This window comes from Myotis lucifugus, unplaced genomic scaffold (assembly GCF_000147115.1).
Source record: "Myotis lucifugus unplaced genomic scaffold, Myoluc2.0 scaffold_213, whole genome shotgun sequence".
In the NCBI taxonomy this organism is placed as follows: Eukaryota; Metazoa; Chordata; class Mammalia; order Chiroptera; family Vespertilionidae; genus Myotis; species Myotis lucifugus.
Window position 1 is genome coordinate 338,976 of NW_005871261.1, and position 70,374 is coordinate 409,349.

At 54.7% G+C, this 70,374-nt stretch overlaps 1 protein-coding gene and 1 pseudogene across 3 annotated transcripts; one reads left to right on the forward strand and one right to left on the reverse strand.

Annotated features, from left to right (window-relative positions):
* Positions 1 to 7,053: 7,053 nt before the first annotated feature.
* Positions 7,054 to 58,046, reverse strand: CD82 (CD82 molecule). 3 transcript variants are annotated; one of them, XM_014463613.2, is made up of 11 exons: positions 57,898 to 58,046; positions 36,573 to 36,640; positions 31,341 to 31,467; positions 31,101 to 31,183; positions 25,733 to 25,805; positions 20,617 to 20,741; positions 20,422 to 20,496; positions 11,780 to 11,881; positions 8,789 to 9,010; positions 8,462 to 8,545; positions 7,054 to 7,926 (listed from the first exon to the last, which is right to left on the reverse strand). In XM_014463613.2, exons 4-11 carry the CDS (start codon positions 31,161 to 31,163, stop codon positions 7,849 to 7,851), a joined length of 822 nt encoding a protein of 273 aa, XP_014319099.1. In that variant the 5' UTR covers positions 31,164 to 31,183; positions 31,341 to 31,467; positions 36,573 to 36,640; positions 57,898 to 58,046; the 3' UTR covers positions 7,054 to 7,848. The 3 variants fall into 3 exon arrangements, with proteins under 3 accessions (XP_014319099.1, XP_023617456.1, XP_023617457.1); XM_023761688.1 differs by lacking the exon at positions 31,341 to 31,467; XM_023761689.1 differs by lacking the exon at positions 36,573 to 36,640 and having other exon boundaries at positions 57,898 to 58,016.
* Positions 58,047 to 67,923: 9,877 nt separating this feature from the next.
* Positions 67,924 to 68,668, forward strand: LOC102426633 (annotated as a pseudogene).
* The last annotated feature ends 1,706 nt before the right edge of the window (positions 68,669 to 70,374 follow it).

Sequence of the window (70,374 nt, forward strand, 5' to 3'; positions counted from 1 at the left end):
GACCCCTTCACCGCTGTCAGCAGCCACCAGTTCCCCTTCCCACACCCCCAGCTTCCTAGGAGGCTGTTCCCACCGCCCATCCTCCCCAGCCCTCCCCTCTGGCCCCTCTGCAGTCCAGCTGTTCCTGCCACCCCCGCATCCTGCAGGAAGCCCATTTCTGTCTGCAGAGCGTGCTGCTAGAAGCATCTCAGGTAACATTAGGGGGTTGGGCTTGGCTCTGGACCTGACATTGCTCCAGCCCAGACGGCAGATGCTGGGGAAATGACTTCAGAGGGGTCAGCTAGAGGTGGGAGTGGGCTCCCCAGGTCAGGTGTCCACTAGCAGCCCATCCTACCTGGCTGCACCTTCCCCACAAGCCAGGAGGCTTCGCCCCACCCCCCACCGGGCGGGGGGCTGGGCACTGATTGCTTCCTGCCCAGCCTCTGGACCAACCAGCAGCTCCTGTCCTGGAGGCACAGACACACCTGTCTGTCCTGCCCCGTCCTGTCCAGGGGGTGGCAGCACAGGGGGTGGCTCCCATGGAGCAGGGGAGGGGTCCTGGGACAGGCTGCGCTGGGAAGCAGCTTGGGAAGCACATCCCCTCACTTGCTCCCACAGTAACACTGGAGGTAGGAACTACAGTCCCATCTCACAGGTGAGACGAAGACAGGTGATGCCGCTCTACCAACCGCTGTTTTGATTTTCTTTCATTTCAGCTGGGAACGGTTTACCGTGAGAATGGCTGATTATGCAGTGTGGCTGAGTGATGGGCGCTTCCACCCTCTATCCTGTTTGTTCCACTCAATGTTCATTATTCAGCTTCCTTCCACAGGATGCCAGAGGCCCGGGATGAGCCCCAGGGGTCCCTCAGCAACACTCAGCATGGCCCGTGCTGCCAGGAGTTGGCAGCTGTGTGCATGCGTGTGCTGTGTGTGCATGTGTCGGTGGTACAGGTATGTCCAGAGGGGTGTGCAAGACTCCCCGTATTCACTAGAGCACAACTGCCATACAGCGTCTTCGCCACTGTGCTCTCAAAGCCTGCAACACTGGCGCAGCCTGCCCTGGTGTGCCCACTGCACGGTCACTGCCAAGGAGCCCCGGCAGGTATGGGGGGACGGGAGAAAGGACCAAGGCACAGACACAGGGATGAATCTCCCTGTGAGCCTCTGCTGTCCCCAGAACCCGGTCAAGCCCCAAAAGGAGGGGCAAGTAGGTGAATATTACCTGAGGCTGCTTCTCCCATGAATACAGTCTGGCTTAAAGAAACAGGAACACATGCTCTCCCCGTTCTGGGGCCAGAATCAGAAATCAGGGTTCTGGGGCTGTACTCCCTTCAAGGACTTCAGGGGAGGGTCCTTCTTGCCCCTTCACCTTCTGGGGGCTCCTGGCCACATCCCTTCAATCTTCATGTGGGCCCTCCTCCTTCCTCGCGGAACACCTTTTGCATAATCAGGTGCCCCCACACCACCTGTTCACCTGCCCACTTCTGCCTGATAATGAGCCCCCGCCCCTCTGTTCAGGTGCCCTCTTCCGGCTGATCACAAGCCCTGCTCCCAAGGTCACCTGCCCATGTCCGGCTGTGCCCACTTCTGGCTGCTCATGCCCCTACCCCCTTGTTCAGTGCCCACTTCTGCCTGATCATGTGGCCCCGCCCCCTTGGCAGCTGGTGGAGGAGCCTGTCAGCTGGGCTGAGTTGACTGGGAGGTGGCCAAGGCTAGGGACCTCTGCTCCTCCTCTCTGAGCCTCCGTTTTGGCATCTAGAATCTGGGCATGAAAACCCACTTGCTGTCTCCTGTCAACCCAGGTGCTTCAGGAAGGGGAGCCCCAGGCTGGGCTCATTAGGGGAAAGGCCTGGGAGGTAGGGGCGGGGCTTTGGAGTATCCCCGAGTGGGGCTCAGCAAGCGGAGGAGTCCCTGAGCCACGTTAACTGCACATCCCACCAACTGGGAGGTGTCCATTGAGTAGCCAGGAGATGAATGAATGAATGAACCTTAACCCACAGGATCCAAAGACCCCAGGGGGCAGCCAGATATTGGCCCTGAGGCAGCTTGGCACTTAGGTTTCTTACCCTCTTCAGGGGAAGGAGACGGTGGTCATCCTGGCCCCCGAGATGCCTTGGTGCCCAACACCCCCATGTCATGAGTGTCCCCCTTCACCCTGCTGCTCCTCAGTCTGGGGACCTGCTCACCTGGAGACCCCGTGGCAGAAGCTGGTGGAGGCTCTGCTAGGACACAGGCAGGATTGGGATGGGTGGTCAGGTGCTCTCCCAGCACAGGCCTGGAACATTCTAGGCTGGCAGACATTTGGCCTTTCCTACCCACCACTGGCCACCGCAGTTTAATCTCTTACACCTGGAAATAGACTGAGCTTTCAGGGGGCTCAGGGCATGTGTGTGTGTGTGTGTGTGTGTGTGTGTGTGTACTGACATTCAGTGGTACCCACGCAGCCACACCAATTACTAAAATATTGTAGTATTTCTTTACTGATGGACTGACAGTGCCCCCAGGCCAACCCCTAGGCGGCCCTGCACCTCCCCCCAGTCCACCAGTCCACAGAGCAGGCCCCTGTTCCAACTTAAGTCTGGCTTTCATTCCCCCTGGTCAGTGTCCATGCCAGACTTCACCCTCTGAGTCCAGCTTCCTAGACACTTCCAGGGCACCGACACTGGCTCCCTAAAGGACCAGAGAGCAAGCTGGCACCCACCTGTTTCCTGCCTGGCTCCAGGGAGCTGTGGGTGGGCACTGCCCAGGGGTCCCTTGCCTACTGGTTCAGCAGCCAGGCCACCATGGGGCTCATATGCCTGGACAGAGATGTCCAACTGGGGGGAGAGAGAGCAGCCTGGGGGTGACCTCTATCCCCACAGAAGGTCTGAGAGCGGCTCAGCTCACCCAGCAGCTCAGAGAGGGAGGTGGTCTCCAGACAGATGACGGGCTCTAGGGCCCACCAGGAGTTAGGGAGGCCGGACTGTCCCTTCCGTGTGGAACTTCAGGCTACGCGGGGTCCTCCCAGGAGAAAGGAGGAAGGGGCCCCACAGGTCGGTGTTTGGTGACCAGATTCCACAAAAGTCAGGGCCATGGTCTGACAACACAGCACAACCGAGGACACCTGGGCGGTGGGAGGACTGAGGGTGCCTTGAGTCAGGGCCCTGTGGTTCCGGTCCTGGCGCTGGCACTTGCCGGCTGGGAGTCCTGGGCCTTGCCATCAGGGGTGGACCCGCCAGAGGAGGCTGGCTGGGGGACTGAGCCCGCCCCCTCAGTAACTGCTCCCTTTTCTCAGTCCCCTCTGACGTCTTTTGCAAACATAGTTTTGAGCCCACCCCACGCTATATGGTCAGGGCTGCACAGGAAGACAGAGGTGGAGCTAGATTGCAACCCAGGTCCCCTGGCTCCTGATGACATGGCATTTATGACAAGCCATCCTGAGAAGGCCCCTGTGCCCTCCCTGAGGGTGAAGCTGGGGGCAGGGGGAGGGCCCCACCATGATGACACGGCCCGGTCTCTCTCCTCCCCTCCGTGCCCTGAGAGGGAGGTGGCCAAGGCCACCGAGGGGCCTGCCGTTGACCCCTCTCAGCTGGTCCTGTTTAAGTTGGGGGTCAGCAGGGGGCCAGGACAAGAGTAGCTCAGGTCTCCTTTGCCCCCACCTTCTCCAGGTGCCCAGCCTAAGCCCTGGAGCCCTGGGCTCACTCCGATTTCATGCTCTGTTCTCGGCCAGCTGCCATCTGCTGCTGCTCTTTGGGGAGGGGGTTCTCAGCTTTCCAGACCATCCCAGCACCCCTTCTTCCCACCGCCCAGGCCGGAAAGTGAAATCGGCATGGGGGGAAAAGGCCCTGATGGGACCCTGAGAGATGGCCTGGCAGACCCCCTGTCTGCAAACCCCAAGCCTGGTTAATGCCTGCTTCTCCCCAGTGTCATGCTGGGGGCTCCCACCTGAAGGGCAGTTAAGCTCCAGCATCTGGCAGCCCAGACTCCCCTGACACCTTCCCAAAGGGCCCTCTGCTCCTCAGTCCCCGCCCCCTGCAGACCCTTGCCCTCTGTATGGCTCCCACTGCCCTCCACTGCCACGGTCTCAGGCAGAGCCTGGAAAGATGCCTGCTCAGCTGGGGGCACTATGAGGTGGGCCAAGCCAAGGGACCCTAATCAATTAGGGTCAGATCACTCTGGTTCAGGAGTCCTGGGGGCCAGGTGCCTCCATGTCACCTGAGCTTCATACAACCACGTCAACATCCCAGTACAGATGAGGAAAGAGAGGGTTCTGCCAGGGGCCACGTGGTTACAAGACACCAGAGCCCCCCTTGGAACTCAGGTCTGCCCAAGCCAGGAGCCAGGCCTTCTCAGGGCAAAGGGATGTGCGGCTGCACCCCTCCCAAAATCTAGTGATGTGGAATTGCCACTTGCGCACAGAGGGACCCCTGAGTGAAATCGAACGCCCTCCCCACCCCACACAGCCCCAAGTCCAGCTGAAGCCCCAGAGGCCCCTGGTCTGCAACCAGATGGCTAGGGGGTGACTCCCAGCTCCTCCTACCAAGGATGGGATCTCGAGGAAATTACTTAACCTGTCTTCATGGTCTGATCTCTAAAATGGGGATAACAATGAGCATGCGCCTCATAGGACTGTAGTGAGCAAATCAGTTCACATGTGTCAGTGGGACTAGGATGGAGCGAGTGCTACCTGAGCACCAGGGTATGTGAAATCATCGCCCAACTGTTTCTCGTGCATCCACTGGGTCTTCCTGGTTCCTCCTTGGCAGAGGCACAACTCCTTTCCTCACTGACAATAACCGACACAAGGACACACAGTAGGCTCTTTTTGCTTTGGTCATGAAGGCTATTGAGGTTTGTGTGTTGGAGGGTGGTTTGAATTCTAGAGTCCAGCCAGCCACGTTCTTCCTAGTAGCAAGGCATGAGGAAGCCTTGGGGAAGGAGAGCTGTAAAACTGACAATAGTTCTTTTTTTTGCTTTGACCACTGGGAAGCTCAGAGGCAAAATTATATATGGGGTTTGCCCAACCCTGTATAGTTCAAGTAAACAACTAGAGCTCAAGGGTGGTGGCTGCTTTCGTTTTGCAGTCCGACCTGATTGATTGCTAGTGCTGAGTTGAGAAGGATTCTGAGTCTGCAGCGAGTGATAGCCATAAGAATGGTTGGGAGCATCTGGGCTAAGAAGAGATCAGTGATCAATTAGTGATGTCTGCTGTGAGCACAGGAGTGGAGAGCACACTATGTGCAAGGCATGCATTTGCCATCACCAGGTTGGCAATTCAACTGTGTTTATTTCATTCAAGACCACACTTCCTCATAAATTTACATTTTCTCTGTTATGTTTTATATTTTACTAGAGGCCTGGTGCACAAAAATCGTGCACTGGGGGAGGGGGGAATCCCTCAGCCCGGCCTGGGCCCTCTCACAGTCTGGGACCCCTTGGGGGATGTCCGCCTGCCGGCTTAGGCCCACTTCCCCTGGGATAGGGCCTAAGCTGGCAGACAAGACATCCCTCTCACAGTCTGGAGCTCTCACAGTCCAGGACCCCTTGTTCCTTACCACTCGTCTGCAGCAGAGGCTCCTACCACCACCACTGCACTTGCCAGCCATGAGCCCGGCTTCTGGCTGAGTGATGCTTCCGCTGTGGGAATGCACTGACCACCAGGGGGCAGCTCCTGCTTTGAGCGTCTGCCCCCTGGTGGTCAGTGCACATCATAGCAACTGGTCATTCCGCAGTTTGGTCAATTTGCATATTAGGGTTTTATTATTAGAATTGTTTGTACTTCCTTTGTGGAATGAGACAGGTGATAAATAAAATAAGCCGGATGGTGTCAGTTGCAGCCCTCAGCCCTCTTTGCATGGTAAGAGCTCCAGGGAGGGTCCCTGACTGTGGCAGAGAACAGCCACCATGGAGCTGAAGGCTCCCTCAGCCCCCAAAGCTGTGCCTGGTGCCTCCCACAGGCCTGAAAGTGAGTTGGCCCTGATTTCAGCCACAGAAAGTTTCTTGCAAGAAATTAATTAGTGTCAGATCAAGAGTTAGGCTGTCACTAAGGTGTGATGCCTACATCCTCACTGAAGACAACGCTGTTTGGCCTGGGCCCCCAACTCCATCTCTCTTTGGGGTACATCTGTGGCTACATCTAATCAGGGCCTGAGAATCTAAAGTAATGTGATTTAGTAACGACCTCCGAGGGCTGCTAACAATGCAGATTCCTTGTCCCCAGCTCAGAACGGCTGCGTCAGAATTCCCAGGCCCTGGCATCTGCATTTCGCCAGTGCCCCCACTGGAAGAAGAGACCACAGGCCTGGGGCTGGTGAGGAACCTGCAGTAACCAGGGCAACTCGGGGCTCCTAGGCTGGGGCAGCAGCGCCACCTGGTGGATTCTTCTGGAATACTTCCCATCCATTGCCCTTGCTGCCCGACTGTAGGGAGGCAAGTCCCTCCACCCCAACCCCTCTGCCTCTTCCAGGGCCCCAAGAGAGGAGGAGATGGTGGGGCAAGTGCCCTCCTATGTCAACTTTTCCCCCCAACTTCCACACCCATCTCAGCGGAGAGGGACTCCCGTGACAGGCCTTACAGCGCGGTGCAGGCTGGTGAAGCCAGGCCTGGGGAGTGCCGGGCTCACGCTCTGTGTACAAGTAAGAGCTTCCTTTAAGGTCCACGTTGCATTGTTAAAGCTCCCGAATTCTGCACATCTTACGCCATCACATCTCTTTAATACAAAAACGCTTCCTTCCTTTGTCAAAACCAGATGATCAGATAGAGGCCAGGCTTGTCCTGCAACCTCACTGACCCCTCCCTCACCAGCCCACTTTCTGTACCTTCTGGGGGCACCTGGTCTCAGAAACAGGAACCTAGAGGTACAACCTACACCTGTTTCAATATACAAATCCAATTCCAGCCACATGGGCAGCCGGGCCGATGGACCAAGGCACCGGGCTGAAGAGGGGGCCAGAGATGCCGAGAAAGGGCCCTGCCCTGGGGACAGCAGTGGGTGCCACCACGCTTCCCTGCAGACCCAGCCACTCCACTCACCCCCCTCTCTCCCCTCTGGCCCTCCCGGGCCCGGGACGCAGCATCCCCAAGTCAGACCAGATTCTTACAAATCCTCTTTAATTGTCAGTCTGCAGATCTGCAGCGCGCTTTACAGAGCGGTGCTCGGAGCCCTCCTCACCCTACAGAGCACAGCCTCACCCACCCACTCCTGAACAGCTCGGGTCCCGGCAAAGGCAGGGCCAGCTCTGTGCCACACCCCGAGGACGCACCCCTCTGATGCCCTAAGCAGCCCAGGGCCAGGCCCAGCCCCCTTCAGCCTGGCCCAGCTAGGCCTTGCTCCCACGAGTTGGCCCAGGCGGATCTGAGCTGCCTGGGTGGGGCTGGGTCAGGCCTGGGGGAGGGGTGCCGTCCCTAACGTCAGGTAAAGCTTACCCTTTCCCACAACCTTTAATGAAAACATGAAAGCCAACGGTATAAGCCTTATAGTGGAAAACAGGTGACCCACGCAGTGGGTAGTCCCCTGACAGCTCAGGGTGCCTTATCGACCCCGCCCCCCATTTTTAATACACTTCCCCCCATACAATATATACACCCCCCGAGGCAGGTAGAAACCCAGCCCACCTGCGCAGAGATGCTGCAGGGAGGGTTTTCGTTGAGTTGCTCAGAGAACCCTGTTGGGCAGCGAGCGGAGGAGCCACAGCGCAGCCGGGCTCAAGGCTGGAGGCAGAAAGGCAGGGAGGTGTCCAGGCCCCAGACAGCCCCTCACTTCCAGCAGCACGGGGCGTACAGGTGCCTTGGCAGTGAGGTGGGGGGGCGGGCCTGGAGGAGGGAGCCAGGGACACCCTGGGAGCCCTGAGGTTGGGGGACAGGCAGGGAGGTGGGGACAGCAGCTGCCTCAGTACTTGGGGACCTTGCTGTAGTCTTCGGAGTGCACGTTCCGGCACAAGCAGATGGACAGGAGCATCCCCAGGAGCTGTTGAGGGGGAGGGCGAGAGTCAGTGGAGGTGGGCTGCCCAGCCCCCAGAGGCCCCAGGGCAGCACCCCACTGTCCAGGTCCACACACAGGGAGTAAGAGGATCCTCGCCTGACGGCATGGCTCAGTGGTTGAGCATCAACCTATGAACCAGATCACGGTTCAATTCCCGGTCAGGGCACATGCCCAGGTTACAGGCTCCATCCCCAGGGTAGGCTGGGGGGAACGTGCAGGAGGCAGCCTATCGATGATTCTCTCCCATCATTGATGTTTCTATCTCTCTCTCCCTCTCCCTTCCTCTCTGAAATCAATAAAAGATTAAGAGAGAGAGAGAGAGAGAGAGAGAGAGAGAGAGAGACAGAGAGAGATTCCTCAGCTATGGCCTCGTGACCAGCCTGAGATTCAGGCGGCAGAGGGCCAGGGCAGGACAGTGCTCAGGCCAGGCTTGCCGCAGGGCCTCCCCCAGGACATCAGCACAGCAGGGACAATCCACGGGGACAGAGCATGGGAAGGGCTGCAGGGAGGGGACACGGACCTCAATGACAGCGACGCCCACGCACACGCCTAGGATGATGCCCAGGTTTTCCTGCAGCCACAACTGCACCGTCTCCATGCAGCCCTGCGAGGGAAGAACACAGCCATGTCACCCACGTCACCCGCCTCACCCATCATGCAGAACCACTGGGGGCCACCCCCAGCCCAGAGGGGTCTGTGCGTATCTGGAATAGATATATTAGTGAATAGGTAATGAAGGTACAAATGGCAAGCAGACAAATGGACCAAAGGCAGGAACAACTAAGTGAAGGAAGGGGAAAGGATGGAGCGGGAGCCCAGCCCCTCGACCCCACCGCCCTCTACGTACCTTCTCATACACGGGCCACTGCTCGGGACTGTTGCCGCTCTGGGTCCCGTTGCCGCTCTGGGTCCCGTTGCCGTTGGAAGCCGTGCAGAAGCCCTTCTTCACCAGGGGGCTGTCGTCCTCCGCCTTCTTCTCGCAGGAGCAGGGGTAGGTGACGGTGGTGCGGTTCATGAGGTCAGCATTTTCTGTCCAGTTGTAGAAGCTGACCCAGCCACAGCACTTGCCCTGGGCAGAGAGGGGACAGGGTGCTCATGCCCAGGCCCATCAGGCAGGCTGCCCTCCTGGCAGAGGTGGGGCCGCCTGGAAAGAGGCTCGGATCTGCTACTTGTAGGCCTCCCTGGTCCCAGCCACACCTCCAGGACTCGAGTTTAGGTTTCACTTTGGCTTCTGTGAGCCACGAAGAATTTAAAGGGGCTTTCGGGAAACACATGCCATAAACTGCTAAACAGTGGGAAGAAAAAAAATCAGGACCAGCAAAAATATGAAGCAGAACAGGAGGGAAGTTCATGTTGAAAAGCAGAACACGGGAGTGGGGGACAAGTAGGAGGGCAGATGGCATTCAGCTAAGAGCGTGGGGTCTGGAGTCAGGCTCCTGGGTTCAAGTCCCAGCTCTGCCACCACCAGCTGCTCAGCTTTGGTCAAAGTACTGACCTCAGTTTCCTCATCTGCCAAACGGGGAATACGTTTTCTAACTCCCTGTTACTCGGACTAACCGGGACGAGGCAGGCGGAGCGCCCAGCACAGGTCTGGAGAGCACAGTCATTGCTCAGGAAAGGCCAGTCCCACTGCCAGGGGCTGGGCTCATGCTGGAAATACCCCAGGAAGGCACAGCAGAGTGGGGGCAGGGCTCCTTCCCAATCCTGGCCCTGCCCTGTGCACGGGCAAGCCGCTGCCTTTTTCTGGGCTCGACTCCTCGCCTGGAGAATGGGATGGCAATAACCACAATGCTAGGATCCCTGGGAGGATTAAATGAGTTGCATGGGCGAGCTGGGCGAGCTGGGTGAGCTGCGTGCCACCATGCCCAGCACATGGTCAGTTCCTCACCTGCTTCCTTCCCATCTCAGTGACGAGTCCCTGACAGGCAGCCCGGTGGCCAGCAGGGGGCGTGCCAAGCATCTCGGGTGTTCTGGGGCTTCAGGTTGTACTTTTTATGTTGCAGTTGCCTGTCTGCTTTCTCTCTAGCACAGTGGTTCTCAACCTTCCTAATGCCTCGACCCTTTAATATAGTTCCTCATGTTGTGGTGACCCCCAATTTCATTGTTACAAATTGAACATAATTAAAGCATAGTGATTAATCACAAAACAATATGTAATTATATATGTGTTTTCCGATGGTCTTAGGCGACCCCTGTGAAAGGGTCGTTCGACCCCCAAAGGGGTTGCGGCCCACAGGTTGAGAACCGCTGCCTAGCAGAAAGGTTGGCACCTCGGAGATCCTCCCACAAAAGGAGGCGGCTTTCCTCAGCCTTGTACTGCACCAGGCGGAGCCCTCCTCTCCGGGACCTCCTGCCCTGACCCACCCACCCTGTGTCTCAGTGGTTGTGCATGGCGGATAAAACATCACCACGTAACTGCTAAGTGCTGCCTAAGTGCCACGGGCTTTAAAAGTTCATCCCAGGAATGATACTATAAATATGCAAATGAGTATGGATCAATAGCCCCATTTTATAGATGAGGAAACTGAGGCTCAGAGAAGGTCTGGCCAGGAAGGGGCAGAGTTCGTATCCCAGTCGTCAGGAGCCTGACTTAACCACCTTCTCAGGCGGTGTCTGACAGACATCAGAATCAGAGCCTTGCCAGCTGCAGGGAACCCCCAACCAGCCAACCACCTTCCCCGGTGGCATGCTCCTCAGCTCCCAAGGGACTTGCTTCTCCCCCCGCCCCCCCAGGATCCTGGGAAGGTGGCACTTGTTCATTCTGGGACAGCGACTCCCTCCAATCTCAGCAAAGCGTCTCAGGAATTGTGGGTCAAATGAATGGTGTGATGACAGCAGCCTCCTGTGTGTGCCCAGCCTCCAGGTGACCCAGGCCCTCCTACCTGGCCTCACCTGGCCCTCACCAGGAAGTCCATGAGGCACTCGGGCCAGAAAACATCACCCTCCCCTTTTCCCAGCTCAGAAAACTGTGCCCACGTCCCCTGGACAAAGTCCCTCCTCTGTGTCCAGACGCTCCTGCTGTCACTCGGTGCCAGCAGGTCCTACGTGATTGCTGTGCCCAGTGCCCTCAGGGGAGAGGAGGAGGCTGCCGCCCAGAGGAGGGGCCCTGGCCAAGGGCCCACGAGAGAGGGGGCCGCCAGGACCTGATCACTGAGACGATGTGTGTGATGATTGGCTCACCACCAAGGCAGGCTGGGAGCCCAGTCAGATGGCCATTCATTCATTCATTCATTCAGTCATTTATTCCGTCAGTCAGTTATTCCATCAGTCATTCAGTCAGCATGCCAGTCTGTCTGTCATGTAGTCCTTCATTCTGTTAGTCAGTCATTGGTCTCTGCCTCTCCCACTTTAATTCAGGTGGAATACACATACTACACTAAAGTACACAAATGCCATCTGCGGGTTTTTATGCATGCCGGCCTAACTGCCTGGATCAATGATTAGAACATTCCTTTTACCCCAGAAGTTCCCAAGGGCTCCTCCCGAGGGGTAGCCTCCATTCAGACTTGGCACCCCGTTTCTTAACCTCCAGGGTAAAGCTCCCAACACTGGCCAGCCTGGCTTGTGGTGAGAGGGCCGAGAGCTGACCCCCTGCTCTCTGGCCACAGGTGGGAGCACTGTGAGCCATGGGACAGCCTCCAAGACCCGGGGCCCCTGAGCAAGGAGCTGTGGTGGTGGCTGAGGAGCCAGGAGCCCCCACCCCATCAGATGCACACTCACACAAAGTCGCTAACGTGGTCTGTCAGGTGCATACAGGCACACGGACGACCAGACCCAGACACACAGATACCCACAGGCCCGGAGCCTCACGCTGGCCACCCCTCGCCACCCAGCTTACCTGAGCCTGCACGTAGTCCCAGCCCTGCTGCAGGCTGTCCTCCTGGCCGTCCTTGTAGTCCCGAATGAGCTTGGTCACGATGCTGCCCATCTCCTGCTTCACCTGCAGAGAGGAGAGCCAGGGTCAGGTCTGACTTCTGGAAACCCATGCCCACCTCTGGTCACATCGACTTAAACCGCCTCTCCCCCTCCCTCACCCCCGAGCCCGGGGACAGGCCTTCCTGGACCACCCTACAGAATAGCATCCCTTCCCTCCCCACACCCACCCAGGCCCTCCTTGTCTTGTATTTTCTCCATAGCATTGTCATGACATGATCATTTCTTTCCAGGATTTATCACCCCCCTCCTCTCCCCCCTGAGAACGTCAGCTCCGTGGGAGCAGGGATTGTGTCTGTGAGCCTGGCCAGAGTAGGTGTGCAGTGTCCACAGTAAGGAACATGTGCAGAACCGCTGCTATCTGCACGCACCCCGAGGTCCTCATGCATGCACCCCACAGTCCTCATGCACGCACCCCATAGTCCTCATGCACGCACCCCACAGTCCTCATGCACCCACCCCACAGTCCTCATGCACCCACCCCACAGTCCTCATGCACGCACCCTGAGGTCCTTATGCACGCACCCTGAGGTCCTTATGCATGCACCCACAGTCCTCATAGCCGCTGCTATCTGCACGCACCCACAGTCCTCATGCACGCACCCTATCTACCCTCACACCTGCCCTGGGCCCCACAGAATCCACATCCTGGCAGTGCTGGTCGCCATGCTCAGGAATTCAGAGGCCCACAATGAAGAAGAGAAAAGCACACCCGCTTTTCACTAAATGCAAAGAGACACTGATTTACAAATAAGGCAGGTGAGGTGTGCAGGATCAAAAGAATTCACCCCAAAGGCCTCTCACTGGGGCCCTGAACTGAGGCCCTCACTCAGCAGCTTTTCAGGAACGAGTCAGCTGTGCGAAGGGAAGCAAACCGAAACCAGCCCAGGTGGCTGAGGACAGGGCTTTCCCCAGGGACTAGAACGGCCCCATGTGGGATGGGGCCCCGGAGCCAGCCCTGGCCTGGCCCCCCCTGGCCTCTCCCGCGGACCTTGCCCAAGGCCCTTCTCAGCATGCACAGGCTGGTTGTGGTCACCCCAGGCGAAGGGCCTGAGAGGCACAGCGGCCCCGAGGACAGCTGCACACCTGCCCTCAGTTCCTGAGAAAGGGGATTAGAGAGAGGGGACAGGTGCTTCCAGGCAGGGGCTTTCACAGCCTGGCTCCGAATCCTGTGCGTGGGACTTCCGCCAGCGCCCCACAGGCAGCCGCGCCTGCTGTGCTCAGAGAAACCACATCCTCCGGATGGACCTGCGGCCCTGGCTCCTGGGCCTCCGTCACTAACCCAGGGAAAGCAGCCGAGGACCTCGCTCTGCCCTCTTCCCCTTGATAAAACCATTTGCATGTCGCTTCTTGTTTACTCCCCAGAGCTCTCTACAGTTTACCAAGCTTTCTGGTCCGAAACAACAAGCCCAGTGGCTAACATGGACCGAATGCTTGCTTTGCACCAGCACTTCAATCCCCAGAGCAGACCTATGGTCGGGGTACTGACCTCGTTCCCTCAGTCTAGAGATGTAGAAAAGGAGGCTCAGAGGGGTTCGTTAACTTGCTCAAAGTCACACAGCCAACAAGTAGAACAGCTGAGGTTTGAACTCAGGCCCGATTTGAAAACCCAAGCTTTTACCCATTCAGCTCTACTGGCACTTTAACCAGATGGCTATACCTTGAAGTGGGTCATAGCACCTTTAAGAAGGGCCCAGAGAAGCCTAGTGGTGGGCCCCTGCCACATAGCTGGGGCTGTCCACCTGCAGATCTTGTATCTTTCTGCCCCACCATCTCTGCTCCCCACCTCTGGCCCCGTGAACGGATGATCACTGAGGCGTGGAAAGAAGGGGGTTCCCCCGAGGCATTTGCTTGGGGAACATCCTCTCACGGCCTTCCCCCACATCCTCTCACGGCCTTCCCCCACGGACCCAGGCTCCATTTACACCCCAGTGTGGTTGCCGCAGCAGCCCGACTTCCCTGTTTCAGGCCCTCCCGAAATGAGAAGGTGATGGAAACCGTGTGCTTTCCACTGACACTGGGTGGTTTCCATGGAAACACCATATCATCCTCCAGCCCAGAATGTGACTGAAGGCCACAGCTGAGCCCCAGGGACCACGGCTGCAGGGGCCGGTTCAGCTGGCAGCTGATGCCTTGGGATCCCAATCCCGAGGCTGTGTTGGGAGCCCAGGGAGGTCACCCTGGCAACCAGGATGCTCCTGAGACCAGGAGGAGCAGGGAGACAGAGAGGATGCTCACCATCTCCTTCACCTCTGCAGGCTGCCTCTGTGGTTCCTGACTGCCCTGCACCCATTCTCCCTTCTTCGTGAAATAACAGCTCCTTTCCTTAAGGGTCAGCACCCCTCAATCCATCCATGTGCCTGGCAGGCCTCCCCCCACCCCACATCCCTGCTGCTATGGGCCGGCAAAGACCCAGGCTGCCACTTCAATGCCTTCCACACCGTTGGAAAGGCGGGTGCTTCAGGGATGAGTACGTGTCCCTTGGTCACACACACAGGCTCTCTCTTTCTACTAATCTGATGGGACGAGGGCCGCCACCTTGGGCTCCACTAGGGACAGCCCGCCTGAGAAGAAAGTGGAGGAGGGAGAGGGAGAGACCTGCTGGCAGCCTCGGGATGCCTGGGCCCAGCTGAGCCTGCGGCCAGCCGGCTACTCTCAGTGGGTCACTGCCCCCGGCGATCGAGTCCTGCCCAGGAAGAACCGCATCTTTATAGCCAGTGCAAGACGGAAATGCAGGGCCCTCGCTCAAAAAAGACTAAGAATTTCGAAGCAGCAGCAGCCGAGCAGCAGGCCGAGCACAGGACCCTTCTAAGTGCGGGACCCTGCGTGACTGCTCGGGTCACGTGCCTAAGAAGCCAGCTCCGGTCCTGCCCAACACCATCCTCCCATTTCCAGGAGAGCAGACGCAGGCCCCCAGGGTCAGAACAACTTCCCACGGCCACACAGCTGCAGGCAGCAAAGGTATGAGTGTAACCTGATGTGAGCCGCTCCAGAACCCCGAGACCTGAACCACAACAAGCCACTCACTGTCTCCACTGACCCCGACACCTCCCCACTGCCTTTCCCCACCAATGCTGTGCCTTTATTTCACCCTGTGGTGTGACTTTGCACAGAGAGGCTAAATTAGAAGGGAACTTTGAGTCCAGTGTATCATCTACATGTAAGAACCCCTCTCATACTTTTCCAGGTTCTACTTAAATGCTCCCTTTGATGGGGAACTCAATACCTCAGAAAACAGCACATTACAGGGTCGAGGGCCTCTTGATAGAAGCAATCCATTTTAAGTTGAGCCCAAATGATTTCCACCATTCGTGTTAGTTCTCGTCCTCCCTTTTCCTGCCCAACGGGAACAGATCAGATTGCTCTCTCCCAGGACAATGATGTTTCAGATATTGGAGACCAGGCCATGTCTCCCCTTACCCTCTTCTTTCCAGGGGAAGTTTCTAGGTTCCTTTGGTCACCCTTTTGAGATGGTGTCCAGACCTCTCCCCATATTCTTTATACTAACTCAGAGGTGGGGGACATCCTGCCCACGGGCCATATAAGACCCACGAAGTCATTTGGCCTTGCCCTGCTATGGCAACCGCAGGTGGAACTCAAAATTCAATAAATCTAGGAGCTTTTTCCATAGCAACATCTATATATATAAAAGGCTAATATGCAAAGTGTCCCCTCGGGAGTTCAACCAGGAGACCAGGAGTTCGATCACTTGCTATGATGTGTGCTGACCACCAGGGGGCGGCATGGAATGAAGGAAGGCTCCGACGGGCAGCCAAAGGCTCCGATTGGCCCTGATCACCGGCCAGGCCTAGGGACCCTACACGTGCATGAATTTTGTGCACTGAGCCTCTAGTAAATTTATATTAAGTGAGTTATATTAAGGACCCTTGGCAGAAAAAAGGTTCCCCACCCTTGCTCTAACCTGTCAAATCCCCTGACGCAATGTAACCGCTATATTCTCCTGTCTTCTCCCTGGGTTCCATGGGTCATGTGGCTGAATGCTTCCAGGCTTCACCCCAGTGTCCTGAGAGGAAACGGGCACCCTTTTCAAGGGCTAATGTGGAGGGATGGCATGTTCACTCTTAATGACCACCGGAGTCTCCCTGAAATTCCACTGTAATCCAAACAGCCAGAGACCCCGAGTTCAGCAGGAGCCCACATCATGTCCCCGGTCACCTCGGGAGGTCCTGAGGGCAGGCCCTGCGCTGGAGCCACCCGCGCAGCCCGGCACCCGCAGGTGCTACAAGTCTTTGTCCCACTTTCCCTGGGATCCCTTCCCAGAGGGACAGCCTGGACACTTCCTTCCCTAAAGCGAAGAGAAAAGGCGCCCTCTCCCTGTGCTGCTCCAGCTGCCTGCAAACCAGTGCCCCAGGGAGTTTCATCTCAGCGAGCGGGCCTCTCACAGACTCGCATGGTCCCCGAGGAACCTGCTTTTCTACCTGTAACAGGACGTGTGCCCAGTGCCTATGTGGGCCTCTCGGGGAGAGAGAAGGAAGGATCACAGCTCTCCCGACCACGCTCTCTGAGGACCACGGGGCAGCCGGCTCAGACAGTGTCCTGACCCCCCACCCCCAGCTCCCACCCAGACCATGCGAGCCCCTTCCCTGTCAAGCTCTCATCCCCCAGGCCTTCTCCTGAGCCCTTGATATAACCCCTCAGAACCTCAGCAATTTCATCTGTGCAGGCTGCTGGGCAGGTGAGAAGTGTGCACTGCGTGAGTACGGCCAGCCCAGTGCCCGGCACGCCATAGGAAGCGGTTTCAACCTACTTCCTTCCTCCTGACCTCCTCCCACCCTCCACTGCCTGCAGGGAACACGTCAGAACCCCAGACTGTCAGGTCGCCTGAGGCTCAGAGAGACCGGGTAAGCTGTCTGAACACACACAGCACTCAGTGGCAGAGCCCACCCTCCAGCACAGGTCCCTGAATCCCAGACCTGCCCTTTGCCCACTAAATGGAGGCTGGATCAACAGTCAGGCGAGGAAGCAGCAGGGGAATCTCAACCTCACACTTCCTGGTCCCACAGTCCTTGCTAATATCAATATTGACACCAACAACAGGAACAGCTGCCATTTGTTGAGCCCTTACTAGGCACCAATGAAGTTAATAATGGTGACAACAGCCATCACACGTGCAATGATGCCAGCAAACATCTGCTCGGGGCCAGTACTACCCTGAGCCCTTCCCCCTCGCCACGGCCTATAAGGTGGCTCTTGGGGCCCACGTGCTCCGGCGCTGAGATCCCCCACGTTTCACACAGGGGTCAGGCTGTGTCACAGCCCAAAGTCTCTCCCATTCACATTTCCCGGGGACACCTGAATGGGGGACACAAAGGCCACAAAGAGCCCCACTTCCGTTCGGGTCCATTTTGCCACCAAATGAGCTGCAAATGTTGTGTGTGTGTGTGTGTGTGTGTGTGTGTGTGTGTGTGTGTGTGTGTGTGTTTTGGGCGGGGGGAGAGCTGTTTCAAAGTGGTTTGGGGTTTCAGAATTGCAGACAATTGCTTATTGCCATTTGACACACAAGGCAACTGAGGCCCAGAGAGGCTAAGTGATGTGCTGAGGGTCTCAGCGCAGAGGTTCCAACATGGGTGGTTTACTCTGGAGCCAGGCTGGGCCACCACGCTGTATGTTATAAACGTGTTGTAGTCGGTGCGCCTGGATTGGGGGGTGCGGGGGGGGGGTCCTGATTTATAATCGAGGAACCCAAGGCTGGAGAGCCCACATGCCTTGTCCAAGGACCCGGCTGCCCTCGGCTCTGCCCTGGAAACAGTGGCCGCTGGAAGCGAGGGGCAGGAAACACAGATGGCAGCCCAGGGGTTCCTTCCCTCCCACCTGCTCAGGGGGCCTGGAGAGGGGGGAGAAGGCCCCCCCCCGCCTTGGAACAGGCCTTCCCTTCAGGCTCCCAGCGCCCCCACTCCCCAGCTGGGCCTCATCTGCAGGAATAAACACCATCAAGGGCATGTTTAGTCTTTAGCTGGGATTTACAATGTGCCGGGAAAGAAAAAATAAATCATTCATTCCAACTTGGGCGATAGGGTGGCGCCAGAACTTCCCCAGAAAAGCCAGAAAATTTCCCTTGCCTTCCAGAGAGGAGGTGGGCCAAGGGGAGGGGGCTGGGACCAGGGGAGGGGGGTGTCGAGCCTGGGGGTGGTGAAGCAGGCAAAGAAGGGGACAGAGTCTAGCCTGGAGTCAGGAGAGGCCATCCTCCCCCCAAGCTCTGCTCTGGAGCCAGCGACACCCGAGGTGTAGCTCCTGGTGGTGAGCCCAGCAGAGACTGTACCATCCTGTGGGCAGGCGGCGTGGTGTCGGGGGAGGCATGGGCCTGAGTCAGAGGAAGCGGAGGGAAATATCCACTCTGACACCTCCAACCTGTGGGTGACCGTGACCAAAAGTCACTTTGCTTTTCTGGGCCTCGGTTTCCTGAAGTGGAAAATGCTTGCAAAACTGAAACGTGTGTCGAGTTATGAGGTCAGCTCCTGGCGTGTGGTTGGTGCCCATAGATGGGCACCACCTTTACTGTGAGATGGGAAAACACACAGGGGTGAGAAGGTGGACTGCCCAGCACCCTAGAGAGCTGACTAGCTTCTGAGTCACAGGAACCACCTCACTGGAACCCAGTTCTGATCTACCCTGATGATAACGTGCAACTGACTGGGTCCCAGAAAAGCCCAGGGACTGATCCCAAAACCTTGTCTCTGGAAAAGGACATTCCCTGCCCTAAGCATTGGCCTCCTGTGCGGTGGCCAAGCAAGCTTCCTGTCATCTGCTGAAACTGTTTCCCCTTTTCCCTTGACCACCAGGAAGCTCAGTGGCTAAGTTAGCCCTCCATTACAGGAGCATCTCATCCCATGGCTTCAGGCACAATGGTCTTCCTCCCTCTCAGTGTGCATTCTGATCTCTCCAATTTGGTTTTTCTGTAGGAATTCAGGGCCAGTCCTCCTGGCAAACAGGCTGGGTGTGGATGGTAAATAAGGAAAGCAGGTTTAGGTAGGAACCACCACAGTGAAAAATTTCACCCGCGTGAACCCAGAAGCCAGGTTGCTGGGGTTTGGATCTCAGCTCTGCCATTCACTCGCTGTGTGACCTTTGGCCAAGTTGCTTAACCTCTCTGTGCCTCAGCTTCCATATGTGCACATGAGGGTTTTCATATCCATGACCTCATAGGATTTCCGTGAGGTCGAACATTAAATGCAGTAAGTGCACAACATTCAGTTCCAGGCGTTTTCTAAGTGTTAGCTATTGACGGTGTCTCAGCTTCCTTCTAAGAGGGATTGGAGGTAACTTGACCTTCAAATGGTAAAATGCAGGAGCCCACGTGGCTGCCGGCTCTGCACCTGCTCAGGGGACCAGACCTGTAGCCCTGGAGGAAGGCAGGCCCCGGCCCAGCCGGGCCACGGTGAACTCCTCCTGGAGTCCAGGAGCCTGAGCGCTCCCTGCTCTGGCCATGGACCTGCTGGCTGCCTGCACGCCCTCTCCTGCAGGACAGGGTTCTCACACTTGGGGGAGCGTAGTGGGGAATCAGTGGAAGAATGAATGTAAATGGGTTGTGCTGACCCAATGTAGGGATGGTGGAGGCTACTGTTACTATTGCTGACATGGCTACCGCTATCAATCTCTCTGAGCATCTGCTTTCCTGTCTGACAACCTAACACTTACTGTACAGAGCGGCTGTGAGGAGAGACTATGTGTGTAAAGCTTCTAGAAGTTACCATGTGCACATAGTAGGTCTTCCTTAAGTAACTGTGATGATCACAATTGACTGGCTCACCCAGCAGCCATTCCCAGCTCCTTATGTCCCTGTCTTTAGAGTCAGAAAGCCAGATACGTTCTCAGTCACCCTGAACGCCAGGGGTGCCTTTGTAACGCAATCTGGGGCACGTTTTTAGGGGCCTTGCTCTTCTTCCCCTTGATCTGGCCACAGCAGCACAAGAGCCATCACAATGAGGATGTTGAAGAGACAGCCAGGACCGCGGTCCCTGAGCTTCCACGCTTGACTGCTGGCTACGTGCACCAGTGTCCTTAGATCTGAAGCACAGTAAGTCTAACGTTCTCGTCCGCAAAGCTGCGCACCTTCCCTCTGGCGCAGGACTGGGGTTTTTATTGACAGCCTCCTCCCTGGGCCTCATCTGTGGGTGAGGGGCATGGATTTAACGGTTGCTAAGGAGCCTTCACATTAATGAAAACGTTTACTGAGTCCTTACCATGCCAAGCACTAACATAATCTCACGGAACCCTCCCAACCACCCAAAGAGTTAGATTTCATTATTGTCCCCAGTTTGCAGAGGGTGAACCGGGCAGAGAGAGGCGAGCGGCTTGCGCACAGTGGCTACAGGCCTGGAACGGGGTGGAGTGGGATCCTGGTCGAGGAGTGACTGCCCACAGACCCCGCCTTCCAGGCCAAGGGTCCGCGGTGTGACCACGGGGAGGCTGCCTGTACCCACGGGGCTCGTCTGGGACAGCTGAGGCTTCTCGTCTCCCCCCACCCCCGGGCGGATCCCCCACGCGGCCGTCCAATACCAGCTGGGCACAGGAGGGAGGGGTGCGTACCTTGTCCATGTTGAAATAGAAGAGGACGCCAGCAGCCACCTGGGCGATGAGGATCAGGAGGAGGAAGACGAAGTACTGGGGACACAGAGCAGGCGGGTTAGCTAGAAGCCCTCACCAGGTCCCCCCTCAGGTGCTCCCCACCCAGCCTGGGCCGCGCAGGGCTCAGGGCAGGACAGGCAGAGGGGGGCTACTCACCAGTCCCAGCAGGCAGCGGACCTCGTTCACGGCGCCGATGCAGCCCAGGAAGCCCATGAGCATGGTGACGGCCCCCACGCCGATGAAGATGTAGGCGCCCACGTTGAGCGAGGTGGAGGAGGCCTCTGGGAGATGTAAAGGAGGGTGTTCCATCAGGCCCGGCTGTCTCGCCCTCATGAAGTACAGAATCAGGGGCAGGGCCCGAAGGTCCAGGACCTTCCTTGGAGTCGGGGTGCTGGGTCAGCCCCCCAGCAAGGAACCTGCTCCTCGCCCCCTTTGGAAGCTGCCTGGATGTGCCTCCCCCAGTCTATCCTAACCCCCATCCCTGCTTTACTTGATCTCCTCAGCACTGACCAGGAGTGAGAAGACGACCTTTTACTAATCTCGCTTGCTCGTGTCTGCAGCCCCACAAGAATGAGAGCTCCAGGAGGGCAGGGACTCAGGTTTGCTCCTGCTGAACCCCCAGATCCCGAATCGTGTCCGGCACAGCAAAAGGATGAGTGAGTAGCTGCTGAATTAACGAACCACGGACTGGCAGGTCCTGCTGGGCCCACAGACACCACTGCCTGCCTTCCTCCTCGCCCATAGATAGTACTAAACACCTGCCTCTCTTGCCCACTCCCTGTGCCTCGGGGGCTTCATGCGCCACCTCCAACTGCGACATAACTCAGCACAGCCGCTTCCAGCCGAGGAAACAGAGGCTCAGAGCGCTGCACCAGCACAGACCAGAGCTGGGATTTGGAAATGTGCAGACCTCCAAGGCCGCTCTTTCCACCAATGCACGGGGCACATGTCCTGGCACGGGTGTGGTGCTTGCTCATTCCTTCAGCCAACACATGTTTACCAGGTGCTCACCGCCTGCCAGACACTGTGCTGGCTGCTGGGGATGCAGAGTCAGGAGGCAGAGGTTCCCACACCCAGGAGCTGACATATGTGGGGCGGGGAGTGGGGACAACAAGAAAACAATACAATCTTCTGGCTGCATAAAGGAGGTGCTAAGCCGGCCAACGTGAGAACTACGGAGCAGGGAGTGGGTTGCGGTGTGGGGAAGGCTGGTCTGAGCAGGTGACGTTTGAGCTGAGATGAGAAAGGAAAGGTCAGTCAAGTGAAGACCTCAAGGGAAGGGAAAAGCATTCCAGGCAGTGGGAACAGCAGGTGCAAAGGCCTGAGGAAGGAGTAAGCTCGATGCATTTGAAGAATGGGAAGAAGGGGAAAAAGAACGGACCAGCGTGAGTGAGAGAGGAGTATGACAGGCGATGGCAAGAGTCCCTCCCCAGGGCCATGGGCAGAGCCTGCCCCTTTGGGTGGAGATGGGCAGTTCTGTGCAGGCATTTCCCAAGAAGCCCAACAGATCACACAGGGCAGAGCGCATGTCCACCTCTGGCCTGTAGGCATGGGGTACCCCCTAGCCTGAGGCTGGGACACACCAGGAGGCCAGGGTGAATGTGCCCCTACAGGCAGGGGCTGAGGGCTCACTCCCAGGAGGCAGCTGGGAGCAGAGGCTGGAGACCACACTAGCCATCGGAGGAACTTCCTAGGGATATGGATTCCTGGGTGCAGCACAAGACCGCCTGGAGTCTGCATGTGCCATGTGCTTCCATAGGACTGGGGCACAGTCGGGGCGGCCCAGGGAGAACACAGCCTGCCCCCGGGGGACCTGGTAGGCCGTGAGGGGTTAGCCCCCTTAAGGAATAACCACACAGCTGGAGTGTGGGTGGGGGGAGGGCCTGGTCCAGCTCCACTTCCTGGTGGCAGACAGAATGTCCTGGAACTCAGGACGAGCCTGGCCCGCCCACCCCACGCTCAGGGTGCCAGGGCAGGGCTGCCTCTGTCTGGCTCTTCACAGGCCTCCAGGAATCTGGGCAGAGCCCTGCTGGGTGAGGGTGGGACTTCCTCTGGTCCCAGGCCCTCGCCGCCCTGGCTCTGGGCAATCTCCATGGGCAGCAGGAGCCCACAGATTCCACTTTTCCTAAACTTCCTGGGCTTGGGTTCCGACAGGCCCTCCCAGCGATGACAACTCCTAGAACAAAGGACCTGGCACTGCCTGGTGTGTGGCAGCCCAGCAAGGCCCTTTATCCATCATCCTGCTTCCCTTCCGCCACAGCCCCACAAGGACGGGCTCACATCCTGATTGGTCCCTAAGGGCCCGAGGCCCAGAGAGGCTGAGAGGCGGCCGAGGTGGCCAGCAGGCCAGGCCCAGGGCTGAGACCCCAACTCCGGCCCTGCCCCTGGGAGGCAGCTGAGCCTCGGGATCTTGGTTTCTCAGATACCAGTCCCTGTCCTCACCCAGGTCTCAGGCCGGCCCCTATCTGAGCAACTGACTGAGGAAGGGACCTGTGACTATTCCAGGGTTACCCATCCGCTGTGTGTGGCAGAAACACCTTGATCTTACTGGGCCAGGCAGGTACCAGCGAGGGAGAGGGAAGTGGCCAAACCCAAAGGGACTGGGCACCACGAGGAGGGAGCTCTAATCCCAGTGCTGCTACCCACAGCCTCTGGGCACTTGGCCGGGCTTCCCTGACTGAGCCGAGTCCTATGGAAGCGCATCGAAAAGGCAGACTCCGGGCGGTCTTGTGCTGGACCCCTTTCCCTGGCCTCTATTCCTTTCTCTGTAAAAAGGAACAAAGTCCTACTTCCTAAAGACGTTATAAGGATTAGAGGATATTATTCATGTTATTCTTTAACAATTATAATTATTATAACTAATGTAACAATTGTTATAAATATTAATCTTTAACAATCACGTAGGCGTTTCCTAAATTTTTGAATATTAACTCTTTTAATTTCTCACAATCACCTTACGAGGTACATTCTATTACTTCTACTTTACAGACAAAGAGGCTCAGAGAGGTGAAGTGATGGATCACAGAGCTCACAGGCAGCAGAGCCGGGATTGGAACCAGAGGAGCCTGTATCCAGAACCTGAGGACCTGCGCTCTTACCCCTGTGCTTGCTTCCGCTCACTGTGTGAGCCCGTGGTGTCCGCAGAACCACAGGGGATCAGGAAGTGGGGGCTCAGGAGCCATGCCACCGGGCTCACATCCGGCTCTCCACCCTCTGGCCGTGTGCCCTCAGATAAGTTACTTCCCTCCCCGTGCTTCAGTTTCCTCCACTGTAAAACGTGGATAGAAATGCAGGGAGGATTCGATGGGGTAAGAGAAGCGTGTGTCACGCAGCCTGCACATAGTAGGTCAGGAGCCCTGGGTTCCTGGCTCCCATCCTTACATGCTATGTGGCTCTGAGCAAGTCGTTTTCCCCTTGCCAAGCTTCAGTCTACCCAAGGGTAGAGTGACTGGGCTAACTGAACCCTGGCTGCCTGGGGAACCACCTGGGGAGCTTTGTAAAAACCATGGTGCTCCAGGCCACACCCTTGGGGTGGGTCCCAGGCCTGGTATTGGTAAAACACACAGTGTGCATCCAGGAGCCTCTAAAGCAGTGGTTCTCAACCTGTGGGTCGCGACCCCTCTGGCGGTCGAACGACCCTTTCACAGGGGTCGCCTAAAACCATCCTGCATATCAGATATTTACATTACGATTCATAACAGTAGTAACATTACAGTTATGAAGTAGCAATGAAAATAATTTTATGGTTGGGTCACAACATGAGGAACTGTATTTAAAGGGTCAGAAGGTTGAGAACCACTGCTCTAAAGTCTGGCCAGCTTGAGATTCTCAGACTCGAGCAGGGAGGAAGCAGGAGGAGGCAGGAGGAGACATGGGGAGTAGCGAGTAGTCCCTGGAGCCTTGGGGCGGGGTGCAGAGGGTAGAAATGGGCAGAAATGGGCAGGCTGGGCCTCAAGACTTTGCCCTGTGGCACAGTGCCCACTGGGTGTGGGTTATGGCCCAGGAAGTAGTGAGTCTGGGCTTAGTCAAGGCCAAGGAGGATGAGGGCATGGGAGTGTGAGCACCCGGCTGAGACAGGAAACCCGGACCCTAGCCCCAGAAAAGGGGAACAATCTGCTGCCCCCCCTGCTGCCCCCCCAGTAGGTGGAAAGACTGACAGCCCCAGGTTGAATCTGATGTGGCTGTAGGGTGGATCATCCTTGCTCCCCTCACCATCTGAGGGGAGAAGGCCCAGTCCCCTGGGGCCACAGTGACAGGTGTGCCCCTCCATCACCCATCCCAGCCCGGTTCTGTTTTATTCAAATCAAGCAGCTGTCGTGGGCCTGAGTCCAAACCTGCTACCTCCACAGCTGCTGGGAGGGGAAGTGAGCCAAGGACGACACACTCACTAATGGGAGTGGCATCACTATGCTACTTGGGGCCATGTGCTCGGCTTCCCTCTCACCACAGGCGTCTATGAGAGGTCAGTGGAGCAAGCCTGGTGGGCTTCCTGGAGGAGACTGCGAGTAGACTGGGAATGGCTCTTATCATCTTGGGCATCTTTCTTCCTGCTTCTAAATAGTGAGAGAGGGGGCTTCCGTGTTGTGGCTCTCTCACCATGTGCAGCATTTAGGACCAAAGCTCTCAGAGCTCAAGCCCCACACCTATCACTCATAAGCTGCGTGAACTTGAGCAAGGGACATGAGTCCTTTGGACCTCATTCCTTCATTTGTGAGGCAGGGATAGCACAGTTCCTACCTCGCAGAGCTGTTGTGGGATTAAGACAATTGATCTATGCAACATGCTTAGGCCTGTGAGCACGAACAACAGAAGTTGTATCTGGTACCTTCCTCCTCAGTGCACGTGCCCGGCCCACCTAGGCAGTGCCAGGCATGCAGCAGGCACCTCATCAACACCCGACAACCTGCCATTCCCGGCTTTCCTACGACTCTCTGAGCTGGGAAGGGGAGGGACTGCTGCCCACACTTGGCTGAACAGGCCAGTGGAGAATGTAAGAGGCTTTCACAAGGTCAGGGCTGAGGGAAGGGCCCAGGATGGGAGAACAAGCCTCCCACCCCGCAGTGTTCTCCAGACAACAGCTGCTTTGTCTGGGGAGGGAGAGAAAATTCCTTCCGGAACCCCCGCAGCAGTCAGCAGCAGGACTGGGCAGGGCCAGAGGTCAGCTGGGAAAGTGACCAGCAGCTCTGGAGCTGAGGTCCTTGTGGGCCAGCCCTGCCTGTGCCTGGCCCTCCCCTCCAGGGCCAGCTGGGCAGGGGCAGTGAGGGCTCCTTACGCAGGACAGAGATGAAACTGCTCCTGTCGGCCAGGATCCACACCCCGAAGCCGAGGATCACCCCGCCCAGGATCTGGAAGAAGAAGAAGGGGGCGGTTAATGCGGGGACTGAGATCAGGTGGGGGAGAGAATTTTGCCCAGTTGTCCCTGTAGCCCAGGCCAGGGAAATACAGGGGAGCCACCACCATCCTTGCCCAACCCAGGATGTCAAAGTGGCCTCAGGCCCCGCACCCCAAATCCCAGTGAACCCAGCAATCTAGACAGCAGGACCATGGTGGGGAGTCCCTCCTGCCTCCAGTCTCCCCATGACCGTGTGAGGGGCACAGCCTCCTGCCAGGGTGCCCTCTGACTTATCTCCTCGCCCTTTTCCACACTCAGCGCTCATCCTCTGCACTCCAGCCCAGCTCGGGGGCTGGGAGTCTCCCAAACAAGCCAGGCTCTGGGGAGGACCCCATGAACTCGAACATTAAAACCCACCTTGTCCTTCAGAGCTTGGCTCCAAGGCCTCCTTCTGCAGGAGCCTTCCTGACTCCCCCAGGCAGATTTAGGGGCTCCTGTGGCAACCACTGCGGGACCCTTCAAATAGGCATTCCGCTGGGTTTGACTACCACGCGTGACTCTCTGGTTAGACTGCGCTCCCCCGGAGGGCAGGGCCAGGTTGCACGCAGCTTGTACCTGCACCAGGGGCTGAGGGCTCAGGAAATAAATGAGTCCATGAACCCAACGGTGAATGCAGGAGTAGAAAGGCAAAGGAATGAAGTATGGCAGGTGGGGGCACAGGCCCAGGCCCAGGAATTTCCTGCCTCTCCCCTCCACCAGGGTGGGCCCACAACCTGAGCCCACCTCCCCAGATGGAACCCCCCAAGCCAGTTAAGGTGGGGAAGTGCCTACAGTCTGGACAAAACTACAGGTTCCCTGAGTGGGAAGCTGCATCACCCCTCATGGCTACCCTTGACCTGGGGCCTGGCCTGGGCCCACCTAGGGATAACCCATCGCCCACCTTTACCACCGGCCCTGGGTTCCCACCTCAGCCATCACCCCCTAGCCCTGGGCACAAGATCAGCAGCTGCCCCTAAAGCCCTCAGCCTGGGGTTAGCATCCCAGCCTGGGTTTGGTTAGCCCTGCTCCACTGTCACTGAGGATCAGAGCTGGGACCCTGAGGAAGGCGAATGGGGCATTTGCTCCAGGTGCTAAAAATTAAGGAGACACCAAAAGACTCACCAAGATAAATAAGAGTTTACAGCAAGTATTTAAAAACAAAATTAATGCAAAAAATCCATGATGAACAAAATAATCCTAAATAAAAACTGTCTCAGTATTGCTGATTTTTCCTTTTAAAAATATTTTTATTGATTTTTAGAAAGAGAAAGGGAGAGGGAGAGGGAGAGGGACATTGGTGTGAGAGAGAAACACCCATCAGTTGCCTCCTTCTGCGATGCCCTGCCAGGGATTGAGCCTGCAACCCGGGCATGTGCCCTGACTTGCTGGAATCGAACCAGCAATCTTTCGGTGTATTGGACGACGCCCAACAAGCTGAGCCATGCCAGCCGGGGCCGATTTTTCCTTTTGACGAGGAGCAGGCCCCCAATGTGGCGTGACACGGCACTGTTTCTGATCCGGAAGTGAGTGCCTCACTCGCCCCACCCTAGTCCAGGCCCTTAAAGACAACAGCAGCTGATGACCATGGAGATGAAGGCCGATGACCACCCCACATTGTTCCCCAGTCTCCCAGCAGCTCACTCGTCCCCTCCTCTCTCCTTGGCAGATGGGTCCTGTTATTGTTTTCCTTTTATAGATGGGGATACTGAGGCCCTGACCTTGCTCAAGGTCAACCAATTCATCCACCAGGGTCTCAAAGCCAGGTCTGACTGTTAGGCTGGGTCAGATGGTGGCACCTCAGCTGCAGGGATAATTGGGGTCTGTCCTGGGTTTTAGCCTTAAAGCCAGTCTCAGCGGGGGAGGAGAGGGTACCCTCATGTGGGGGTACCTCAGACTGCACAGCTTACTGGGAAGGAGAGGGGGCTTTACAGAACCTGGCAGTTAGGTTCCCAAAGACTCCTGAATCCCTGCCCTCCCCAACCCAAACATCACAGCACAGCTGGGCAAGTGCCCCAGTCAGGCCCAACATCTGTTCCTGTCACCTCAACCCCACGAGGGAGACGGAGTCCCTGCCTCACCTACCTCCCGCACTCACCGGGCAGGGCAGGGTGGGGAGAGCCACCCTTCCAAAGAGGGATGAGAGGCGGGGCAGAAAATTCCCTCCAGTCAAATGTAATCCCAAATAGAGTAAACCCCCGGACTGCCCGCTAAGCTCCTGGCTCTCCTGGAGAAACCCAGGGCCAGTCCCTGTGTGGCCCTGTCAGCTTCTCTGCAGGTCCAATGACTGCAGCCTGACCCACAGGTATGGCAGGTCAGCCACCAGGTCCTGCTGCAGCCAGAAAGGAGGCCGGGCCAGGTGGCTGACCAGAATGGGGAGGCACCACGGTACCCCCTTTCTCTGAGAACCAAGTCTGGGGCCCCGGGACACACCCCACATGAACCCCCTCCCCAGCCCTACCACAATCTCCCGGCCTCCCCAGGGCTGGGCCAGAACCCTGATAGTCAGCGTGTTTCCTCCAGCAGCCTCAGGGTTCTCTGATGTCAGAAAAGCTGATGGGGCAATTTATGAGGAGTCTGGGTCGGGAGGGTGTAGGCAAAAACGTGCATGTGTACACGTGTGCATGTGTGAGCATACACGGCAGCCAGAGCAATAGTTCCAAACCACAAGTCCGACCATGTGACTGCTTCCCACTGTGCATCAAACGAAGACTAGAATCGCTCTGGGAAGCCTGCGGGCTGTGCCCTGGAGAGGCAGCCCCTGTCCTGTTCCCCGCTGGCCTCAGTTCCTGCTGCTGCGACCCTCTCTCCCCAGCCACACGGAGCTCCAGGAAGCTCTGCTGAGGTCAAGCGCCTTATCCGCTCTCCTAGGGCTGCATCCTTCCTTCCCAGAACCTACAACTGCGATTTCATCACCCGTTTGGGTAAGTCTTTGTCTGGAGCCCACCACCGCCCCGGACATAAGCCCCATGACCGGCTCTGCTGCTGGTTAGTGTGTACCTGGCACCCGCACAGGGTGTGAGTACACAGAGGTGTCAAATACACAGCTAGTGGATGAGTGAACAGCAAACACACACGGTTGCCTCCAGCTCTCTCCTTTCCTTCTCTCCTCTGTAATAGACGCTTCCCTCCCCACCACACCCCCACATCCTGAGGGGCCATTCTGGCTCCAGCACACAGGGAGTTAACAGCTGACTCCCGCCAGCCCCCTGGAGTAGCTGGGAGGGAGCCAAGCCCCCAGAGCAGCCCCAGGCTCTGGCCAGAGAGAATTTTCCAGTCGCTGGCTGCATAGGGCTGCCTAGTAGAACAGGAAAGGACAGTCGGCCAAAACCATCAAGCCCGAGGCCTCTCGCTGCAAAGTCTCTACCCTCCCTCCTCCTGCATGGGGAGAGGGGGTCTACAGCCCTGAACCCCAAGCCGCGTCACTATCTAGGATATAGTCTAGACCCCTCTCTCCTGTCCCTAGACCCCTCCACCCCGTCCCCCACTGGCCCTAGAAACCAGGGAGCCTCCTGCCTGCCAGGGAAGGCTCAGCTCCAGCTGCTTAGACAGCTGCTTTCCACAGACCTGGCCAGCCAGGAGGGCCGGACTGCCAAGCTGGGGAAGCCCAGGTGCCCAGGCCCTGCCCGGGTGGCTTCCAGGCCTGGCTGCCATCAGTGGAGGGCTCAGCGTGGTGCTCAGGAGGGAGGGGGGCTGGAGCCAGGGTGGTCCATATGCATGTGCATGTACATGTGTGACACGTGTGAGCTTACATATGCCCGGAACTCCCTTGCAAGTATCTGTGTGTTGAGTTAAAGTTATGAGGAGGAATTTAGAATGATTATTTTCTAAACTTTCCGTAATCCTAGGTAACTTGTAATATAAAGCATTTTTCCCCCCACAAGTAATTCATATCTATTGTAGAACATTTGAAAAATGCAGAGGCACAAAGAATAAACCCCAAATTCCCAGGAATCCAACATTAACATTCAGAGGTATTTTTTTTCTCCTCTTAAAAATATTCATGCATGTGTATAATTTTTAAAAATAAAATTGGTTCATAAGAAACATCCTTTTGCAGAACCTGATTTTAACAGCACGGGGTAACCAGCATGAGCCCCCAGCACCAGTCCGGGCTGTGAAGGCCCCTCTAGGTCACTCTCACCCCCACCCCATCACACACACATCATACACACGTTCTCATGCACACATTCTCTCTCTCACACACTCACACACATACACTCCTACTCATACACATACTCATACACTCTCACACATTCATATACTCTCTCTCACACACACCTACTCATACTCTCTCTCTCACACACACACACCTACTCATACACTCTCTCACACAACACACACACATACACACTCATACACTCTCTCACACACTCATACTCATACACTCTCTCTCACACATACTCATACACTCACACACACACACAAATACCTACTCATACACTCTCACATACATACTCATACACTCTCTCACATACCTACTCATATACTCTCTCTCACACAACACACACACACATACATAATCATACACTCTCTCTCTCTCTCACACACACACACACACACACACACACACACACACACACACCATCATCCTGGCAACTCCAAGGCAGAGGAGTCAGTTGGTGCCAGACCAGCGACGAGAATCAAGGCCCCAGAAAAAACAGGTCCAGATGTGCATGGAGCTCACATCTGGGCGTCCCCTGGCTCAGGGACCTGGTGATGCCTGCCAGGATGGGTCTGGGGAGAGGGAACTGTGCCTCCCCCTGGCCCAGAGCCCAGCCCCCTCACACCCTCTGGGACTCAAGGCACAGCCTCCACAATGCGGAAGGGAGCGTGGTGAGGGCAGCTGAGACCAGAACTGAAACAGGCAAGTTCTCAGAGGGGCAGAGGAAGGTGGTGGGTCAGGGTAGGACAAGAAGGATCCAGAGACACCCCCTCACACACAGTTCCCTGATGACAAGGATTTAGGCGATGCCCAGAGGACTTCCTTCCCCCACACCAGGCTCCAGCCCTGGCAGCCCGGTCTGGCCTCAGTGCCCCAGGAGAGGGGAGCGCTGGGCCAGGAGTCCAGGGCTCTGCATGGAGCCAGCTGGGCATGCCAGGAATCTCCTCCTCACCCGAGCCGGTTCCACTTGGAATGGTCTGCCCTCAGCCCGCACCTACCACACCCGCCACCATCCCCAGGCCTGGTAGCTCCGCAGGGTCTCAGGCTGGGATGCACCAGGGATAAGAGTCCTGTTGGAGACAGTCAAGCACCACTGGCCATACTTACAAAGAAGAGCAAGTTGAAGAGGAAGAGGAAGTATTTGGTGACTTTGATGCAGGCTGACCCCATCCTGCCGGCCCTGGAGTTCCCTGTGGAGAGAGAAGGCAGGTAGGTCAGTGTCTGGTGGGACTGGGTGGGGCAGGAGGGAGAGAGAACCAATGCTAGTGGGCACCGACCATCTGCTGGCCCCAAATCCTCTCAACAACCCAGGAGGTAGTACTAATATGAGGTCCCGTTTTACGGCACCTTGAGGCCCAGAGAGGTTAGATGACTGGTCCAAAGCCACACAGCTGGGAGGTGTGGTCCTGAGTAGTCTCGGCTGTTAGATGCTTGGCAGTCAGGGTCTGGGTCAGCCACTCTGCTGGGGCCAGGCCTGGAGGAAAATTATAGAGGAGAACCTCAGGGTCTGAGACGTGCCCAGATGGGCTCATGGCAGTCCAGGAAGTTAGTGAGTGGCTGCTGGACACCCAGAGGGTGAGACCTGTGGCTTGTCCCACACATGTTCAGATCCCCTCCGACACAGGTCATGCTTCTGAACAACACACACCACGCTTCCGCACGCTGGGACGCTTCACTCGGGACCCCAGGCCAGGGCAGGACTGGGGCGGAAGGGGGAAGCTGCAAGCCGGCTGCCCCTGTGCCCTCCCCCAGGCCAGACAACCCAGGAATGACAACAGCCAGCTCTCAGGCCCTGAGGGGTGAAGGGAACCAGAGCCAGGCGGCTAGGGCCGGGACAGCTGGCCAGGGCAGCTGCAAGGCTAGAGCCAGGCTGGGGGTGGGGGAAGCAGGCACCAGACGCAGCCATGTTCCCACCACCCTATGAAAGCGAGGGTGGGGGGTGAGGGGGAACAAAGCAGAGAGAATAAGGGCCTGGAGGCCCCACGTGCGGGGTTCACCCCTTCCTGCTTTTGCAGGGTGAAGGGCATCCGAAGTCATGGGAATCTCCCCTGTCCATGCGGAGGTCCCTCATGTGCTCTGGCCATAATAACAATCTTCCATCATCCCTGCCAAGTAGACGCTCGGCTTCCACTTTATACCTTCCAGGGACAGGGGCAGGGGGGCAGGGGGAGGGCTCACCGCCGCCCAGGGGCCCAGTTAGGGTTCCTAACACCCCTGTCTTTAGCTAGCTGCCTTTCTAGGGGTCAGATTTGGGCCCATGAAGCAAAGCCACCCGAAGAAGGGAAAAGGCTGCCTGGCTGGTGGTGAGCGCCCCGTCACAAGTGTCATGGAAACAAAGTCTGAGCCAAGACATAGGGGGTTCAAGTGCTACACGGAGAAACTAGACTAAATGGCTCTTCCAAGCCACGGGGGTCCAAGGTCTGGGTCTGAGAAATGCAAAGAGGCAGTGACTTAGGAACCATGAGAGTCCAGCTTTGGCAACTCTGCCTGGGACCCCGAGGGGAGAAAACAGGCCCGCCACCCCCGTGTCAGGAGACACAGAGATCTGAGAGTAGGCCTGCAGGGGGCCGGGGGCTGGTCCGCATACAGGAGAGCTACTGTTTTCCTTGGCCCCTCCCAGCACAGCGCCTGACACGCCACAGGCACTTCATAAACTTGCAGGGAACAAAGAGCCAGCGAGGAAAGATCCTCCCAGGGAGGGAGGCATGCTTGTCTTTCCTCCCAGGGACCGGCTTGCCCGCCTGGGTTTTCTCCCAGTAAATGACACGTGATGCCCGCCCCACGGGCTGACACAGGCTCAGCCAAGCGGCCTGTAGATAAAATAGTCGGAATTTCACCAGAAGGACTGTTCAGTAACCACGTCCCAGGGTTGAGGGGCCCAGAGGCACGCGCGGTGGTGCCAGTTGGTTCTTGTGAAACTGGAGACGTTTGGAAACAGCCCTTTGGCAACTGCAGCGGCCTCGGAGCCTGGGAAGGAGTTTGTATACTTTCCGGCTCCCACATCCTCCTCTCGGGCCAGGTGTCCAGGCAGCTTTTAAAAAATTTTTGCTAATGTTTTTTCTTTTCCATTGATTTCAGAGAGAGAAAGGGAGGGGGAAGCACTAGAAACATGAATGGTTTGAGAGAATCATTGATCAGTGGCCTCCTGCACACCCCATACTGGGGATCAAGCCTGCAACCCAGGCATGTGCCCTGACCAGGAATCAAACCAGGACCTCCTGGTTCATGGGTTGACACTCAACCACTGAGCCACACCAGCCGGGCTGGGATGGGGCAGCTTTTAGACAAGAGTGAATACCAGGCCTGCCCAGTAAGCAGGAATGGCGGCCTGTGAACAGCCATTGGCCTCAGTCGTCCTTTTAATCCTCACTACCTGCCCAGAAGGTGGGAAGGCGAGGAGGGGATTCCTATCCTGGGGAGGGGGTGGGACAGGCTCAGGCAGGTGCAGTCACTTGCCCAAGTCACACAGTTCCTTTAGCAGCCCCAGATCTCCCCACCATGAAACGCTGTCTGCAGGGAGTGGTTGCCACTGTATCTGGGGTGGCTGGGATTCCGTCGACCAGGCAGGTGGCAAGGACCACAGTGACTGACTGCTCAAAGGCGCTCTGGTTTGGTGGGCAAGAAGGAGGCAGAGGCTGCTGGGCTGGTATCCCCAATACTGCGGCCCCCGGATCACTTCACTGGTCTCTTGGTCACTCACACAAACTGTATCAAGCATTGGGCAAAGCCTTTCAACATCCTATGATCAAACTAAGGCACAGAGCACAGGGGGGTAAAGGAGCGTGTCCAGTTACCAGCATGTGGACCGGCCAAGGCAGAACCCAGGCCGCTGAGCCCTTGGGCCGCCCCCTCCTCTTCAGGAGGCAGCTGGTTGGGTTTAGATGCTGGAGCTGGATCCAGGCAGCCCCATGACTGGCGGGCAGCTTGGCCAACTGTGGTAGGTGCAGAGGCTCTCTGGGAATCGCCTGAGAGAGGAGAAGGTGCTGAGAACCAGAGTCTTTGGTGGGTGGCTCCTGGGCTCGTGGGCCAAGATCCAGGATGCAAAGTCTTTCTGCCTAGACATTTCCCTTTAAGCCACAGGGAGCAGGGCTCTCCACACACGAGAGGAGATGCGTGGTTCCATGAAGGGCAGGGCGTCACCGCAGGCTGGGAACACACCCAGGTCGCCCCACGATGGCGTGTGGCATCAACTTTAGGGAGCCCACCACCACCACCAGGCCCCAAGGAGACTCCAAAGTTGGAATCAGAGGGCTTGGATTCCATTCTAGCTTCACCTGCTCATGCTGAGGGGTCTGAGCCTCAGGCTCCTCATTCACAGATATGAATAAGGGCTAGGGTAGGTCAGGGGGTGGCCTGCCCGGCCTGTGGATCAAATCCAGCCCATCCTTATGTTTGTATGGCTTGCAAAGTAAGAACAGATTTTACATTTTTAAATAGTTGGGGAAAAATAAAAAGAAGAGTATTTGTAACACATGAAGTTGAAATGTCGACGTCCATAAATAAAGTGGGTTGGCACATGGCCACACCCTCTAGTGCAGTGATGGCGAACCTTTTGAGCTCGGCGTGTCAGCATTTTGAAAAACCCTAACTTAACTCTGATGCCGTGTCACATATAGAAATTTTTTGATATTTGCAACCATAGTAAAACAAAGATTTATATTTTTGATATTTCTTTTATATATTTAAATGCCATTTAACAAAGAAAAATCAACCAAAAAAATGAGTTTGCGTGTCACCTCTGACACACGTGTCATAGGTTCGCCATCACTGCTCTAGTGTGTCTAGTTGGAGGCTGCTATGGCACTGTGGGGGCAGGGCAGGGCAGCTACATTTACCGCCCGGCCCCTTATGGGAAAAGTTTGCCGGTCCCTGGTGTAGGGAAGCAAATGGTGGTGACACAGGATCCCCGGACAAGGTGCAAATCCCGGCTCTGCCAGTCCATGGCCACGGGAAGGACTTCCGGGGCCTCGTTCTCTTCACCTGTAGAGTGGGGCTCCCAGCTGAAGCCCTTGTTATAAAGACAGGGAGGTCACACCTGGCAGTCAGGACTCCTGAGCGGAGCTGGCTAAGCTCTATATTGGGACTTCTGGAAGAAGTGAGGGCGAGCGTCTCATTTGCAGGTGAAATTCAACAGAGAGCCTCTCCCGGTGTTATGCTTCCTTGTATACACTTTCTGTAAACACTGGAGGGTCTGCCCACGCTTTCCTATGAGGATGTTTGACAGCCACAAAACAAGCACCTTTCATCTGGAAAATTCCAGAACAGTCACTGACAGCTGTGTGAGCGGTAGGAGGAAGAAGGTACTAATTTTATGTTAGGCTTTATAGCAGGTAAATTGACCATTTCTAAGCCTCTATCATTTAAATTGACCATATATATAGTTTTATGCCAAATCAGTTTGTACAGTGAAATTATTATGCTAATATGTTATTAACTCCTACTCATCCTTCAGTCTCACCTCAGACACCCACCTCCTCCAGGAGCCCTCCTACTCCAGCCAGCCCTACCACCACTGCCACGGCCACCCCTCCCCGGGAGCCAGCACTCCTTGGTTAGGGGCGTTCCCTCTCTGCTCCCTTCCAGTAGCACTGGGTGCTGGAGCGGTTCCCAGAACAGGCTCTGGCATCAGACTGCCTGGGTTTGAATGGGATCCTATCACCTCTTAGCTGTGTGACTTTGACAAAGAAATTAACCTCGCTGAGCCTCACCTTACTCATCTGTGAAAAGAGGAAAATGAAATCTATTTGGCAGATTTTCTCAGATGATGTGGGTAAAGTATCTGGCATGAGGTAGGCTTTCAATAAATGGAGGTTACTATTCCAACTCAGAATGCTGTACAGTAATTTTCTACTCACTTGTCCATCTCCCCTAGGGCTTGTGGTACCTTGAGGGGAAAGACTATGTATTATTTATGAGAACAAAGTAGGCTCCCAGAAAATGTTGCCAACTGGAGCATGGGGGGATTGAGGGCTAGGAGCATGGAGTATGGATAGAGGGAGGGATGGATAGATGGAGGAATGGAGAGAGGGATGGATGGATGGATGGATGGATGGATGGAAGAATGGAGGGATGGATGAAGGGATGGATGGATGGAGAGGTGAAGGGGAGGGGGAAGAACTTCCACATTGAATACCAGGACTTTTAAGTACTCAACCACCTGAAGGGGGGTGAGACCCACTGCTCCTGGTCAGCTGAGACTCTATTTTCAGGCCTCTTTTGTCCTCACCTAAGGGATGAGTGAGGGTTGTGTAGGGTGAGCACCCAGGGCCAGCTCTGAAAGTCAGACCCACTCCCAAGGCTCCCTTGCCTTCCCCAGAGCCCCTGCACCTGTAGAGGAGGAGGCTTGGTTTGTCCCTCAGCTGAGGAGGAGGAGGAGCCTTCCACCCTGACCCTAGAACCTGGATGTCCCCACCTGGCCTTGGGGACACTGGGTGGGGCCTGCAGCATTGTACCTCAAGGCCCGGAGTCAGGAGGTGCGGGCGGAGGCCTGCTCTGATGGGTCACTCAGTAGGAAACCTAGCGCAGGTGACTGTCCCCACTCCCACCCTCCCACTCGCACGCCCACCCCACCCTCCTCACCTGTGAAATGACAGGACCAGAGCAGTGTTTCTGGAGTAGTTCCTCCGAATACGAGTCCTAGGAGATCCCTGTTAAGAACAAAAAGTTTTGCTGTCACCAAGTTTGTGAAGCAATAGTTCTCTCCAAGAGTCACCCTATATTAGGCTGTTAAGGACTCCACACTTAACAGCAGCGACAATGGTTTCCCATTGTCCACTTAAAAGCCCTTAACACCATGTGGAACACATCCTAGTCAGCTCTTGAGGTCCCTGGGGGGCCGGTGCTCCAGGATTCTAAGTACCGCAGGATTCAGAGGAGGGGCCGAGATGGCCCTTCCATCCTCCAGCTGAACACCTAAGAGCCTCAGGCAGGTCTCTGCCTCCTCCCCTCCTCTCACAGCCCAATCCAGGGCCCCTCCCAGCCCCAGGCCTCACCTCCCCCTGGACCAGTACAGTTCCCTGGCTGGTCACGGGTTCCACTCCTGCCCTTCCCAATCCGTTATCCACACCCCAGGAAGGGCTTTGCAAAATGCAGGCCAGACCTTGCCGCTCCCCAACCCTGCAACCCTGCAACGGTGATACAGCCGAGAGGTTTGCTATAACATCCGTGCTCTGTGTGGCCTCCGGAGCCCTGCCTGGTGTACCCTGCCCACCTCTGTCCTCTGCACCGCCCCCTTCCCATACACACGTTCATTCCTCAGGCCATAAAGGCCACGCTTTCCTGTTGTTCCAGTAGAGCAGGCCCTTGTCCACCACAGGCCCTTGACCGGCCTCTTCTCCCATGACCACTCCTCCCCCCAAACCCCAGGCTGGCTCCTAACCTCCTTGTAGGCTGAGCTCCCTCCTCCCACAGGCCTTTCCTAAACACCTGACCTACTCACGGGGCCTCACCCCCAGCTGCACATCAGAACCAAAATATGCCAATGCCGGCCCTCCCTCCCTAGCCCACCAAGGCATCAAGATCTTGGGGGAACTCCCCACTGACTATACAGAGCAGCAGCTTTGACACGTGGCCCTGTCACACGCCCTGTTCGCTGCATTTGTTCTCTTGGTTCACTACTGTGTCTGCAGCCCCCGTTAGAGTCTGGCTCCTGGAGGGGAGGGGCTGGGTCTGTCTTATTCACCAGATACCCCAGAGCCTAGGACAGTGCCCAGTACATAGCAAGCACTTGATATGTATTTGCAGGAAAGGAAACCGGGGGCGGGGGCAGCCTGGAGAGGTCAGGAAAGGTTTCTTAGAGAAGATAAGACAAACGGACTTTGAAACTGCAGCTGGAGGTTCCTAGTCCTTAGAAATGAAGTGGCTGGCTTGGGGGCGGGGGGATGGGAGGGGGTTGCTTCCCATAAGAGTGGGATTTTAATCTCCTCTGGGTCAGAAAAGCCAGTGGAAGCTGTGAACTGTCTCCCAAGAAAGATGCATGCAGTGGGGCAGGCAGATGCGTCATCTGGCCAGGGGGTCACTAAGCAGGGAGAGCCAGGAGGTGCCTACTTCCCTTTTGTCTGGAGCAGTGGCCCTCAGTCACGGCTGCACTCAGGAATTACCCGGGCAGCTCTGAAACTGGCCGGTGCCTGAGCCCCTCCCAGAAATGCTGATAGAATTGGTCCAGGATTTTTTAAAGCTTTCCTGGGGATTCTAATGTGTGAGACCCACTGCCGTAGGCCCCATCCCAGCATGGCCCGGTCCCTCTGCGGGGAGTGGGATGCAGGCAGGCCTGGGATCCCAGTGCAGCAGGGCCTGGCCAGGGAGAATTCCCACAAAGCTCCCCCACCCCTGCTCCATCCTTGGCTTCCTCAGGAGGCACAGCCCCCTGAGTCACGAACTCCAGAGCAATGCCCGCTCTGTGGGCGAAGACCTTTCAGACCAGTGCATTTTTCAGAGGGGGCCGGAGGGAGCAAGAGCCTGCAGGTCACACAGTAAAATCAGGGCTGAGAACGTGGTGGGGGTCTGGGAGAGTCTGGGTCCAGAGCTCTTCTCCCTCCCTCTGCGGCCCTGTCCCAGCTCACCAGGCCTTCGGCATAGGAAGGGATGAGAACTGAACACAGTCACATAGTGACCCTTGGTTCCCTCCCTGGACCTGCCACATATCAGCCGCATAGCCCTGGGAGACACTGCAGACCTACCTCCTTATCAGTGACTGGGGATCCCAAACCCGCCCACCCACACTGGTGTGACGGTGACCTGCTATCTGAGCACCCAGGAGGGCTCAGACCGTGCTGGCACCCTAGCCCACTCCTTCTCTCCCTGCCTGAGATGCCAAATCGGCTGCGTCTTACCAGCTGTGTGGCCTTGGGCAACCACTTCACCATTGTGCCTCAGCTTTCCCACCTATAAAATGGACTTAATAATGGGTTATGATGAGGCTGACATGAATTAGTACCTGTAAAGTGCCTGGCACCCAGTAAATGTCAAATAAATGCTACCAATTACGATGATGATGACTAGTCTCCGGAAGTTGTTCGTTTCCACCAATAGTCTGAAAGGCCTTGGAGGGGCTTGACCAGCCTCCAGATGTGTGCCCAGCCTGCAGGGCTCCGTGCCAGAGGGTGACTGCCGCTGCTCTGAGGCAAGGGGTTGGGGGTGAAGTTAAACAGGGCCAGGCTGAGCCACCTAAGGAAGGAGGGCCTCTGCCCTCACAGGGGAGGAGCCTCCGTCTCTGAGCCTCTAGCTGTGCCTAGGGGCCTGTCTCAGGCCTGGAGGTCCAGCCAGTCTGGTGAGTTGGACAACTGATCCCGTGGGAGCTCGGGCTGCCTCCTTGGGCAGCAAGTGGAGTGAGAGAGCCTGGCCTGGCCGCTCTGCTTGGAAGCCCACCTGTGTGCGGGCACTCCACCTGCAAGCCCGTTCCTGGCCACCCGGCTCTCCGGTGCCTGGACTTTGTCTCGATCACCCATGCAGAGGCTGGTCACAGGTGGCTGTGTTTGTTTTCACATGTGACAGGTGATGTGTTTCCTGAAAACACGGCTGGCCCCAGGGACTGGCTTTTTGAACTCTTCACTATCTTATTTTTCAGCCTTTGATCTTGGGTGTTTGTGTGTGTGTGTGTGTGTGTGTGTGTGTGTGTGTGTGTGTGTGTGTGTTTGTTGTTGTTGCTGTTGTTGTTAAAACAAAAGGAGAAAAACAAAAGTAAAAGGCTGTTACTCTGGGAAACAGAAAAATCGTGAGGCCACCGGCATGATTAGGATCTCAAGTTTCCTCCAAGACCTGGGTTTGAGTCCCAGCTCTGCTTCCTACTAGCTGGGTTGTGACCTTGAGCAAGGGAGTTATTAAACGTCCCAGAGCCCAACGTCTCATCTCTAACACAGGGACACTAGCAGGACCCCTGTCTCGTAGGATTGTTGGGGGACTGAGATAAGGTGCGTAAAGAGCTTTGGGGAAACTGTCAGTTGCTCAATACAAGTGAGCAAATCCCACCACCGCCGCCATCATGGCTTGGAAGAAACATACTCAGATCAGACCCTCCGAGGAATCATGGGATTTCAGAGCCTCAAGGCCTCCTTTCTTCTTACTGATGAGAACTCGAGGCTCCATGAGGAGCAGCTCCTGCCATATGATTCCACCCACGTGGGAAATAGGCTCCCATTCTCCTGAGGACTTAATACCCTGGAGCTGGGACTGACCCCTGGCAGCTGGGGGAAGACCAAGGGTACCAGAGAAACGTAGGCAGCAGCCACCCCTGGCCAGGCTGTGGCAAAGGAGGGGCAGCACTTTATAGTTTGTATCATGCCATTTCCACCGTCCCTCATTTCATCTAATACCCTACCCTTGAGATATTATTGTCCCTCATTTAACAGAGAAAAAACTGAGACTCAGAGGTTCAGTGGCTTGCCTGAGGTCACCCAAGTAAGTGGCCAAACCCTGATTAAAACTCAGGTCTGGCCCTGGCTGGTGTGGCTCAGGTGCTTGAGCATTGTCCCATGCACTGAGAGGTCGCTGGTTCAATTCCTGGTCAGAGCACATGCCTGGGTTGTGGGCTTGATCCCCAGGGGGGGGGGGGGCCTGCAAGAGGCAGCTGATAGATGGTTCTCGCTCATCGATGTTACCCTCTCTCTCCCTCTCTCTTTCCCTCTCTCTCTAAAGACATCTCAGTGGACGTACTCTGCTCAGAGTTTCCGACCTGCTGCCTATGGGAACGAGGTAGATGGTGGGGTCTGCCTACCCTACCCTTCCATACCTCTGTTTTCCAGCCTGGCCTCCTGCCCTCTCCCAGCTCTGAGGCCTGACTCTTAGCTTCCTGTCAGGAAGGAAAAGATCAGCCCCACCAAACCTGGCCGGGTGTTCCTTCAGTGTGCCTGATGAGGCTGACAGATGTGGCCCTCCCAGCACATTTTGCTCCGAATCCCACACAATGAGACTGGAGAGCCTTCAGCATCAAGAAGGGCTCCCCTCTGGCATCGTGGGGAAGAGCACACACCTGGAGCCTTTCATCCTCCCCATCTGGCCCTCATGCAACCAAAGACTCAAGTTGAGGCGGAGTCATTGCCTTTGGCCTCTCCTTCTCCATGCCTCCCTTTCTTGATGTTTTTGGTCTTCTCAGCGGGCTGCTTGGGCCCCATGCAGACCCTGCTCTCTCTCAACACTGGGTTCTAAGGCTCACACACTCAGATCACAGTGCCAAACTCACCTACATTGGTCCCCATTTCTCAGATGAAGAGACTATGGCCCAGAGAGTACCACAAATCCCTACCCTTATGGGGAAAGCGTGTGTTCAGTGTGTATGGTGGGGCAGGGAGGGGACTGGTTAGAGCCATCAGTACTTCCCAACCAGTTTCACATCACGATACCCAGAGAGAAGTAACCATATTCGTTCAGTACACTGGGGTTGAGTCTCAGAACTATGCCTGGTCTTAGGTGACCAGCCGAGGGCAAAGGAGAATCTCAACACATCTGTAACCCATTTGGGCCTATCGGTTGGGAGGCCCTAACTTGAAGAGAAATTTAGGAAGATTAAAGACTGTCCAGGAGTCCCAGATTCCAGGGGCCCTGCAACCCAGATTCCCAGGGAGGCTCTACAGGCCACAGAGGGAGGCAGAACAATGAACCAGGCCACACTATGGACTTGGAATTGAGAGAGACCTAATCCCACCACCGTCTCATAGAGCTGTGTGACCTTTACCAAGTTGCCTACCTACTCTGAGCCTCATCTGTAAAATGGGATATCAAGGCTTGTCCAGGAAGATGGCATAATCCGCTGCCCAACCCCAGAATGTGAGTGTGACAGGGACAGAGGACTCTGGGAAGAGGTCATGTTGGACAGAATCCCCTCCTCACACGTCAGGAGGAGAATATGCATAAAGGCTGCCCGTTGAGATGTGTGACACACGCAGGCTCCTATTAACTGCCCCAAAGGTTGCCATCACCCGAGAACTTGAAACAGAGGGAGAACTGATGAATGAAATGAAGACATATGAAGGCACCCCCATAGGAGCCTGTTTCCTTCATCTCATCTTATCTCATTTAACCCCGCCCCCTGCTGCCAGGTGACGAGCATGGCTTCATCATCATGAAGCCATGGATGTTTTACAAGCAGGACCTCTTGCTCTGGAAGGTGGCACTTGTCCTGGTCACATGGAGACAGTGGCCTAGCTGAGCTTTGCACTCCAAACTCTCTGACTTTGGAGCCCAAGGGCCTCCCTGTTTTGTAATGCTGCTTCCCACGGACGGTCTGAGGGGCTGCGCTCCCAGGGGCTCCCGAGTGGATGCCCTCTGCTCAGAGTTTCCATTCACTGAATCCCCACTCTGGGTGGGCCCCTGAGCTGGACATAGAGAATGGATGAATGAGACGCATCTCTGTCCCTGGGAGTGCCCAGCGGAGGAGCATAGACATGAAAACGAGCAATTATACACCAACGTAATCATAAAGTAGCATGGCGATCCCACCCAGCCTCCAGCTCTCCCTTTAATGACCCTATGAGGTAAGCATTATACAGTTGAAGATACCGAGACTCAAGGACTAAGGCCCAAGGCCCAAGGTTACAGCCAATGGAGCTGGGGGTTGAAGCCCAACAGTCTAACGCAGAGCCCCTGTGCTTTCCCGTCATGCTGTGCTGCCTGCAGAAAGTTATAAATGATAGGAACTAAAATAACCTAACCAAGGCCCAGCCTATGTTCATTGGCTTTCACAGCTCAGCCTCTAAACCTCACCAACTGAAGACATCCTGTGGCTGCACTAGGCACCAGGGGCCTGATTGCACACCCACCCACGAGCCTGGCCAGCTGGGAGCAAGTGGCTAACAAACATCTGGGCCAGAACTGGGGTTCCTAAGAGACTGAAGCTGGGTGTTGGGTGTGGGCCCTCAGCAGGGTAGTTAGGAAGAAGGAGGGGGACACTAATCAGGGACCCCACAAAGCAGCAGGCTGGTAATTCAGTCACAATTCCCCAGGTACTGGGCTCAGGAAGGAAAAGACAGGGCTGTGGAGATGCCCCCTCCTTCAAGCAGCCTTCCCAGAACATTCTCCTGCACAGACCCTCACTGAGCCCTATCTGGCAGCCCCAATCCTCTCAGCATGAGTACTGAGGGTGGGCATCAGATGGGTGTGGGTTCAAACATGGCTCTGTCCTCCCCTAATTGTCACATAGCTTTTCTAAGCCTCAGTTCCTTTATCTATAAAATGGGCTAGAGCTTCCTACCTCCCAAGGCTGCAGTTCTCCACACCCCACTTTGGCATTAGGGGTACCCTGTTTCTGAGGCCATCTCTCAAGTCTCTCCCTCTCACATCCCGAGAGCCTCTGAACATGCAGTGTCCAGGGCAACCTCACCCAGCACCCAGGCCCGGCTCCAGCCTAGCCACCCTCCCCATGGCCGGCAGCCGCTCCAGGGAGGCGTGGCCCAGAGGAATCAACTGCAGGGTCCCAGGCCCTCCGAGCATAGGGTGAAGGGCCACAGCATCCACACGGCCCAAACCCAAGTCCCAGGCAGGCTGGTGGCCATTTAACCAGACACCTGGCAGTGGGGGCAGGAAAGGGATAACAGACCCGAACAGGCTGGTCCGGGCTCCCTGCCCCAGGAGAGACAGCCCTGGCTCTCAGGTCCCCTGGGATTCCGGGAGCTGGGCCTGGACTCTGCCGGTGGCCTCGGGCCTCAGCATCTGCTAGACCCTCCTGAGATGCTCTAGATCCAGAGGGAAACTGAGGCGGGTGTGAGGGCATTGGTGGGGGGTAAAAAGAGAGGGGAAGATGGGAAGGAGTGAGTAAGTGAGGCAGAGACAGAGATAAGAGAATGTGACAAAGAGACAAAGACAAACAGAGAATGACAGGAAGAAGGGCAGGGAGAGACAGATCCAGGTGCAGGAACCTCACGCATCCAGGCCCTCTGGTCTCCACGGAAAGCACCCAGGGAAGCCCGAGGCAAAACCTGCTCAGGAATGCAGCCCTGCTGACCCAGGCAAAGCCCCACCCTGGGAGCCAGCCCAGCCCAGGTCCACCTCCCAGACCACCCCAAATGCTCACTCTCATCCTCTTCTGTAGCCTGGAGAAGTGGCCTCCTGGAGGGACCAGGACCCTCTGGTCTTACCCACAACACCCTTCCCCCACCAGCCATCAATAGTGGCCCAGCCCCTCCGCAGCCCATTCTTCTCAGCCCTGGCCTCTCCCAGATCCTGTGAGCCCTGGGCAGTGCCTGGGAAGGAGATCCCCTCCCTCTCAGAGATTCCAGAGAAGGCTGGGCTTCCCCACGAGCTACTGGAGTAATTCACAGGCACCAAGGGAGCTGAAGCAGGGAGAGGGGTTTGCCCTCAGCCAGCAGCAGCCACGCCAAAATGAGCACCGAGGTCCCAAGTGCCCCATGGAATCCCCCCGAACTGGAGCCCTCAGGACCCTGGGGAGGAAAGAAGAAAGGGGCCCTGCCCAGCCAGTTCTACCTTGTCATCCCGCCCCTTCCCTAAACCTCAGCTTCCCCATCTGTGCAATGGGGGAGGTCCCTGTGCCAGCCCCCAGAGCTGAGTGGGCATCTAGGACCCTCCACCCTGGAGATCTAGGTCTCTGCCACCCTCACCTCCTCTCAACCCATTTCCTACTCCTCAAGGGCATTCCCCTGGGAGACATTTAGCCAAGAATGTGAGCACCTGCTGAGAGTGGGGGGCTGGGGGCGGTGGAGAGATCATGAGGCCCAGCTGTGGGCCTTGGATGCCTCCCCCACATCCCAGCTCCTTTGGTCCAAGACCCCCACTACCACTCTGGACCAGGGGACTCTGCCTTGGAGTTTGGGGTGGAAAGCCCCTTTGGGCTGTGACCTCGGGCAAGCAGGTCGCCCCAGGACCTTCCCTCTCTGGGATAACAACAGTTCATTCTTCCCTTACAGGGAGGTGTGAGGTTTGAGGAACAGAAATGCTCTAGCTCAATAAAGGGAAGTGAGGTGATTATTATCACTGTGAGAGGTTCTGGGCCATAGTCAGTTGGGAGGAGGGGCTGTACAGACAGACAGAAATGGAGCCTGCCGGTGTGGCTCAGTGATTGAGCGTCAACCTATGAACCAGGAGGTCACGGTTCAATTCCCAGTCAGGGCACATACCTGGGTTGCAGGCTCGATCCCCAGTGGGAGGCGTGCAGGAGGCAGCCCATCAATGATTCTCTCTCATCATTAATGTTTCTCTCTCCCCTTCTCCCTTCCTCTCTGAAATCAATAAAAATATATTAAAAAGAAATGGAAAGGAAATGTGCTCGGTGCTCTAGGATGTGGTCTGGCATAGGGTCCCAGGGGTTAGCACAGGGACCTGTGGTGACAACGCCTTGGTCTCAGAGTCAGGCAGGGCCTCAGGCCTGGGTCCCCAGGCTGCACACGATAAAGAAGCTCAGACAAGCTGCTTTCCCAGGGGGAGGGCCCAGCACGCAGGGCCCAAAGCCAAGAACACAACAGCCTGGTGAGCCTCCGGGTGTCCGGAGGGAAAGTAGACTGTTTGCTTTGCAGCAGGAAAATGGCTATGTAAATGAACCACTACTGCCAGCCTCCAGGCTCCTGGGAGAGGCACTCAGAGCTTCAGGTCACCTGCATGCCCACTCGCACTCACGCAAAGTCTACCAGGGAGTCCCGTGTGATCCTGAAAACACAGGACATATACGATCCCGTCCCACAGATCTGGAAACTGAGGCTCAGGGAGGTACTGTGCCCAACCTGCTTGGAGCTGATTCTGTGCCTCGGCCCAATCCTTCCCCCATTACTGGACTAGAACAACCCTAACTAGGGCAGATAGAGTTCAGGCCTTAGACGAGGCCCAAGCAGACACCCCACTCAAGGGAGCTAGGTGGGTGGAGGTGGAATGAAGCTGACTTCAGGGAAGGGGAGGGGTCGGCATTTCCTGACTTCCTGGAATCCACTGGATGTCAGCGGTAGGTGTTTTGCGTGGTTTAGGTTATGCAAGCCTTCCAAGAGGTCAGTGAGGCACGTAACTTCATTTTCAGGAGAAGGAAACCAAGAGTCAGAGAAGATAAGTGACTTGCTCAAGGTCACAAAATGTGAGAGTCACAGGTCTGAGGCTGACCCTGAAGTCATCAGCTGTCCCCAGACCATGCAGATCCAGTGCCCCGAGTTCTGCCAGCCTGGGAGACCCCACAGGGGTCTTGAAGCCACAGCAGCCACAGCCCTTGCTCTCACGGCCTCATTGGGGAGTTACTGACCTAGTGAGCCAATTCACCCACGGGACAGACCAGAGAGAGTTGAGTTGGCTTGGCTGGAGTACCAAGGCTTTCCCGGGGGAAGAAGGTGGCTAGAGCTGGGCCTGGAAGAATGAGGAAGACTCCGTCTGGTCAGGAGATGGGGAGGAGGGGAGGACAGTGAGGCAGAACCATAGGACCTGGGCACCGATGTCTGAGCCTGGAAAATTCTGTGCATTTGGAGGGCAGGTACAGGTCCCAGGGGAAGCCAGGGGCTGAGGTGGGAGCGGGGAGAGAGGATGAACCCGACTTCCCCCCACTACCAGGGGTCTCAAATGCCCAGGTCTGGGCAGGAGGTAGGAACAGGGACAGCCTGGACCACCCGATCTTGCCTCCCCAGGTTCCTGGCCCAGAGCAAGAATCTCAGGATGCCCTTTCTTAGAAATCTGGGCCCCTTGCACCCAACATTCCCCCCACCCCCCAGCTCAAATAAGAGCCCTGGGATCCCTAATCCTGTGGCTGAGAATAGAGAGGAGCCCAGGATTCTCCCTCCTCACTTAGGGGGCAGGGTGGGGTGAGGGACCAAGCTCAGGATGGAGAGCAAAGAAAACATGGTTTAAATCCTGGCTCCAGCACCTCCTTAGCTGTAGGATCCTGGGCATCTCACTCACAGCCTCTGTCATCATCTATAAGATGGGCTCAGTAATAACACCCTCCCTGCCTATTTCACAAGGTGCTGGGAGGCTTTTAGGACTAAGAATGTGAGAAAATGTCCACGGCTAAAAGCTATAAAGCGTAAGGTATCATTATGAGAGATGAGGATTTGGAGGCCTCAAGCATGGGAGTGACTTGCCCACGGTCACGCAGCCAGGTGGCGGCAGAGCTTGGCTTTAACTGGGTCTCCTGATGGCTAGGCCAGGGCTCTCCCACAGTAAGACCCCAAATCCCAGAGAGCCGTGCCCCTGGGGCTGACCCCCTTTGCATGGGTGGTGGCCTCCCCACGTCCCAGCTCCTTGGGTCCCAGACTTGCTGCCACTCTGGACCAGGGACCCCGCCTTGGAGTTTGGGGCTGAAAGCCCAGTTCTGCCCCTTTTATAAGTAGTTTCAGCTCCAGGACCCTCCGTTTCCTCATCAGTCAATGAGGGCTGATAATAACCTCTACTTGGGGGTCTGGTGGGAGGCTGACCTGACATCATGGCTGCGAAGTGCCCAGGGCAGGGTCTGGCACACATTAGATGCGCCACAGAGGAGGGTTCTCTCCTCGCCCTCTGCTCTGCCTGCCAGGCGCTCCCAGGCTTGGCAGGAGCAACTTTCCATTCCCCGGGAAAACTTGGCCGGAACTATAACTGGGAACATACACTGGCAGGAGGACACTAGATCTTGGAAGAAGATCACATTACTGAATGGCTAGCGGGGTGGGAGGGAGGTAAAAAGTAGAGCAAGACCCAGGCTCGGAGACAGTGTAGGGGAACCTCCCTTCCCAGCCCCCGCACTTGGGGTCCCCTGGGGAAGCACAGTGTTCAAGGAAGGTACCCCTGCTCCTCCACTGGAGCCGCACAGAATAAGCCCGGAGTTGGGGAGGACGGGGGGGGGGGGGGGGGAGGAGAGGGCACAGAGAGGAGGCAAGGCCAGGGGTCCTGCATCAGTGCTCCTGCTGGCTTTGAGGGCACACCCTTGGACACATCGGGTCCCCTGCCAGAGCCTCAGTTTTCCTTTCTGTAAAATAGGGATAGTGATCATCGTCTTATCCTCCTGCCCATACATATATACAGAGCACACACTGGTGAGGGTAATGAGGTGGGGGCAGGGGAAGGTGAGTTCAGGCCTCACACGAGGCTTTACCAAATAGGGCACGGTTCCTGCTGTCCGCAGCACCAGGAGCTGAAGCTCACCACACTGCCCCCATGCGCCCCACTCCACTTCTCCATTGGTTCTCAAAGTGTGGTGCCCAGACCAGCAGCAGCTCCGGGGAACATGTTAGCTATGCCATTCTCAGGCTGCCCCCCAACCCCCCACAAGACCAACACAATCAGAAACCCTGGGGGTACAATCTGCTTTAACAAATGCTCCAGGAGACTGGCATCTGTCAGTTTGAGAAGCACTGCATGACCCCATGATCCATGACCCACTTCTACTCCAGATAAACTTCCTCCCACAGCCTCAGCTCCCCATTCCCTGGCTCCTGGAAGGCTGCTGGGGAAGGAGTCACCATGGAGAGAGGTCATTAAACAGTAAAGAGAGCCCATAATTAGTTAATGATACCACTGGCTCTTGGAGAGGGGTCAAAAGTCAGACTACAGTTGAGGAGAAAAAGCTCCCCCGTATCTGTCTGTCTTACACACACACACACACACACACACACACACACACACACAGCAAGAGCTTGTTTCTGTGGGCCTGCTAACTAGCACTGAAGGGCACTGTCTGTCCCTCCCCCCAGGGGGACTGGAGCTAAATTTGGGGGTACGTTCTGGTGGGGGTCAGGGAAAGGGCTTTTCCCTGAGAAGCTGGCCCTCAGACCTTGAGTTTAAAAACCACCTGACTGGAAAGCCACTTCGAGGAATTCACTCCATGGTTGTGGAGCACAAAGTATATGTCTGGACAAGGTGATCGCTGTAGCAACACGGACAGTAATAAAAGATGCAAACTGGCCTACACGTGCAACAGCAGGAGAGCACTAAACTGGGTCACAGTAGGTCCCTGTGGCACAACGCCATGGACAGAGAAGCATGCCGTGGAAGAGGATTGAATAATGTGGAAAAATCCTCCCTTAAATGTTAACTGAAATGCCACAGCACAGGAAGTAGTTCATATGGTATGCTCCCAATCGTGTGTGTGTGTGTGTGTGTGTGTGTGTGTGTGTGTGTGTTCACACTACTTATTCCTGAACGGTTATTTGTTCTTCACCCGGAAAATTTCTCCACAGAAACCATTTCTCCAATAATTTAGAAAGTTATTCTCTAAGTGCCCATTTGGTTCAGATGGAGATGACTTCTTTTTTTTTTTTTTTTTTTAAACAGAAACATCTCTTTTGCACATCAGAGTCACTGGCCTGGGGTGGCCCTGGTTACAAGGGAGACTTGGTCCTCTCAGAGAGTATCCCCATCCCATATGGTCCCAACAAGAATGATCAGGATCGACGAGTGGAAGTGAAGGGAGGGTGGGTTTGCTCCAATTCTATACTGTATTTTTAAAGAATTAGATCTGTCCAGAGAGAAAAGATACCGAATTCTCCAAGCCTTGAGGTATGTAAGCAAAACACTGGATGTTTTCCATGGGATCAGACTGTGTTCACTCAATGAACTACAGAGCTACTCACAAAACCACAATCCTGTGAGTCTAGTCACAAGCACCCAACTTGGCCTTCCACTCTAAGCCAAGATCACCCAGGTTGAGGCTGGGGCTCGCACACTCTGATCAAGGACCAAGTCGGCAGAGACCCAAGGCCCTCCTGACCCCCAGAGCTCCCAACAGCCTTGGGAATCTCCACTCCAGATCAGGACCTCACCCTGTGCCATTTCCCCAAAGGAGTGGCAGGAGCAGCCTTTGTTCATCATTATCATCCTCATCAGCTTCTGGCTTGGAGGGAGGATGCATTCTGAGCTGGGCCCCTCACTAAGCAGTTTACCCACACTAATTGTCTCATTTAACCCTCATGCAAGCCCACAAGAGAGGTACCATTATCATTCTCCATTTCATGGTAATGAACCAAAGCTCTGAGAGATTGCAAACCTTGCCCAAAGGTGAGCAGATAGTGGGAGGAAGAGCTGGGCCATACCTAGGTCTGGCCAATGGCAAGTCCAAAAAAGCCAGAAAGAAGCCCAAGCTATAAGCACAACCCAAGGGGTTCCCTACATGCAGCTTGCACCCCTCTACCGCTTGTGGGGATTTCTGATATACACAAAGTTTGAAAAACATGATACCATGTTATACAGTCTCCTGGAAAAACAAAACAAAAACCCTCTGCTGGACCCTGCCCGGACAAGGTGTGGGGCAGAGAAAAGGGGAACCTGAGAAGCTTTGGGGGGGGAAAAAATAAGTAGACGACACATCCTTCCTGCCCCAGTTACATTTCTGCTGTAAATTCAGAGAGGCCAGAGGTCAGGGAGGTCAAGTGACCTAAAGTCTACCCACTCATTCCCTTGCCACAGAACCTCCTATGAACCAAGGCTCCTCACTCCCCATCAGTTTCTATTTCCTCTATTTGGGGTGTCTCAACAGGTCCCATTGCAACAACATTCTAATATTCCATCTCCTAAGACAGTGAGTGGGAGAGTGATTTTCCAGCCGTAGTAGTAGAATTGCTCATTGTTATCATTATCAGCAGCGACAAACGAGCACCTACTGAGTGCCCACTGCATACCCGGCATCGTTCAAAGTGCCTTATATTCATGAGGGGGAACACATATTCCCCTCTCTACTATTTTTCCTTGACCTGGAACCTCTGCAGGGAGAACACCTCTGGCCTCGCCTCGCCCTGCCCCCTTCACGCCAGGACCAGCAGTGGCTTATCTGATTGGTTCGTCTGGAAGGCACACTGGGCATGCTCAGTGGGCCCGCCTCCTGCTGAGCTGAGCTGCCTGCTGGAGTGTTCCATCACCTGAGCTCCTCTCTGCTGCTACCACCTGCTTCTGCAGCGAGGCTGGCACCCGTCCAGCGCCGCCTGGGACCGGACGGACGGGTAACTCTGCCAGTGCCAGAGAAGGCGGCTAGCAAGCCCTCTGGGTCCCGGATCTCCAGCCACGGTCTCCGGCTGGCCTTCTCAGCAAGGACGCTGACGGTTGGCACTCCATCTTTGCCAACTGTTTTCTTTTCGCTTGCTTCCAAATTCAGGAGGAAAAACGGGGTTCCCTCGGAAACCGCAACACGTTTAAGCTCCTTTAGCGCTCACAGCACCTCCCTGAATGAAGTATTATTATTTCCCCCAGTTTTGACGTGAGGAAATTAAGTCTGTTGTTGTCAAGGACTGTTGGAAAGCTTGTTGAAAAGTTTTCTAAACAAACACCAAGCAGCACTCGGGGCGTGTCCACCACAATGGAAACTGGTGAAACTCCCATCCATATCACACTCTTATCTCCCAGGACCTGAGGCCCGTGGCCAAAGCCACTCCTTCCATAGACATTCCCTCGTCTTTTGCAGCTTGACAAACTGATATTCATTTCAAACCCCACCCCCTTTTGAAAAAAATATGCTTAACTAACAACAAAAAGCTCAATGTGATCCCAAGTTCATATAATACATTTCTGTGTAACTATGTATAATAAGGTTTTTGATTGCTTTATTGTTTCTTCTTTCTTAAGCATAAAAATAATATGGGCTCACTACAGAAGATTCAGAAAGCAGGGGAAAATAAAATGAAAAAAAGGTCTGTAATCTGATCTCTATAATCTCACAGTTGTGTGTATATTTAAATGGATTCATCTACTTGTTGAGTACAGTCGTGGGGGCTGGGACAGCTCTGCCATTCTGTGTCCGTCGTGTCTCCATGGCAGTGTCAGGACCTGCCCACCTACAGAATGACTGCAGAATGGGCCAAGCACCCAGAAGTCCCTTCAAGAATAAAACCCTGCAGATGCCCACTGTGACATCACATGGGCCTCGCTTACAAACACCAAGTGCAGCATCATCGTTATAATTTTGTAGCCCAAGAAGGGCTGTAACTTGTCCAAGGTCACATGGCAAGGGAAGGATGAGCTGGTCTGAGAACCCAGGTCTCCTGATCCTCAGACTCAAGCTATTCACCAAGTTTTTCTGCCCCCCAGAGACTTAAATCCTGCTTCCTATTAATAGCCAGCCTACCCAAACCAGCTTGTACCCATATAGCACGTGCTCTGTGCCAGGCACACTTCATAAATGCTTCACGTACATGAATTCATACCGTTCTCAAACACCGCTCTGAGGCAAGTATATTACCATCTCAATTTCAGATGCTGAGACCGATGCACAGAAAGGTCAAAACACTTGCCGAAAGTCACGCCCAGCAGCTAAATAGCAGAGGCGGGAATCATTTATAGGCAGTTTGGTTCCAGAGTCCGTGACATTGCCATGGCTCCTTCCCCCACTCTCCTGGGCCAAGGCCAGCTGGACCCCAGGCAGGCTTCTGGAGCACTCGCTGCCTGAAGAGCAAGACAGCCAGCCTAGGGGGTCACCTCCCTGACAAAGGTCACTCTGCATCTTCCCAGCAGAGGCCAGATCCGAAGCCAGGCTTCCTCCAGCCCAGCCTCCAGCACTCCGTCTACTTCTCTGCATTGGCTCTGTGAGCCCAGGTCTAGATTCTCAACAACTTCCAACCCGGATCACCCTTCACACACGTGGGAAAGCCAGGGGTGGCGCCCCAAGAAGGGGCAGGAGCCCCCACTACCAGGAAAGAAGACAAGGGAGAGTGGAGGTGCTTCCCAGAGCTTCCCACTTGGTGGTCTGGAGGGAGAATATCAGGGGTGGACTTCTTGGAGGAATGAGCCTCCCATTCCCCCAACCCTGAGCCCGTGCCCTCACAGGGCAGTAGCACCTTCCGCAAATAACTGCTGAGTTGAAGGTGCCTTCTCTGGCTGAGTCAGGGTTCACTACGGGCCAGAGTGACCCCTCAACAGGCTGAGGCTGGAGGAAGTCTGGTTGTTCCCCTCTCAGGAGGCCAAAGGCCAGGCCTCACAAGGGAAACTGAAGTGCCAACCGAGCAATCCCAGGCCAGCAGACCATTCCCACCTCCCTGGACCCAGGTTCCAGGAATGGGGAGGGCAGGCCTGAAGGGCAAGGCAGGGCACTCAGACCCCGCTTCCAGGCTTTGCCTTGGCCCAGGAGTTGCCAAGGATCTGGCACCGAGCTGGGTCCTGCTGGGCTGCCCCAGGGAGAATCACTTATTCATTCAACCATCATTTCCCGACTGCCTGCTGTGTGCCAGGCCTTGAGCCAGAAGTCAAGGATACACAGATGGGCAGGGCAGTCCCGGCCTGGGGGCTTCACGGAGACGCTCAGTATGCCAGAACACAGCAGCAAAGAGCCAGGTACTGTGTGTACGTAAGCACACAGGAAGAGGGTTGGAGAAAGTCTGCCACTGACGTTCAGACCTACTTCCCCTCAGGAAGCATAGTCATGTTGGGGAGTCCCAGACACCACCAGGAAGAGCCGGGCAGCACCACTCAGCTGGATACGACACCTGTTGGGGAGCACAGAGGGCCCGTGCCATGGGTAGGTGCTCCAGGCAATGATCCTGGAGACCCCAGAAGCAGGCTGGTCCGAGCTTTGAAAGATGGGCCGGGGGCAGAAAAGAAGAACAGCTCTCCTTGATGGAGTTCTCACTGTGTGCTAGGTATAAAACTGCTAAGCTTCATGAACGTGTTTTTTCTCACGTTCCCCTGTGAGGTAGTTACCGTTATTATCCCCACTTCTCAGATTCAGAAACTGAGGCTCAAAAAGAGTCATGAGCAGGGTCAAGATTGTGGCTCCAAGTCCAACTCTTCACCACCATGCTACCCCATGGGCCTAAGCGGCAGACAGGCAGGAGGTAGGTGAGGGTGCTTCCACTGGAGGAACAAGCAAGGGTGAGGAGGGGGGACTGGTTATTGTATGTTTGAAAGGAGCCACCCACTTCCACTCTGTACGGAGAGCCTGTGTTGTGTACGTGTGTGTCTGCACAGGCACACATGCACGCGCATGCGTGTGTGCACATGTACCCTACTTTACACGGGACAGATCCTGGCTTTAGAACCCTCTGAGAGCCAAGGAGAGTATAGGCCATTAGCAGAGCAGTGCAGGGAAGCCGGGAGAGGAGAAGGCACTTATGGGAGGTCACACTGCCTGTAAACTGAGGACTTGGAACAGTGGTTCTCAACCTTCTGGCCCTTTAAATACAGTTCCTCATGTTGTGACCCAACCATAAAATTATTTTCGTTGCTACTTCATAACTGTAATGTTGCTACTGTTATGAATGGTAATGTAAATATCTGATATGCAGGATGGTCTTAGGTGACCCCTGTGAAAGGGTCGTTCGACTGCCAAAGGGGTCGCGACCCACAGGTTGAGAACCGCTGACTTGGAATGAACTTCATGAATCAGACTACAGGCCTCTTCCCTCCCCTCAGCTGCTTCTGCGTGTCAGAACAGAGTGAATCAGCTGTGGACAGGAAAACCATGGTGTAGGGGGAACCCCAGGGGTGAGTCAGGAACCAGCCAGAAACCCAGACACCAACTGGGTCTGTGGCTGGCCTCCTGCTCACAGGCAGCATCAGGGTGCAGGGAAGAGGGAAGCAACATGTGCCATACACTTATGTTTACCTCTGGACTTCCCTCCTGGCTCCTTGGATTGGGGCTTGGAGGAGGGGAAGTGGCGGGCAGGGCAGTTCCTTCAGAGATTAAACCAGCCCTTCACCCCTGGTCCCCGCCTTGTCCCAAGAAGGGGCCCAGACTCTTCCCTCCCTCCTGCCTCCCCCAGAGTCAACTCCTGGGGGTTTGACGCACTTGATTACATCATAACCGCCCCCTCTGATCTTCCCAGGGGTGGAGGAAGTGGGTATGACAGTTTGGAGCAAGGGGTCAAAGCCAAGCCAAAACCAGGGGGTGCCAGCTGACCCCAGAAGCTCCAAATCCAAAGGAGAGCTCAAGGCTTGGGTCTGCTCAGCCCTGTGGCGGGATGGCCTTCTGGACCTCAGGGAAAACGGGTTGGGCCCAGGGTTGGGGGTGGAAGGAAAATGGGGAGGAGAAGCTTCCATTCTGTGGCTTAAGAGTCTGAGGCCTCAAGAGAGAGGGGACTGCCCCACATGGCAGAAACTTCAGAGGAGCCTGGAGGAACCAACATCCACCCCCACACGTAGGAAATGTGTGCCCCCACTGGCTGACCTCTGAGCCGGGCCCTCCCCGGGCTGGGGCTATGAGGGGGAGAGCCACAAGCATTTCTCCCCATCTCCCCTGCTCCCAAGTCCACTGCTGACTGGCTAAAGCTCTGCCACTTGGCCCAGGTGCCTCCCATCATGGCAAACACGGGGCCTCCTTGGGTGGCTCCTCTCTATCACTCCGTAGCACTCATCACCCTGCCCAGTACCTCCCCTGCCCGCCCCGCCCAGCACCTTCTGAGCCCCTGCTATGTACCAGGACCTAGCCTGGGTGGGGACAGAAAGAAACACAGGGACACTCTCACGTTTCCCATGTTACCTGGGCCCCTCCCACTCCTCTGATGGTGCCTTTTCTATCCCCCAGCCCGGCCCCTCCTTCCCTGTCACCACAGCCATCAGTTCATTATCCCTTGACCGCCGGGCCACCCACTCCAGCATATCTGGCAGACTGCCTTTCCTCAAGTGCCACTCTGACTGTGTCACTCCCGTGCTCAAAAACCTTCAGTGGCTCTCACTTTCTACAAATCAAATCCAAACACCTCACCTTGGCATTCAAGGCCCTCCACCAGTTGACCCAACCTACCATTCCCCCTTCACATCTCTGCACAGTCCCAACTCTTCAGCCGGACTGATCAGCCCAGAAGTTTCTGTAAATCTCCCTGAACACTCTGACCTCCTTGCCTCTGACGAGACATTTTCCGCTGCCCAAACACTGTCTTCCTTGTGGCTGCAGAAACCCTCCCAATCCACCAGGCCCACCCAAACTCCACCTCTTCCATGAAGCTTTCCTAACTGATCCCTCTAGTCCTTTTTTCATTTATCTCCTGCAGAAGCACTGGTATCCTTGTCTAACTTCCTCCCCAGACTGTAAGCAACTAAGGATGGGATCAGTGTGTCACTGTTGGTCATTCATCATGTGGGGAAGAGAGTGGAGCATAGGACTTTCCAGTCAATGTTTACTAAGCATCTCCCCCTAGTCAATGTTTACTAAGCATCTCCCCCTACAGGCACCACCTACTGACCGCTCCCTCCCCACCAAACCAAATCCAATCTGATGTCACCCAAATGCTCGGAGAGGGGAGTCTGTAGCCCCAAGTTGATTCAAGCCAAATCCGGACTTGGGAGCCCAGGTAGAAACTTCTGCTGAAGTCTCACCAACTCTAAGAAGTGTCCTCATTTCCTGCCCTGCTTTCTCCAGTGTCTCACCGCTAAGCACCACATCCACCCCATACTTTCTCTCTCTCTCTCTCTCTCTCTCTCTCTCTCTCTCTCTCTCTCTTCATTTAGTGCAGCCTTCAATCAGACTTTGCCCCATTGTATTTCCCAGCTGGTTCAAGAGATGCTGGGAGCCAGCATACAGCATTCCCAATCTCCTCTGGTGCCCATCTCTGATCAAACAGATAACAGGTGTCCACACTGCCCATACCTCCACCCAAGCCCACTGTGCAGTAGAAGAGCTGGATTCCAGCCACCAGAGCAGTACAGACCCGTGAAATCTCATCTGGCCTGGAGCCCTGGGTCTGAGTTACCCTCTCCCCAAGGACCATGGTGGGGTTGGGGAGTCCTCACTGTCAGCATCTCAAAGTGAGGGCAGAGACCAGGTCTGGCTAGTTCACCTCTGAAACAACACCTAATATAGAGTAGGTGCTCAGAGCACATTTTTGTGTTTATTTAACTGGACACCCACCAACCTCAAGCAATATTACAGAAAACTCAGCCACTCAATCCTGAAATGAACAAAGTGATGCTGGTGGCAGGTGGCAATTTCTGGCTCACACAGGGTCAGAAGGGGATGCAGCCAATCTCTGACCCTCCAAAACCTAGCTCATTCCCAGGCAGGAAGCCAGTCCACCACCTGCCCATCCACATCAGAGCAGCTGGCATGTAGTGAGGCCTCACTGAGTGCCTGGCGCCTTGCTAAGCACTGTGTTCACACGATTCCATTACGTCCTCACCACTACCATTGGGTGCTGTCATTACCCCCATTTTACAGATGAGGAACCTGAAGCTCACAGGGGAGTGGAATCCAAGTCAGTTTGGTCCCAAAGCCCAAGCCCCTGACCACTGATTTAGGCTGCCCAACTACCACGGCCCTGGCACAGGGGACCCACAAGCACCAAGGACAGAAACCTCCAGAACCAGGAACTAATCTAACCCCGGGGCATGCAGCCAGAACCCCAGGCCCTGGGCTTGACCTGGGTCCAAAGTTTGGCTGGGTTTCCCCTTATCTTTCCCATTCACTGGATGAGAACTCGTCCCCTGCTTTTAGCCCTGGGCCCCCCAGGCCAACTCACCTGGAAAAAAGCCCTTGGAGGTGGACAAAAGCCCCCTTGAGTTTCTGGCCCAAAGTCATACTGGGCTCTAGGAGTTGGGGGTGGGGGGTGGGGAGGGGAGGGGAGACTGAAAGTTTCCTGACTTGGGCTCTGCTCCCTCTGGGCTTGTGGGTTCAAGCCCCATCTGAGTAACTAGTGTGGCCTTTGAAGCAATTCGCTTCACGCTCCCGGAGAGGTTGCTTTGCTCTGTGCCACCCGGCAGGCAGAAAACTGCGGTCTGAGCAACGCGATTTGAATGTCTGTTGCTGAACTGCACTTGGCTCTCACCTGCCAGCCCTCACCTTCCGGGGTTGTAGTGAGAAAGGGCAACGGGACCATGAAGTTCAGCTGGTTCAACCTCCTTTTTACTGGAACCCGAGAGGTCTAGAGCCCAGGGGAGGGATGTGCCGAAGGACACACAGCTGGTGCATGGCGGAGCTGAGAACTGGTTCAGGATTCCGGAACTTAAGCTCCTTCTCACCCACCAGCTGCCTTCGTGGCCCGACCTGTCACTTGTTCCGAGAAAGCTGCCCAAGCGCGCTCTGGAAGTGGTGGCGAAAACTAACTTTGCTACCGGCCAGCACCCCCCGGTCCCCCGGCCCCCCTGCCCCCCTGCCCCTTCTTACCTGCTGGTTCTGCTTTTTGTTCGGCGCAGCAAGCCTGGGGTCGCACGATCGCAACCCTGTCAGCGTCCGACTGTGCAGAGCAGGGCTCACCCACTCCCCGCGGAGAAAGCAGAAGCCTCGGCCAAGCCCCGCCCCCGGAGAGGACACGCCCCGGACACGCCCCCTGCCTTCCTCGACGCCAGTTCGCCGGCCCCGCCCCCGGGCGCTGCTGGATTGCAGCCCAGCTGCAAGCCAGATCAGGCCCCGCCCACACGGCCTCCCGGACTCCGAACTGGCCAGCCCCGCCCTGGGCCCTGCTGGGGGTGGGGCCACGCCCCTTTCCCCGCCCCTTTCCCCGCCTCTTTCCCCCGACTCGCTGTGGCCGCCCAATCTACACCGCTAGCCCCGCCCCCAGACGCAGAGGCTGAGGCCCGCCCCCGGGCCCGCCCCCGCAGCTCGGTCCTCTGTGCCCCTCCAGCTTCCAGGCCTGGGATGCAGCCTGACTCCCCCGCCTGGCGGGACTCCCGGGCTCGCGCCCTGCAGGGCGAGAAGCCCCACTCACAGAGCTACCTAACGGCCTGTCCCTCCTCGCCTTCCCCGTCCTACCCTGGCCCCCGCCCCCTAAAATGAGGCCACGCCCCAGGCACGCCCCCCCCTTCCTCCGCGCCTACCTAATTCTGTCCGGCCCTGCCAATCCAAACCCCGGCCGGCGGGCGAGCCTCCGGCCCCCACCCTGGCATCCCAGGGCGGGTGCATCCGGGTGCGACCGGTGAACCGTGTGGGAGCGGTTTGCGTTCCAAGCCCGAACCTCTATCAGGAGGCGGCTTGGGCCCAAGCACTGTTTGAAAATACTAACAGCTACCACTGATTGAACTCTCGCCAGGGGCCGGGCTCTATGCCAAGCGCTGTAAAAACTACTGGCTCTTGAATTTGCACAACTCTATGCAGATATTGCGCCCATTTTACCCAAGAGCAACCTGAAGCCAAGGGAAGGGAAGTCGTGGAGATGTGAGAGGGATCCAGCCCCAAGCCCTGAATCACAGGCTTGATGCTGCCCCAGCTTGCCTGGACCGGCTGGCCCCTGGGGTAGTGGCCTGGCCCAGCCAGATGTTGGGGCAATGCCCAACAGGCTGACTGAGGTGAGGGAGGAGGCGTGGGTTGATTGGGGGGGGGGGTGGTGTGGTGGTGGTAAGAGGGTTTATGGGCCAGAGCCCTCAGAAGGTGACTTTCTCCTTAGAGAAGAAATGGCCCAGAATTACGATGGGCTGCCAAAGATCTCCAGATGGCTGTGGTGCCCCCACCTGCATTCCAGCCCTCTGCATTCTCAGACCCCTGTGACCAGCCTCAGGAAGGTTACCCGCAGGTTACTGACCAGGGCCATTTACTTGCGCAGTTGACAAAGCTATTTCATTCCCATTATCTCATTGGAATCTCCTGAGGACGTCATTCTGCATGGGTGGAGTAGGAAACTGGATCGCAGCCAGCATGGTCCTTCCCAGAGAATGGCCCTTGCACCCACCGCAGCAGCACCTGGGAACTTGCTGGGTATGGGTGTTCTGGGGCCCCATGCCAGCCCTACTGAATGAGGAATTCTGGGGGAGGAGCCTCGCAATTTGTTTTAACAAGGTCTTGAGGTGATTTTGAATCCCACTCAGGTTTGAGAAGACGTTAGGATGGTCGGACAATCATACAGACCAGACAGCCACCTGGGAACCTTGTGGCCCAAGGCAGGTCCAAACCTGTAGAGAATTTTTCTGAGTTTATATGAGCTAAAACTGACGACAATTTCGGGGAAGCAAGATCTTGAATGCTTCGGAGGACAGTTTAGCAGTTTCCATTATGCACTTGAAATCACGTGGGAAGTAAGAAAGGTTACACGGAGGTGAGATGAGAGCAAGGTGGGGATTGGGTTACAGGGTAGTTGACAAGCTCATGTGCCCTCTGGAAGGTGATTGAGTATTTCAAAGACGTGTTAATTTAGATGCACAAGAATGATGGACAGGGCTTGCTTCAGGCAAATATAAATCTTTTACTAAAAAAGGTATATGCCTGGCGGGTGACTACCCACCATGACCTGCCAGTTAGGAACTTATGATCAGATCACCCTGTGAGGTTACTTTCTATAGAGCCACCTTTTGTTTTCTTTTTCTTTTTTTTAAAATATATTTTATTGATTTTACAGAGAGGAAGGGAGAGAGATAGAGAATTAGAAACATCAATGAGAGAGACTACTGGGGATGTGCCTGAAACCAAGGTACATGCCCTTGACTGGAATCGAACCTGGGACCTTTCAGTCCACAGGCCGACGCTCTATCCACCGAGCCAAACCGGTTACGGCTAGAGCCCCATTTTCATCCACAGTACTTCACTTTTCTGTGATAAGCCCTTCAACGGGTAATAATACCAATGTTGAGAGTGTCCGTTGAGGATCAACTCTGATAGTGTTCATGAAGCCTTAGCCCATACTTGGACACTGTACATGCCCAACAAATGTTCTTTTCCCAGTAAAAAGTCTTCTTCCTAGAATCTCCATGCTAAATTGTTCTTCCCACGGAGGGACACCATCTACCCTGCAAGAGGCCAAGAGCCTGACGAGCTCCCAGATGACGTCGATGCTGCTGGTTCAGGGACATACTGTGAGAACCACTGTGCTATTCTGTCTTGGGCTGGGCTCCCAGCCCAGCCATGCAAAATGGGCATAAAATGCCCTCCTCTTCTACTGTGCTCCATGTCCCCTCCCCTCCAACTGGGTGTGTTTGTGATGGTGATTGGCCGTTGGCAAAACAGCTGGATCCCATTGGCCCCTCCCTCCTCCATACAGACATCTGATCACATTAGTCCCATCTGCTACCCATTCCTGCCTCTGTCACTCCCGATTAGAGATGGGAGCAGCTGTGGCAACGTGAAGGGCAGTGTACAGGCAGCTTCTGGAATTTCTGCCATACTCCTGCCACCCGCCCCCACTGGGGCACTGGGCCTATTCCCTAACATGAACTACCCTAAGGTGTTAATAGTGCAAATTAATGCCCATACACCTTATATATAAACCTTTAACAGACTGGAAAATAAAACATGTTTATTCTCCTATCTTGAGAAATATTCTTTACTAGAGGTCTGGTGCATGGATTTGTGCACCAGTGGGGTCCCTCTGCCTGGCCTGTGGTGGAATCAGGCTGAAACCAGCTCTCTGACATCCCCCCAGGGGCCCCAGATTGTGAGAAGGCACAGGCCAGGCCAAGGGACCCCACCGATGCATGATCGGGGCTGGGGAGGAATGGTGGGAGGGCTCCAGGGCGTGTCCAGCCCATCTTGCCCAGTCCCGACCAGCCAGACCCCAGCAGCAAGCTAACCTACTGGTCAGAGCATTTGCCCCCAGGTGGTCAGTGTGCGTCATAGCGACTGGTCAAACAAACGGTTGGACACTTAGCATATTAGGCTTCTATTATATAGGATAATGACCAAGAAGGCCATGTTCAAATTTAGAATTCTTGGACTCTTAGAATTCTATGCAGGGACATGACAGTGTGGGGTGGGTCAGCCCTAACCCCAGCTCTCAGCCCACCCATCTTGATTCTCCTCCTAGCTCCATGTCTGTCCTATGTTACAAGTGGCCTAGGACCCAGGCATATAAACACCCAGCCCATGTGACCAAACTGTCCACATGCCTTGCCTATCGTTTCTACTTGCTCAACTTTCTAGGGGTGCACACAGGGCCACATTGTACCCTCAGAAGGGTGGTCCTGGGGAAAGTGCTTGTGTAAGCCCTAAAACTGGTGTTGGATCCTCTAGGCCAGTGATAGCGAACCTTTTGAGCTCGGCGTGTCAGCATTTTGAAAAACCCTAACTTAACTCTGGTGCCATGTCACGTATAGAAATTTTTTGATATTTGCAACCATAGTAAAACAGAGATTTATATTTTTGATATTTATTTTATATATTTAAATGCCATTTAACAAAGAAAAATCAACCAAAAAAATGAGTTTGCGTGTCACCTCTGACACGCGTGTCATAGGTTCGCCATCACTGCTCTAGGCAGAGATTTCCAGGGTTTTATATGCCTAAAGCGTGACTGAGGAGAGGGGTGGGGTGGGGTGCCGACTCTGAGTGGACACAGGTCTATGGGTGGCACTGTCCTTGTCTCCCCAGCGCCTCACACAATGCTCACACACATTGGAAGCTTAAGAGACAGTCATTGAGTAGATGTGTGTCTGGGTTCTTTATTGACATCGAATCGGGTTGGTTGTCCCAACATTTCCTCTTTCCAGCAGGAGTCCTGCTTTGTCACGGCTCACCTGGGCATTTTGCTGGCAGAGAGCAGCGCCCCCTCTCGTGAGAGGCTACTTGCACCTCTTGTGAAATTCTCCAGTCCATCCGGAAGTGAAGCTGGGAGTTCTGGGGGTGGGAAAAGGGGCAAGAAGAACCACTCTAGAAGCCTTGAGAGAAGATATCAAATGGCCAACCTGGAGGCAGGGGAGATGGTAGGATGGCAAGACCTCAGAAGGATATGTCCATGCGGTTCCCAGCTTCTCAGAGAATCCCCCACACCAAGTGTGGCACAGGAGCTGCCGAGCAGGTGACCTGAAGGTTCTTGTGGGCAAGAACATGGGTGTCAGGGTCTCCTTGGCGCCTGCGGGGAGGGAGGAAGGGAGGCAGGAAGAGCGCTGCATCTGTTTCCTATTGCTCGGTAACAAACCACCCAATCATTTAGCCCATAAATCTGCAATTTAGGGTGATTCGGTGGGAAGGGCTTATCTCTGCTCTGTGCAATGTCAGCCGGTTCAGCCGGAGCTTGGGAACCCGTTTCTAAGATGGCTAGCAAGTTGGTGCTGAGCCAGAGCTGTGGACCAAGGCCTCAGTTCCTCTCCATGAGGCCTCTCTGCACGCGACGTGGGCTTCCTCATTGCAAGACAGCTGGGTTTCAAGAGCACGCAGAGAACAAGGTAGAAGCGAATAGCATTTTCTGACCTAGACTTGAATCATGTAGCATTGCTTCTTCCGTATTCTATTTGTGGAGGCAGTCACCAAGGCCCACCCAGTTCAAGGGGAGAGAACATACTGTGCTCCCTCTCTTGATGGGGGTGATGTGGCAAAGTTTAAGACGACCTTGCAGGATGGATGCTATTGTCGCACATTTTCTTGCTGGCCGGGGCCTCAGTCAAGAAAATACACCCTCCCCCACGTAGGTTGTTAGAATGACTGGAGTAGAAATTCCTCTGATGGGAACTGAGAGTCCGAAGTAAGCTGATTCCACTTCTGGGGATTTATCTGAAAGAACCCAAAACACTAATTCAAAAGACTGGCATGCACCACTATGTTCATTGCAGCATTATTGACAATGGCCAAGATGTGGAAGCAGCCCAAGGGCCCACTGATGGGTGAGTGGATAGAAAAGGCTGTGGTACATATGAATTAAGCTGATTTAAAGAAGCGAAGTAGACAATATTTCTCACATAACCATTTGTGCATGAATGAATAAGTCCCACAGCGGACAATGAATCCTCAGTACGTGGGTTATTTAGGATCTTCCATCTTCAGAGTCCTCAGAGTAGAGTTAGAACCTCCTCCCCCTCAACCTGCACTGTTTCCTTTAAGTTATAAGTTTATTCATTTATTTTAAGTTATCAATTTTAATAGCACTCATTTGGTCCTTATAACAATTACCCTATGAGGCTGTGAATTTCCAAGATGTGGAAATAGAGGCACTGAGAAGGCTGTTTGGGTCTGTCTCCCCACCTGTAAGCTGCAGGCAATGCACACACAACATTTGCTACGTTAGGGCTCTAAGACAGACTAGTTTGTTGTCTCCAAGTCGTTACTTTCACCAACAGAATAGAGTGGAAAAAAGAAACGTAACTCGCCATACTCTTCTCTCCAAAGTGGGTATTTATCGCCCTCTGGTGTCCACAGCATTCAGTGCAGCCAATCAAGAGAAGCCTAGAGAGACTAGTTACAGCGGTTCTCAACCTGTGGGTCGCGACCCCTTTGGCAGCCGAACGACCCTTTCATAAGACCATCCTGCATATCAGATATTTACATTACGATTCATAACAGTAGCAACATTATAGTTATGAAGTAGCAACGAAAATAATTTTATGGTTGGGTCACAACATGAGGAACTGTATTTAAAGGGCCAGAAGGTTGAGAACCACTGGAGCCTAGGAGAAGGAAGGCTGGGGGGAAGGGGAAGGTTCCCACCCGGTTCTGGTGGCAGGAGGGCCAGGCGAAGGTAGACATGAAAATAGGTCTCCTTAGCAGGTTCCAACTGCAGATTCCTCACCCAAGGAAACTTGGGGTATGGGATTTACGAGCCAATGCTAGCCAGCCGACAGTCCCCCTGGGTGGCAGGAGGCCTTAAGGCCCCAGTGACTCTTACTTAACAATGGTGATGAAATAATATTAAGTCTAGTCGGCATTATAAGCGTAGGAAGTGTAACCTGGTGGTTAATGCAGAAAAATGTACTAAAAGGCATTTGCAAAGCCCCCTGAGCTATTGGGAGGTGAAGGCAGGGAGGAAGGTTGGGGTTGGCTGGAGAGAGGATCAAGCTCAGTTTCCATGAATAAGATCTCAAATTACTGCAGAACTGACCTAACAAGACAATTGTCTTCACCCTCCTCCATCTGACACCCACTTTCCCCAGGAACCCCTGGCAGACCACCACCAGGAGGTCACCTCTGCCACACCAGCAAAACACGGAGCTCCTGGCAGAGCTGTTCCCTCCAAGGCAAGCCTTGTACGGAGGGTCTGCCTGGAGAGCCTAGGCCACTTGCCTGAAGGGCTGGCTGCCGGGAGGCTGGGAGATGGAGTTCCCATGTCCACTGTGGGTGGTAGAACTTGTAATGTAGGAATTTCGTCAAATCTGGAAAGACTATTTAAAAGATGCAAAGCAGCTTGAATATGACAAATGTCCACCACAGCTCCTACTGCTGGAGGGCGTGCTACATGCGTGCTGGGCACTGTCTCATCTAATCCTCACACTGACCCCTTGCGGTGGGAACAATTACCATCCCCATTTTTTTTTTAAGAAGGCTTATTTTTTTAAGATATTTTATTGATTTTTTACAGAGAGGAAGGGAGAGGGATAGAGAGTTAGAAACATCGATGAGAGAGAAACATCGATCAGCTGCCTCCTGCACACTCCCTACTGGGGATGTGCCCGCAACCAAGGCACATGCCCTCGACCGGAATCGAACCTGGGACCCTTGAGTCTGCAGGCCGACGCTCTATCCACTGAGCCAAACCGGTTAGGGCACCATCCCCATTTTTAAAAAAATATATTTTATTGATTTTTTTACAGAGAGGAAGGGAGAGGGATAGAGAGTTAGAAACATCGATGAGAGAGAAACATCGATCAGCTGCCTCCTGCACACTCCCTATTAGGGATGTGCCTGCAACCAAGGTACATGCCCCTGACTGGAATCAAACCTGGGACCCTTGAGTCCACAGGCCGACGCTCCATCCACTGAGCCAAACCAGTTAGGGCTACCATCCCCATTTTATGGAGTGGGAAACTAAGGCTCAGTGAGTTTATAAATAATTTGAATAAGATATTATGGCTGGTAAGTGGCAAAGCTTGGAGCAAGCCAGGACTGTCTGACTCAACACCCAATAAATATGCTCTACTGTCTCCCCCAAATGCCTTCTTTTTCAGGACTCATGTCCCATTTACTGAGAATGAGCCATAGAGTCTAGGATAAGGGCCTAGAAGGGCCTTCAGAGGTCATCTATTTTAACTACTTCTCCAGTGCTACCATTTAGCCCTGTATTAGTCAGTTTTTGTGAGGTTATGCTGCAGTAACAAAGAACCCTGACACTCTCATTGACTTAGAACAAAGATTTATTTCTCATTTATGTTAAATGACCACTAAAGATTGCTATGAGTCAGATGGGCGTCTGCTCCTTCCTTATGTCTTTCTTATTCCTAGATTCAAGATGAAAAATTGGCCCCTATTTGGGATATGCTTTTCTTATGGGAGAAGGAAAAAGAATGGCCAAGCCCCATGATGGTTCTCAAAGCTTCTGGTCAGCTGTGGCATCTGTCCCTTTTGCTCACATTTCTATTGGTTAAGGCAAGTCACAGAGCTGAGCTCCACATCAGTGGACAGAGAAGTGTCCTCTCTCATGTTAATCAATCACATGACAATGGGCAGGACTATCTAATGTTCTTACAGGGAGGAGGAGTGGATCAATGGGAACCAAAAGACATTCTACCACCAGCCGCTCTAGCACTGATAGCTACATTCCAGGTGGCAGAATTACCACCTACGCCAGTTACAAAACAACATAATGCAAGAAATCATGCTTAATACTCTCATTTGACTGGAATTCATTCCTTCATCCCACAATTATTTATTGAATGCCTTCGGTGTACTGGACAATATTCTCGCACTGAGGAGACAGCTGTAAGCAAAACAGTCAAGGGCCCTGCCCTCTTGAAGCTTCTTACCTTCCAGTGAAGGATGGACAATCCTATATAATAAAAGACTAATATGCAAATTGACCCAACAACCACAACGACCAATTGCTATGATGCACACTGACCACCAGGGGGCAGACACTCGACACAGGAGCTGCCCCCTGGTGGTCAGTGCGCTCCCACAGAGGGAGCGCCGCTCAGCCAGAAGCTGGACTCATGGCTGGTGAGCACAGCAGTGGTGGCAGGAGCCTCTCCCGTCTCGGTGGCAGCACTAAAGACCCCTCGGGGGATGTCAGACTGCCGGCTTGCAGGGAGTGGGCCTAAGCTGGCAGTCAGACATCCCCCAAGGGGTCCCGGACTGTGAGAGGGCTCAGGCTGGGCTGAGAGAATCCTCCCTCCCCCCCCGCCAGTGCACGAATGTTGTACACCGGGCCTCTAGTAATAATATATAACATGGTGGGTGGCAGTAAGTGGATTGGAAGAGTGAAGAAGAGTAAAGGGTAGGGAGTTTCTGGAAGAGGAAAGCTGTTTCATATAACAGGTCAGAGAAGCCTGAGAAGATGACATGTGAGCAGAGACCTGAAGAAGTGAGGGCGAGACCTTGAGGCTACCTGGGCAAAGGGCACCCCAGGCAGAGGGGTTGCATGTGCAAAGGCCCTGAGGCTGAGCTAGGTTGGAACAGGTTGCATGCAGGGAAAATAATAGGAAATGAGGCCAGAGATGTGTCACAGGCCCAATGATGGAGGGTCTGACTGACTTGGGCTTGAGTCAGAGGGAAGGATTTGAGCAGAGAAACGGGATGATCTGACTGTGTTTCAACAGGTTCCTCAGGCTGCCCCTTGAGAACAGGCCTTGGAGAGGCAAGCCTAGAGGCGGGGAGACCAGGGAGGAGGCCGCTGCACTAGTCCAAGGTGGTTCATGAGCATCCAGGGCACATCTCCCGATTGTGACAATTGTCAGCAACCACAATGAGAGGAAACTGGAAAATATCCCCAACAACTGCACACGGGAGCCAGGACGCAAAGGGAGAGGGAAGTCGTGCCCATAAAAAGCCCAGCCGAGGAAAGCTCCCACCAGTGAGCATGAAACGGAGTCCCGGGCCTTAGGCCGCCGGTGCGATGCTGGAAACGTGGAAGCAATCTGGCTCGGTGCGCTTCCCAGGAAGCGCGATGTCCATGTACATCTTCACATCGTGGTGGACGCGCCTGGAGTCCAGCGGGGGGTCCCAGGGGGAGGGCCTGCGGGCTCCAGGCCCTCTTCCCGCAGCGCTGCTCCCAACTGGTTTGTTTCTATCGGAACCACATTTCTTCTGAAGAAAGGGTACACACCGTGACTTTAACAACCTTTACCCCAAATTCACTCCAAGGGACAAAAAGCCTGCTCCGACGATTCTGCAGAAGAATGGCCGCAGCACGTCCATGCTGTGGGGGGACCCAGTGTCGCTGCGCCTCAGCGGCTCTTCCCGGAGATCCATGCCCATCCTCTAGGCTGCATAATGGGCCATGCGCCCCCTCTCTGGCCTCCCTCACATTATTCATTGGAAATGCTTTCCACAAAAGAGGAAAAGCCCGTGGAGAACGAAGGTAAGCCAAGAGACCCAGAAAACCAAATCTGTGAATAGAAACGTTTGGCGATGAAAGACATGAATGGAGCTCATTTCTGGAGCCTGTTTGCTGCCAGCAGGGGGCGCGGGCATGCTCCCTGGAAGGGCCTGTCCCAGGGGGCCCTGCCTCCCCGCTGCAGCGCCCCCACCTGGCTGAAGTGGACATCTGATGAGGAGAAGGAGCAGGCCTACAAGCTGGCCAAGAAGGGTCCGACTTCCTCACAAACTACTGTGACCCCAGGAGACCCACATGGCATCGAGCAAGGACGCTTTGTAACACGCAATGAGATCTTGAGAATTCTTAAGTCCAAAGGACTTGCGCCTGATTTTCCTGAGGATCTCTACCAGTTAATTAAGAAAGCGGCCCTAGCCGGTTTGGCTCAGTGGATAGAGCGTGGCTTACAGATTGAAGGGTCCCAGGTTTGATTCTGGTCAAGGGCACATGCGGTGGTTGCGGGCTCAATCCCCAGTGTGGGGTGTGCAGGAGGCAGTCGATCAATGACTCTCTCTCATCATTGATGTTTCTATCTCTCTGTCTCTCTCCCTTCCTCTCTGAAATCAATAAAAATATATTTGAAAAAAAAAGGCAGTTGCTGTTCGAAAGCATCTTGAGAGGAACAGAAAGGATAAGAATGCTAATTCCATTGCATTGTGATAGAGAGCTATATTATTCACAGTTGTATTTACCAGCTGGCTCAATATTATAAGACCAAACGAGTCCGCCACACTCATTGGAAACATGAGTCCATCCACAGCCTCTGTCTTGGTTGCATAAAATGTCTACATACTCAAGCAATAAAGTCATTGTTTAACTAGAAAAAAAGAAAAAAATGTGTGGATAAAGCTGTTCACTGTGCCACACATGTGCCTCCATCTATGGCACACACACACATATATTTTTATGAATAAAAAAGCAGAGGACACTTATAAATGTGCCGTTGGTTCTGGAATGCATTACCACATTTCCTGAGCATGACATGTTTTTTAAAAAGCTAGAGGAATGGTTGAGTGGTGGACAGCCTTCACCCGCCACACACTGTGTGCCCAGCGGACAAACAGGCACACCAACGAGTCCATTCGGGGTTCAGTAATTAGGCAATTGGTGTTTCAGCCACTTTATGTTTAAATAATAATTGGGGACGTGGTTGGGAATTTGGGGTGGGTTAGGAATGCATTATGTTTGCCACGTAGACACAGAAGAATGTAGTCCCCCGTTATGCAAAATTCACTGTGTAACACTTGAGGCATGGATTAGATTTCTAGGCTAAGACATGCTTCTATATATAAAATTAAAGACCTGGTCATAGTGATATCTGATATTAACGAGTCCTTCCCAGGCCCTGAGACTGTGCTAAACCTTTAACATGCTGTAATTTATTTGATACTTGAAATAGGCCTGAGGTTCAATATGTTTGTTATGATTAATGCTAGTTTAAAAGTGAGGAAAAAGAAGAAAGAGGCTGAGTTACTACCCCAAGGTCACAATTCCTGGCTTGGGTAGGCAGACATTTGTTTTTAATATTGTCCTTATGGTGGACATACACGTTTTCATATACATGTGTATGTGTGTTCTAAATTTCACCATAAATAAAAGTAAAAGGAGGTAGAGGGAGTCATTCCTAACTCATTCTAGGAGGCCGGCATTGCTGTGCTACCAAAACCAAAGACATTGCAAAAAAGAAAAGGAAGCTACAGGCCAAGAGCCTTCGTGAACCTAGAGGTAAAAATCCTTAATAAAATATTTGCAAATTAAATCCAACAATGTGTAAAAAGAATTATACAGTGTGACTAAGTGGGATTTATCCTAGGTCTGTACGTCTGTTTCAACATTCAAAAGTCAATTAATGTAATCCATCACATTAATAAGCTGAAAAAAGAAAAATCACATGACCATATCAACAGATGCAGAAAAGCAATAGACAGAAAAAGTATCCACCAGCCTGGATTTCTGAGGAAGAAGAACCAACACTCATTCATGACAAAAACTCTCAGTAAACTAGGAATAGAGGGGAACTTCCCCAACCTCATAAAGCATATCTGCCAAACATACACTCACACACACACACACACACACACACACGTGCACGCACACGCACTCACACACAAACTACAGCTAACATTGTACTTAATGGTAAGAAATTGGAAACTTTCTTACTAAGGTACAAGGCAAGGATGTCCCCTCTCACCACTCCTTTTCAACACCACATTGGAAGTCCTAGCTAATGCAGTAAGACAAGAAAAGGAAACAAAATGTATGCAGATTGATAAGGAAGAAATAAAACTGTCTTTGTTCATAGATGACGTGATCATTATGTAGAAAATTAGGAATAATAATGAAAATACCTCCTAGTACTGTTAGGTAATGATAGATTGTAGGATACAAGATTAATATACAAAAGTCAGTTGCTTTTCTATATACCAGCAATGAACAAATGGAATTTGAAATTAAAAACACAATACCATTTCCAATAGCATCCCCCA

What these genes read in the sequence shown, in the direction of transcription:
- CD82 (XM_023761688.1), bottom strand. Translation starts at nt 31,163, where the DNA reads ATGGGGTCAGCCTGCATCAAAGTCACCAAATACTTCCTCTTCCTCTTC. An exon ending in CAGTTTCATCTCTGTCCTGC is followed by an intron (nt 20,742 to 25,732) that starts GTAAGGAGCCCT and finishes TACATCTCCCAG; the next exon opens with AGGCCTCCTCCACCTCGCTC. An exon ending in TCTATTTCAACATGGACAAG is followed by an intron (nt 11,882 to 20,421) that starts GTACGCACCCCT and finishes TCCTCTCTGCAG; the next exon opens with GTGAAGCAGGAGATGGGCAG.